Here is a 72,089-nt window from a genome sequence, read left to right as displayed (position 1 = left end):
AGAACCATATGGTAGGAATCCATGTAGGTTTTGGTGTCTTGAATCGTGCTAAGTGTTCAACATTGTGATTCGTTGAACCGTGATGGGTCTTGTGTGTTCTTCGGAACTACGTTTGGTTTACCCGTTTGATAAGCATGCTAGTTCGGTGTTTAAATGCTAGCATGTGTGTTGTTTGTCCTTTCCTATTGTTGATGATGACTTGTGTTAATCATCGTTGTTGTTGGACTGTGATCCATTCCTTGATTGAGTATGGTTTCATATCTTCGTTGTGATCCATTGATTAATTCCTGTTGTGGTGTGGTGTGTGTGGCTGTACCTGGATTGCACGATTAATGGTATGGGACATTAGTCACCAAGGTACGACAGTGGTCCTCGTGGTGGCCATGACGCGATTATGGAGTTTGTGACCTTTGTGTAAGGTTCACGTATTTCTTGGGTGGCATGTGTTGCCATGTGTGTGATTGGTACCCTCATGTACTATGAAATCGGTGGTCTTGTTGGTGGTTGTTGGTGGGGGACGACGGTCCCAGGAGGGAAAAGGTTAGACTTGGATGTACAGAGGTCCTGGAGGTAATGGTTGGAACTAGACATAAGGTTGGGGGTAGCCATAAGGTTGGAATCGGGCATAAGGAAGGCATCTCAATTCGTGATGGGTGATGTCACGAAAGCTTGTGTAGCCGTTGTTGTGTGTTTCTCTATTTGTGAAGTGTGTTGTCACAAAGGCAATGTGTTGTCGATGGTTGTGTCTTTATTCTCTTGTGTTATGCATGTCGGGTGTTAATCTACTGTGTGATGGTAGATTATGCCTTGAACCGTTCTTATGTGTCGTTGTACTTCTTATTGTCTTGGGATGTGTTCCCTTATCTTTATTGTGAGTGCAAAGAGTCTCGTGTTTGACTTCTGCTCTTGGTTTTGAACTTATATATATATATATATATATATATATATATATATATATATATATATATATATATATATATATATATATATATATATATATATATATATATATTCCGTTTCGCAAATGATTTTACATACATATATCCTATCTATGTATGATATTTCACATGTATTGATGGGTTACCAGCATTGTTCGTTGACCAGGCGTCATCCCATATTTTATGTGTTTCTTTCAGGTGATGAGTAAACGAGAGCCCAACCTGTTAGCTTAGATCCCTTTATTTTGAGACGTTGTGGCCTGTGTGACAAAGTTAAACATTAGTACTCCTGTTTCTGAATGAATTTAGATTGTGGATTATGCAGATGTTTCGCCTGTGCGTTCACCTTTGGGTGAGCGTGTCATAGCACCCTTTATTTCCTATTTATATAATCCCTGTTTAGTCTTCCGCTGTGTATGATGTTATGACTAGTTATCTGCATGTCTAAGGCTTAATTTAGCATGGAAATTAGGGGGTGTTACACCGTTGCTACCACGAGCATGTCTGGCGGGGCTAGTGTAGCACCCCCGATTTTAGACAATAAACAAAGGTAATTAAAGCTTAAGGATAAAGATTAAACTAACATTAAGTAGTAAAAGATCGCCGAAGCTAACAGTCAATTGGGGAATGCTATGCCACATCTAACTAAACTATTAGATGCACAGGCAAAAAAGGCAAAGTACTTAATACCAAAACCGTCATAACATTCACATGTCTAAAGTCTAGGCACACATGCCACAATAACTAGACTAAGAGATAAAGGAGAGCTACGCTAAACTATGTCTTCTTCTAGCACGCTGGAACGAGAACTATTATGTACCTGTCAAACATAAGGGGTAGCACCCATTAACGAATAATGCTAAGTAACCCACTACTACGCGTTGAGTACTGTATAGTATAGATATAAGAAAATCATTTGAGACTTGAAATGCATAGATATAACTTAGCAACTCTAGTTTTAAAACAAGGAGTAGAGACAACGTATAACTCATCATAGAACACTCTCAATCAACTGACCATCAACTGTTAAACAATGGAATCAATCACAAGAAGACAATGATACAGATTCAACAATAAACATGGTACGATATTCAATAAACCATCATCAAGGTCACATAAGGAGATGCTCATAAGCAATGAATTTCAATAAACACAATCAAAGATCACTTTCACATCCCAACCTTTACTCCTCTCCATCTTTATAACAGTTCCAACCTGTACCTCCAGGCCACCCTGTACAACCAGTCCAACCTTATCCCTCCATATGGAGACTTAGCTCCTCCACCTGCTTTTCCTCCTACATTTCATTATATAACATATCACGTGATAGTTTATCGCCAATCATTTGAGCACGCAGCTCATATCCGCCAGCTTTTATACACATAGTCACACAATCATTGACATAGGATAATCAAGGCTCATCATTAGCCCGAATCAAGGAATAAACATGGCAATGTACAACATATGTACCAAATCACAACGATAGATTCAATCGAAAAACTCAAGAGAGAGTACGAAGGAAACATTTCAAGGAATACCACAATAACGAAAGGCTTCCAATTCAAAGGCTCACAATGATTGGTAACACAAGTCACCAATCCTCATCAAGACGGCAAGACAAATACGAGGTAAACACATACTAGTACCAACGAATCAACGTAACTAGCATGCAATTCAATCAAGACCATCAATAAGGCTCATACGAACAATATTCACTTCATATCAATCCAATGAATCACAAGATTGGATCATAAACATGATTCAAGACTCGCAAGTCCTATTTCGGTACTTAAGAGATCGTTCTAGACTTACAAAACATCAATCAAGACACACAAGTGCACAACGGTTCATCAAAACGGAGGCCAAAAGACAACGTACCAGTGGGTGGTCAACCACCCGCCACCTCCCCACCACGTACTCAGCGGGTGGTACCACGAGTGAGAAATCACCCGTGTACCCCACCCCCCCCCCCCGCCACCTTCACCACATGTACTTAGCGGGTGGAACGACGGGTGGCACACTGCCCGCGGGTACCGTCAACAGGGAGAAAATTTCCTTCGGAGAAAATTGCCAAAATGCACAAGTTCAAGTCCAAAACACCTCAAAACTCATATACAACAACAAGGGAACTTGAACACAAGAATAGCTCAAAGAATTGCATTTATGAACCCTAAATCACAAGCTCTAACATGCATAAACACAATATTATGCACAAATTCACTCAAGAACATCAAGAACATCAATAGATCATCAAGAAATCATTAATAGTAATATAAAATAGGTTTTGTAGAACATGGGTTACCCCCTTAACTTAGCAAACACCTTCAAGCAACACCACAAGCTCCTCTAGATCAACCTAGCAACTCACCCACCTCTTGATCTTCTACAAACTCCCAAAACCCAACAAGATAGAAGAAAGATTTAGAGAAAGAGGAAGGAATCTTGAATAGAAAAGTTAGAGAAGACTTGATCTTACCACTCCTAGGCTCAATGAAGTAGAAAGGTGGAATCTTGGTGGTTTTCCTTTGCAAGGCTGTGAGGGTTTTAGGGTAGCTTGGAGAGAAAGCTAAATTAAATATAGAGAGATGGAAAATTTATGAAATGGCTTGGAGTGTATTAGCTAGGGTAGGTTTTTAAGGTTAGAAATGGTGAAAAGACCAAAAGGGCCCCTTCTTCCCAAAAACAAGTTAGGAGAAAAACAAAGTTTAGAGTACAAGGAATAAAGCATAAGGTCTACCCATTGACAAAATTAAAATGCTAAGGGATTTGGTCAAACTAGGTCCCTTAACTAATTTCAAAGGGGAATTAAGAAAAGAATTGTAAGGCCAAAAGGAATTAATTAAGAAATTAATTCGGGTTTAAGGAGTGAATTTTCGGGGTGTCACAGCTAGAGAGCCCGCCACACTTGCCCTTGTCCTTCTCGCAAGGCTAGGTTACGGATCTCCTAGACCCGTGGCAAGTCCCCTAAGCTCAACGATGAATCTATAGAGGTCGTTTTGTTCTATGATTCTCAGGCCAAAACACATCTCAAAAACCTCCATACACAACACAAAACACATTTTCATCTTCAAATAGCTCATATATATATATATATATATATATATATATATATATATATATATATATATATATATATATATATATATATATATATATATATATATATACACACACACACACATATAAAATAAAATCTCAAATAGATTTTTGGGCTCAAACAAGAATATAATATAAAGTTAGTAAACTCATGAAATAGTTCTAGTTGGATTTTTTTACTAAACTAATTTGTTTTCGAATTATAAATAATGAAATATCCATAATTGTCAGAAATAGTTTTATCTTTCTGAGTATTTATATGAAAATAATATTATTCAAAATAACGGGGTATTACACAAGAGGTCTCATGGAGAGAACCTGCCACCTTGGACTAAGAAATTGGACAAGCAAATGAGAAATTGCTACATCTTTTCCTTCAATCAAGTTTTTGACAAATAGCGCAGTGTTGGTGATGAGAATGAACGTGAGAAGAAGAGATGAAGAGTTGAAGCTACTAAGCAAAGAATGAAGGAAAGATTTGATTCATTTTGAAGGATCACATGGGATCCAACTGATGTAACTCTCACCAGTGTAGTATTTGATATCCTAAGAAATAATTCAACTTCATTTGTTGATGGGATGAATACTGCTGAGTTGATTAGATGGTAGCGTTGTGGAGTGAGTGCAGGAGATGACATCCTTGAAGCCTTCAAGAATTATTCGGGTCTAAGGATTACCAACTTTTATAACTATCTGGTGGTGAGAGACAATATAGTGATCATGAGGAATCAAATAAACAGAATTTTGAACCAAGTAGCAGCAAAGGCAGAGAAATATCTAGAGGAGAAAGACCTCAAGCTGCGTAACGAATAATTTTTTATTGTAATATTTTTTTACTTACGCTTTTGTGCCTACTGAATGTAATTTGTAATAATTTTGGGATGATTAATAAAGAGACTTTCAGTGTGGGTTGCATAGTGTTTAAATATTCAGTTCTTTATGGGCTGAGTTGTAATGAAAATCCTTTTTTGGATGAAAACAACCTCATAATTTGGGTATAGGTTTTGACATCATCAAAAAGGGGGAAATTTTTAGAAACATTTTGTATTTAGATTTTGATGATACCAAAAGTTAGAAATTTTAGTCTCCAATTCTTTTATTCCTGCTCAACTTTCAAATAGTCTGATTAGTACCTCGAGCAGTAACAATTTGGTTAAACAAATCATCTGAATGATAACTCTAAAGGTCAAGTTTTGGTCAATCTCAACAAATAGTTCAAATAGTAACTCGAATGGTTACCTTTCAAATAGCTTGAGATGAAGACAAGAATGGTTGTAGATTGAAGATTCAAAGAATAAAAAACCGAATGATGAGGTCAACTATTCGTAACCGAAAGGTTGCAAAAATCGAATGATGGAAGGACTTACCTTTTGAAGTGTAAAGCGGACCAAATGGTGAAGTCAACCATTTATATCTGAGAGGTATACGAAAGAGTTAAGGTTCAAAGAGTTAATCTAGTTAACCATTCGAAAGGACTGCTCGAGACATTCTCTGAGTCAACAGTTCGAAACCTTAAAACCTTAGTTGAATATGTCCAAGACAAATGTGTCCTAGGAACACATCCCAAAGAATATTTTTCCTTAAAAGCCATGACATTTTGTGCAAAACAAAAATATATGTTCAGCACAAATTAAGTTACTAACAGCTGGAAAATCTAACAACTCACCTACCCTCCAAATTAGCATATATTCTTTACTCACTAGGTAATAGCCGTTTGAAATTGGTATCCCTCCAACGGACCTTTTCCAATACACCTATAAATACCTTCTCTTAAAGAGATAGAAGGGGATGTTCAATTAAAAATTTCCAAGTGTTCAAAGAAAAGTTTCACATTTAGTGACAAGTGAGAAAGAGAGACAAAGGTTCAAAGTTTACATCCAGATCTCAAGAGACTTGTGTTGCTCATTCGTGAAGATCAAGACATACAAAGCCAAAATCTCTTAGTTGGAGAAAGAAAAAACTTTTCTTCATATTTTGTAATCTTTACTCGGTAGTAGTAGAAAGATGCGGGGTATACTGATTATAGTAGAAAAACTTGTTGGAGTTCAAGGCCGACTTTGTGTTCATGGCTTATTGTACTAAGGGATAGTGCAATCCTCCTTAGGAGTTCCAAGGAGAATAGTGGAGTAGGTTGTGTTAGGTGAACCACTATAAAATCTCTCTCTCTCTCTCTCTCTCTACATGTTTTATTATACATTGCATATTATCTCAAGGAAACCTACTGTAACACCCCGAAATTTTTAAACTTTTGAAGCTTATATAATAAAGGTAAATTCTCATTAAAATCCCAAAACATAATATAAAGAGTACGGGGTGCTATGCCACACCTGAGCTATAGAACTCAGGTGCACAGGCTAACTAACTAATATCCTCAATAATGTAAATGCATAAGCATGGCACGCAGGCCGAAAGGAAACTATCTACTACTACGCTCCAAGACTCTAGCGCGCTCCAGTGTCTACTCCTCTGTGCCTGAAAGCCAAATATATTTGTTCAGCGAGAGATGCTGGTAACCCACTCCAACGCGTTGAAATACAATACATATAGATATATACATAGATATATGAAAAATCATTTCGAAGCATGAAGATATATCCTAAGAGACTCTAGCTTTCAAAACAGGGAATAGACTCGACAGATAGGGATAGGCGCAGCCAACAGTCATAATCAAGCATATACAATTCACAAATGTAGGGAACAGACTCGACAGATAGAGATAAGCACAGCCAATAGTCATAACCAAGCATATACGGTTTACTAGCATGTATCCTATGGTCACAATTTCATAACGTTTATAACCTCAAACCATCCATATCTCATCACATAGCACACTTTGTTGGCGCCACAGGACCAATCGCATGCCCATACATGAGGGTCAGCGCATATAGCTCTGACACGGCCCCGCAGCACCCTGCCCCGTATCACAACACGGAGGGGTCGATCGCAACCGACCGATGAACCGCAACTCATCATAATGTTTGATCGCAACCAAACAGTGGACCGCAGCCCAAGAGTAGTCATCTGACCGCAGCCAGGAATATGAATCGCAACTCATGTAAAACGTTTGATCGCAACCAAACGGTGGACCGCAGCCCGGGAGTGTAAATCTGACCGCAACCAGCTTCTGAACCGCAGCTCAGGAATAACCAATTTGATCGCAACCAAATTGGGGTATCATGCACACATAACACATAGCAAGCACATGCAACCCACATTAACACATTGGGAAGGGGAGAAAACGTATAATGAAACCTATGCGTGGTCATCCACAAACTAGGAATAATCCTAAGGGGTTCATACTTCTTTCACCTAGGCCAACGGGATACCAGTTCAACTAGCATGCGATATATAAGACTCATTTATCCTACGAACAGTACCCGAAACATCAAACAAGACTTAGGCACGATAAACGGAGTCCGTTGGGACACCACGAGGGTCGGGGGAACATCAAACGGGGAAGCCGGGATCCCAAAATGGGAGAATTTCCAGCGGGTAGCCGGTGGGTGAAGGGTCACTCGCCGGTGGCAAACTTCCGGGCAGCGGGTGCCCGGCGGGCAGGGGACTGCCCGCCGGCTGCCCGTTGCCGGCGACGTCCATCCTGGCCGCGGGTAGGTGGCGGGTCCCCTACCCCCACCTACCCCCCACTGACTCTTTTTCACCAATAACGCCCCGGGAACCTTTGTGGAACCCGAAACCATGCTTAGACACTTTAAAACGCAATTGATGGCAACACGTAGACAATTAACGGATCAAAAGCGAGAAACATACGGCACATATCCTATCATGCTTTCTAAACATAATTAACACCCCAAACATGCGAATTCCCACCCAATACATTAAGAATAACATCATACGAGTTCCATGTTACATCCTAGGGCTCTAATCACAATTAAATCATCAAGGACGTAACCCATCTTTCAATATCAAGAAATATCAAGATTCATCAAGAACATCTCACAATCATCAAGAAACCCTTATCATCATCAAGAATATCAAGATAAAACCATATCACCAATTATCAAGATCACATCATCAATATCATAACAATTCATCAAGACACAAGAATATAGGAGGATGCCTAAGAGGGAGATCATAGCTAGGAAAATAGGTTTTGTTGAGACATGGGTTACCTCTTAGCCTTAATTAATTCCTTGGCTATGAAGGATCTTTCTTTAAGCTTTCTTCTTTCTTGATTTCTCTTAAGGGAATTCTTGGAACTTCTTGTGTGGTGAGAGATTATTGTGGTGGGGGTTCTAGGTGCCTCCTATGTCCCCTATTTATATATCTAAGAGTCCTAATTGGGGCCCAAATACTATAGGCTTGCTAACTCTATTCCTTTTAGGACTAAGGGTTGGGTTCAGAGGTGAGGGCCCACGGACTATGGTGGGCCTTTTCCTAATTAATTATTGTAATTTAATTCTTTCTTTGGATAATTGGTTAAGTGATTAATTGGTTTTAGGGATCGTAACACGGGGTGTTACACCTACAATTTTAGAAGATCAAATTTACGTGCAACAAGATTTAAAAGGGTTAACATTATTTCTGTAGTGCATACTTTTTGAAGCGTTAAAGTTACCTATCGGGTACTTTAACGAATCCCAAAAGTTTTTAAAATCTTTACAAGTCTATTCACCTCACCCCCCTTGATTTCTACAGTAACCCTACCAGTACCAACGAAGTATGTTATCCATCTAATCCAAACCAATCACATGTCGTGTCATCGTCCAATGATGATGTTTCGTTGCAACTACTCCGCATTGGGTTAGCTTATAAGAGAGGTGGTATGCTCGTACTAGCGCTCATACTCGAAGAGGCAGAAAGTTATATGACCTTGAGTAAACGTGTACTTGTCTTCGTATGAAATGTGGCAGAAAGTTATACACCGCTTCGTACGAGCGTATGGGTTTCATACTCACAATGGCAGAAAGTCGCATGTCCATGCGTACATGCGTATGCCATCTTGTACGCAACCTTCTTCCTTAACCTCCTTGTCATACATGGTTTCTCCATGCTACAAGTTTAGTCCAATTGGAAAGAAAGAACTGCACACTTATTCAACAACAACAACAAAATTATTGAAATTAATAAAACCTTAGGTTACCTCCCAAGAAGTGTCGCGTTTAACGTCCTTGGCTTGACTCAAACTCCAAAGAACATTCCACGAACACTTTGATGGAGATGAGTCTTTTTTCTACATCCACTCTTTCTTCAAGATATGCCCTCAAGTGTTAGGCATTAAGGACCTCGACTATGCTCTATAGAAGCATATTCCCCTCAAGTATGCTATAATACTTTTCCTCCTTCTCATCTTTCTTATTTTCTTCCTCAACTTCCTCTTTTTCCTCTTTCATCTCTTCTTCAAACCCATCTTCTTTATCTTTCCCATTCTCTTCAAATTTATTGTAACACCCCACTTTTCTAACTCTTGATTACAATTCTAAGCAGTCATTAACATAAACTAAGCAGCGGAAATAATGACTAAAAAGATAACTAGTGGGAATGTCACCGCCACAACCACCACTCCGTGGTGATTGCACAGGCTAAGGGGTAAAACTAGAAATAAAATAAATATCTGGCATCCATATAGAATACTAAAAACATAAGGGGGAAAAACGTCACCCTAAAAGTCTACATCATCCTAAAAAACATAACATCAATAATGAGTCTAAAATCCATAACAAAGTCATAAACATAACTAGAGTTTAGACATCTCAAACTACGAGACTAATCTAACTCGATTTCTTCTCACTGCTGGGCCCACTTGAAAGGGGTTTTTGCAATCAACACATAGACAAATAGGAAAACACCCATTAGCACGAAGCTAAGTATAACCACACTCAACCATGTAAAGCTTTCTAGCATACTTTGAAAACATTTGGTTTCTTTTGTAAACAATAAACTCATCTCAAATCATCTTTAATTCTATCACATACTTTCTAGATGCTTGCAACCTATAATATCGACTGGCATGCATGCTTATATAAATAAGACTGAACACTTAGATACTTCAACATATAAACACTTCAATTACATAACAAACAACTCATGCTTATAGATAGGATCATACTAATAAACCATATAACAGATATTCTCATATTCTCACATTCTCATCACATAAGCTTGATATACAAGGCTTCAAATATAACAAAATAGTCATGCTCGATGAACAACCTTAAATCAACATTCTCACTATGTAATCTCATGCGATACTTTACTCAAATGCATTCTTGTGCAACACTAATCATCATACTCATATGCAATCTCGTGCAATACTATAATCATACTCATATGCAATCTCGTGCAATACTATAATCATACTCATATGCAATCTCGTGCAATACTGTAATCATATGCAATCATGTGCAGTTCTATATTCATATGCAATCTCGTGCAATACTATAATCATACTCATATGCAATTATGTGTAGTTCTATATTCATATGCAATCTCGTGCAATACTATAATCATACTCATATGCAATTATGTGCAGTTCTATATTCATATGCAATCTCGTGCAATACTATAATCATACTCATATGCAATCTCGTGAAATACTATAAATGTACTCATATACACTCGTTGTAAAAATAGAGTACTTTCTGTGGAGGTCTCTTTCTTTCTTTCTTACTTTTGAGTCTCTCTTGACTCGCTTTCTTTCTCTTGAGTCTCTCTTGACTCACTTTCTTTCTCTTGAGTCTCTCTTGACTCGCTTTCTTTCTCTTGAGTCTCTATTGACTCACTTTCTTTTGTTTTCGCTCGTAGATGGCTCAGGGTTTCACCGTAGCGTGAATTGTCCCATTGAGAACGGCGTAAGTCCGACCCAATATCTCCTACCGTCTACGGAACCAATCTCGTGGTTCTCGCGCTGTGGAATTAGGTATCAAACTTTAAGTGTGCACACCCCCTACCAGGATTCCAAGCCTGGCGGGCAGTTTCCAACCCCGTAACGTAGGAATACGCCGCGTTACATATACTGGGACCGCAATGTCCATAAATATCATCCGAGAGGACATAGTCCAAACGGGAACCTCCAAAACCTCACCGATATAGATAATACATAGATATATCTCTCATGCATCAATCTCATGCATGTAACATCTCAACAACTTCTCAATGCATCAAATAATGATATACCACATGCTTATGGATTTTGAAAATAATACTTGGGCTCACGTTAGCCCTTTATGCATTTTTAAAATATGACATATGTGAGATGCCAAAATGCTCTATAACATGCTTCTAAGCCATGTATAAAATATCATGAAGTATTCAAGAATATATCATCATGCTCGGTTTGCAACATAGCAAATTCTATACATTTCACTCAACAAATATGCTTCTATTCTCATTGATCAAATAACACAATTTAATCATGATTTCATAATAAATCATATTCTCTAATGATCATGCTTCTATACTCAATAAAAACACCATCACATCACATAGTTAAATAATTCATCATACACAGTAAACTAGCAAATATATACTATGTGTAGCAATTCTTCAATAATTCCTTCATAACATACTCATTTTTAATCCAAATTCAACGAAATTAAAGCCAAAACATGCGTCGAGACGGTCCTGAAGAGCCAAACCATAAGGGCCCGTAACACTCAGCCCGAAACGACATGTAGCTGAGCCACAAAGGCCCGGCCACTGCACAAAAACCTTCTCAGAACAAACTCAGGGACCTGGGGCGGGACTCCTCATGGTCCGCCCCATGAGCCTCGTTATTCCATCGGGACTAGGCGGTGGACCTCCTCTAGGGCCATGCCCTAGTCCCGTGTAACCACGGCTCTAGCCGGCGGCCCTCCTGATGGGTCACGGCTAGGGCTGCTGGTCTGATCTAGTGCACCCTGTGTGCACCAGATGGCTTTTTCTCCTGCAAACTCAATCCAAACAAGTCCAAAACATTCTCAACAACTCACAAACAAATACTAGATCACTTCTAAGCGTAAACACAACAAAATCTCATAGTTTCTACTCATTTCTACTCAATATTAAGGCTTCATAGAGCCAAATTTCAAGAAGGAATCCATGGGGTTATACCTCTTGTAGTTCTTCTTCTAGCTTGGATCTCTTCTTCCTCTCAATCTAGCTAGTGCCACCTTCACCACCTATACTTCCCAAACACACCATACAATTTTAGCCTAGAACCTCAGAGGTTAGATGAAACTAGAAGAGAAATGAAGGCTAGGGTTGAAGAACAAGATGATGAGCTTACTGTGATGTTTTTCTCCCTTCTACTTTGGCAGACAAAATGTTTGGAGAGGCAAAGAATGAGATCAGGAAACCAACAACGGAATAGTGAAGTTTATATAGGGTCCAAAACCCTAGGTAGAAGGCAAATGATTAGATGAGGGAAAAATGGTAAAAGCTTGGTTAGAAAGTGTTCTCAGCAAAGTTTTCTTAGAATGAAGTGGTTCACCTTGTATCATGGACCAAGGCTAGAAATGCTAACTTTAAATACTTTGGGGTTGAAAATGAATTTTCTCAAAAGCTATTTAGATGAACACTTGTTTAAAATCTTTTTGAATTCTCCTGGTCTCACTCAGATAAATTTCTCGATTTAAATCTGGGTACGCGAAGTACCCGAAAACTTAGGAATTTCGAATAGAATCAATTTTTGGTGTCGAATTAATTTAAAATGTGACGAAAATATTTTATTCAAACACCAATTAATCGCAAAAATTTTTAATGGAGTGAAAATGACTATTTTGAAATTTCTTAATACCAGATTTATAAAATAAAATTTTGGGTTGTTACATTTATCCTCTCTTGTCTTTTCCTCATCACCATTTTTTCATTTTCCTTCACTTCTTCAAAAATTTTACAATGAACTTCCTCAAACAACATACTCTCATCTCTAACATTCTCTTCTTTTCAACCTTCTTTTCTGTGTCCTCAACATTTTCTTTTTCAAGCTCATCTTCTTCTACGACATCTCTCTTCAAATAATTTGTATCATTCCCACAACCACTTCAACAACTTCAATAATATTTTAAACACTAGCATCAATATAAGTATCATTAAAGGTATCAAAGCAAGTAGGACCACAACTAAGATTATAAGTATCATCACTAGGCATTTCATCTCCCACACAATCTCCCCCTCTTCACTTTCTTCTTCAATTTTCTCTTCTACCCCATCATATACCTCTAATAATACATCCCCTTCTTTTCACCATTCACCTCCATTACTTCACCAACAAGTCAATAGCATTTTCAACACAAGAACTGTCACACATATTGTAACACCCCGAAATTTTGAAACTTTTAAAACTTATATAATAAAGGTAAATTCTCATTAAATCCCAAAACATAGTATTACTAAACATAAGGGTGTGGGGTGCTATGCCACATCTGAGCTGGAGAACTCAGATGCACAAGCTAAACTAACTAATTATCCTCAATACATCATCGTGGCACGCAGGCCAAAAAGGAAAACTATCTATCTACTCCAAGCTCTTCTAGCGCGCTCTGGGAGCTAATCAACTATGCCTGAAAGCCAAATATATCTCTTCATGATGCCGGAAACCCACTCCAATGCGTTGAAATACATTATAGATAGATATATATAGATATACGAAAATCATTTTGAAGCAGGAAGATATATACTTAAGAGACACTAGTTTTAAAACTAGGAACGGACTCAGCAAATAGGGTAAGCACACAATCAATAATAATAGTTAAGGAGAATCATCATAAAGAATACGCAACTAAGGTCACAGTCTATTTCCACATCAATCATGTCATCATTCAATCATCAATCAATCATCATTCAATCATCATCATTTGTGACACTCAATCACACTGAGCTGGCGCCACGGGACCAATCGCATGCCTCGAACATGAAGGTTAATGCGTATAGCATTAACACGGCCTCACAACACCCTACCTCATACCGCGGCATGAAGGGAGTTGATCGCAACCAACCCATAGAGGACCGCTGATGAACTCAACGTCGGACCACAATCCTACACACCGCTGACGCGCACAGTCGGTGGACTGTGATCCCCTTTACAAGGGGGGACTTACGACCCTACACACCGTTGATGCATACAGTCGGTGGACCGTAGCGGATCAAACCCTACACACCGCTGAGGGACTCAGTCGGTGGGCAAAGATCCTCGGAGACTACGACCCTACACAACGATGTCCCATCACTCGGTGGATCGCAGCCAGTCGTAGCCCTACACACCGCCTGATTACTCAGGTCGGTGGACTACAGCCTTCCTCGGGTTTATTAGCCCTACACACCGCCTGGCGCGTCCAGTTCGGTGGGTCATCATACCCGAGGCCCATGTGGACCTCAGTCCTATATAATATTTATATACCTGACCGATCGCAACCAGCCTGGTTAACAATTGGGATGGTTCTCAACCCATTCAACTGCCCGTATAGTGGACCGCAGCCCTATATAATATTTATATACCTGACCGATCTCAACCGGCATGGTTAACAGTTGGGATGGTTCTCAGCCCATTCAACTGCCCGTATAGCCAACTTGATCGCAACCAAATTGGGGAATCATGCATCACATAACACACAATAGCACATAATAGCACATTGGGAAGGGGAGACACATAATTAAGCTTACGTGTGATCATTCACATACTAAGAATTGTCCTAAGGGGTTCATACGACTTCCACCTAGGTCAACGGGTTACCGATTCAACTAGCATGCAATCCCTAAGACTCTTTTATCCTACGAACGGTTCCCAAAATATCAAACTAGACTCAAGCACGACAAACGGGGTCCGTTGGGACACCACGGGGAACGGGGAACATCAAACGAGGAAGCCAACGACCCGGGGTGGGTATGGACCAGCGGGTAGCCGGTGGGTGGAGGGTCACCCGCTGGCTGCCCGCCGGAGATCACTGCCCGGGCAGCGGGTACCGGCGGGCGAACACTTGCCCGGCGCCTGCCCGCTGCCTGGCGGTGATCTTTGGGCAGCGGGTAGGTGGCGGGTACCCCTGCCCCCACCTACCCCCCACTGACTCTTTCATCACAATTACGTCCCGGGATCCTTTGTGGAACCCGAAACCATGCTTAGACACTTTTAAACGCAATTAACGACACCACGTAGGCAATTAATGGATAAAAAGCAAGAATCACGTATAAGTCATCCTATTACGACTTCATAACATAAACAACGCCCGAACATGTGAATTCCCACCCAAATATATATCAAGAACATTAGAACACAAATTCCCAATCCACCCTAGGGCTATAATCCCTGCCAATTCATCAAAATCACAATTTATCTTTAACATCAAGAAATATCAAGATTTGTCAAGAATCATCACATCAATATCAAGAACCTCTTTTCATCATCAAGATCATCAAGATTTCCAAGAATACACATAAATCATCTTATCAATCATCAAGAATATATCACAATTAGCATAGAGGAATTAATCAAGTCACAAGCATATAGAAGGAGGCCAAGGAAGGAGATTATAGCAAAGAAAATAGGTTTTGTTGAGACATGGGTTACCTCTTAGCCTTAATTAATTTCCTTGGCTATGAATGGTCTTTCTTTAAGATTTCTTCTTTCTTGATTTCTCCTAAGGGAATTCTTGGAACTTCTTGTGTGATGAGAGATTATTGTGGTGTGAGTTCTAGGTGCCCCCTATGACCCTATATATATATATATCTAAGAGTCCTAATTAGGGTCTAAGTGGCATGGGTTTGCTAATTCTATTTCTTATAGGACTAAGGGATTGACTTTAGGGATAAAGGCCCATGGACTATGGTGGACCCCTTTTAGCTAATTAGTGGATTTTAACTCCCTTTTTAGGCTGAGTAATTGTTTAATTAATTTGGTTTTAGGGGTCGTAACACGGGGTGTTACACTCTGCCCCCCTTACAAGAGGCTTCGTCCCCGAAGCCGGTGCGTGGATCCATTCTTTCACCCCTGGACGTTGCGTATTTTGGCCTCCCGATTAGGAAGTGTGGCCCAGCGCGTTATCTTTGCTGGGGTAGACTGGATTTCTGTTGAAGTGGTGATTGGAAAGATCGGGTCTACCTTGCTTTCCTGTTCCTGAGCTGGATGCCCCGCGAGTGCCCAGGATGGTCTCGATTGCTGCCACTCTCTGATCTAAGGCGCGTGTTGCGTAGATTAGGGCTGAGAACCCTTCATCCATTATTTGGTTCTGTCGGGTGAGCTGTGCGAGGATGCGCTCATTGGTGGTTTCTTCGTTTTGGCCCCCCGGGTTTCCCCTTGCTTGTGTGGGAGCCGGTGGTTCGGGCTCGTTATCCTCCTCTTGTTTCCCATTTCCCCCTGTTCCCCCACATTCTTGCATTGCCCGTTTAAACTTCTTGTTGGAGATATCTAGTTCATCAACCAACTCCCTCTGTTCCTCTTCAGGTTTAAGGCAAACCTCCTCGAGGGTGATGTATTGTCCCCCTTCGATGTAGTAGATATCATTGCGACGGAGATTCTGGGCATTGAAAACCATGCCGTTTGCGGTCTTGACCTCGGTGTGGCTCAGGTCTACCCCCTTTTTCTCCATGATCCAACTTAGGATCATCCCGTAGGGTAGGCTAAGCCGGTTGCTAGTCTTGCAAAACTCCATGTGTTTCAACATAAGGGCCGGTAGATTGAACTTGATTTTGTGTTTTAGGAGGTAAGCAAAAGTGCACTCCAAACTTCCCACGTCCTTGCTCTTGTTATTTGTGGGCAACAGGCTATCAGTTACAATCATGACTAGTATCTTTTGCTCCGCGGTTAGCCATTTCCTGTTTGGCCGAGTGGCCGAGGTGAAACCTTCTTCTCTCCCGAGTAGGTACCCGAGGTAGTCCCTGTACCCTGTGTTTTGGGTACCAATCCATCCTTTCCGGTCATAGTCTGACACACCCGTGGTGGTCAGTTTTAAGAGCTTGGCCAAGCGTCCTTCGGAAAGTATGATTTCCTTACCTCGGACCTTAGTGGTGATTTCTAGTTTATCGCCCCGCTTAACGACTATCAAATGATGATAGAACTCTTTCACCAATTCGGGGTATGTATCCCCTTTAATGGTGAGATACGTATCCAAGAGCCCTTGGAAATTAAGCATGTCGACCAATTCCGGCGAGAATTGGTCGGGTTCGAGGGCTTTACCCCGATCACGGTGTAGTCGGCGTTGCTCTATTCCGGGGTGCGGACTCCGAGGGGCTTTTTCGGCATTTTTTATTTTTCCCCTAGGTGGCGTTTTTCGGCGAGGTTCCGGCGGCGTGGGGTGGTGGTGCGGCCTACTGTTTTGGGGTCGACGGCGAGGGTGCGAGGGTCGGGCGGAGCAGGCGGTTGTTGCTGGCAGTGGGCGGTGGCCGAGCGAGCTACGGTGTAGCGTGGCAGCGGGTTGTGGCCGGGCGAGGGGCGGTGGTCTCCGGGACGTCGACACGGGTGTACGGGGTGGTGGCGCTGACCGTGTGGCGGGCGGCAGCTGTTTGATGGTGGCTGCCGGTGGGGTGAGGGCTTCGGGTGGCTGACGGCGGTGCGGTGTGGGAGAGAGAAAGAGAGAGGGATTGTGGGAGAAGAAGAAGATGAGGGAGAAGAAGGGTTTTTGATTTGGGGGTTTTGGGCTTTTTAGGGATTTGTAGGGGTTTAAGAAGGGAGTGTTCCCTTGAGGTTTCAAGAGACACTCATGGCCTAGTGGTTAAAGTTTTAACTTGTAGATGGGAGGTCTAAGGTTCTGTTCTTATTGGTAACATTAGTTTTCCTTGTTGGGTATTCCTTGTCTTTTCCCTCTTTTGTCTTCTAGTGGTAGAAGATTTGGTTGGTCTTTGTTGTTGTTGTGGGTAGTCTTAGTTCTCTTTCCTTATGCTAATATTATTTTGATCTAGCCCTTTATTTATAATAATTCTGAAGTAATTAGTCTAAACAAGCGATTCTACTACGAGGGTGGTTACAAGGGGTTTGTTAGTTATCTTAAACAGAATTCATCTCCCTGGTTTTCTTCTGGTGGGTTTGCGTGATCTTCGTCTCCTAGGATCGTATTTTCTTCGTCAGGGTTGCCCTCGTCCTCGAGTTCGGCTTGCGTGCGACTCATGAAGAATACTTTTCCGGAGGCACCGTAATTTCCTTGATTGTTCGTGGCCCCGCGTTGGCCCATGACTATAGGGCGTGAGCTTGAGGGTTGAGTGCAGTGGAAGGCCTTGTGCCCTTCTTTCCCGCAATTGAAACATCGTAAGGGGTTCCCCATACAGTCCTTGCCCCTATGGCTTTGGTGGCATTTTGGGCAAGGGAAGCCCCCTGTATTGGTTTCGTTGTTTCTTGGGGGTGGCCTTTGTCCAGCTGGGTTGCTTGGCCTTGTGTTGGTGTCGATTCTCGTTCTTTTTATAGGTGGTGTCCCACCCCCGGTGTTTCTTTTTCGAATCTGTTCCTGAACCCCACGCTGTAGTAGCTGGATTCGATAGAGATTGGCGGCACTGGAGTAGGCCTCGTTGAGGGTCCGGGGTCCGCTCACTACTAGAGCTTTTCGGGCTTCGAAGTTGAGGCCTGATATAAATCTCTCTATTTTGGTTGTCTCTGTGGGGACTAGTTTTGGCACGAAGCGTGCCAGTTCGAGGAATCGTTTATGGTATTCCTTGACGGTAGCCGCTCCTTGTTTTAGGTGAAGGAACTCTTCGTGCATAGATACTCTTATGTGGGCTGGGTAAAATCGTTCTCTCAGTCGTGTTTTCAGGCTTTCCCAGTTGAATCCTGGTTCCTGTCTGTAAGTGGGTCCCTCGTGGATCCACTAGAGGTCTGCCTCGTGTCCGAAGTAGAATGAGGCTACCTATACGCGAAGTTCTTCTAGGCATTCTACTAACCCCAGAATTTTGTCGAAAGTCCAAATAAATTCCTCAAGGATGGCGGGATCTTCCTCTCCCGAGAAAGTGGGTGGCCTATGGTTCGAAACTTGTCGGGCGACTTCTGAGTTTGTGTTTGATGGTGGTCGGTTGTTGCGGAGAGCTACGTCGCTTAGTGTTTGGGCGACTTGGGTTAGTTGTTGTAGGGTTTGAGCCAGGGGGTCTTGTGTAGCGGGTTCCGGGGTCCTTGATTGTCTTCTGGTTGGTGCCATGATGCTGATCTATAGGGCCAATGTTTATAACAACATTTGAGTTAGAGTGTTGTACCCTTACCTTGGTGTGATAAGCGAAGGGGAGTTCTTTTAAATTAATGAGGAATGAGGGGGAGGTTATGTGATGATGGGCAGGCTCACAATCTCACCGCGTGTCCTAAGATTCCTAATTCCTGTGTTCTTAAGTACCTAAATCCTATCCTTACTGAACTCCTAGTGTTTTTAAGCCTATTGTCCTAAGGTCTTGGTCTTAAGAGTCTTATCCTAGGGTCAAACTTAGGCTCTGATACCAACTGTAACACCCCGAAATTTTGAAATTTTTAAAACTTATATAATAAAGGTAAATTCTCATTAAATCCCAAAACAGAGTATTACTAAACATAAGGGTGCGGGGTGCTATGCCACATCTGAGCTGGAGAACTCAGATGCACAGGCTAAACTAACTAATTATCCTCAATACATCATCGTGGCACGCAGGCCAAAAAGGAAAACTATCTATCTACTCCAAGCTCTTCTAGCGCGCTCTGGGAGCTAATCAACTGTGCCTGAAAGCCAAATATATCTCTTCAGCGAATGATGCCAGTAACCCACTCCAACGCGTTGAAATACATTATAGATAGATATATATATCGATATACGAAAATCATTTTGAAGCAGGAAGATATATACTTAAGATACACTAGTTTTAAAACCAGGAACGGACTCAGCAAATAGGGTAAGCACACAATCAATAATAATAGTTAAGGAAAATCATCATAAAGAATACGCAACTAAGGTCACAGTCTATTTCTACATCAATCATGTCATCATTCAATCATCAATCAATCATCATTCAATCATCACTTGTGACACTCAATCACACTAAGCTGGCGCCACGAGACCAATCGCATGCCCCGAACATGAGGGTTAATGCGTATAGCATTAACACGGCCCCGCAACACCCTACCTCATACCGTGACATGAAGGGAGTTGATCGCAACCAACCCATAGAGGACCGCTGACGAACTCAACGTCGGACCACAATCCTACACACCGCTGACGCGCACAGTCACAATTTATCTTTAACATCAAGAAATATCAAGATTTGTCAAGAATCATCACATAAATATCAAGAACCTCTTTTCATCATCAAGATCATCAAGATTTCCAAGAATACACATAAATCATCTTATCAATCGTCAAGAATATCACAATTAGCATAGAGGAATTAATCAAGTCACAAGCATATAGAAGGAGGCCAAGGAAGGAGATTATAGCGAAGAAAATAGGTTTTGTTGAGACATGGGTTACCTCTTAGCCTTAATTAATTTCCTTGGCTATGAAGGGTCTTTCTTTAAGATTTCTTCTTTCTTGATTTCTCCTAAGGGAATTCTTGGAACTTCTTGTGTGGTGAGAGATTATTGTGGTGTGAGTTCTAGGTGCCCCCTATGACCCTACCTCTCTATATATATATATATATATATATATATATATATATATATATATATATATATATATATATATAAGAGTCCTAACTAGGGTCTAAGTGGCATGGGTTTGCTAATTCTATTTCTTATAGGACTAAGGGATTGACTTTAGGGATAAAGGCCCATGGACTATGGTGAACCCCTTTTAGCTAATTAGTGGATTTTAACTCTCTTTTTGGGCTGAGTAATTGTTTAATTAATTTAGTTTTAGGGGTCGTAACACGGGGTGTTATACATATCCTCACAATTGATAACACCATCATTACACAAGTATGCACACAAATATCATCACATGGAAATTCATTCAAATCCACATTAGCAACACTATCATCATTAGACTTGCAATTAATGTAACAATCAATTTCACCTTCAAGCATGAAATCAACAACATTATCCTTACCCCAAGTGTTTTCACCATCATTTCCCCATTTGGCTACTTGAGCAACTCGGCTCTCCAAGTCCCGGATTGAGGATTGAGTTTCTTGCCTTAGGGTGGAGATTTCTTACCTTAGATCTTGTTTACATTCTTGCTGAAAAGTGGGTCATGTCTTGGTTTATTTCTTCCAACATTGCCAAGATCTTGTTCCACATGTCTTCCTTATTTCCCTCCTCATATGGTTGCATCATGTACTCATCATCCTCATAGTGCACTACAAGAAAAATCGCGAATCGTGACGGAATTTTTCCGTCGCGAATCACGTTTTGCGACGGAATCCGTTCCGTCGTCTATCAGCTCGTCGTATTTTTGTACGCGACGGAATAATTCCATCGCAAAATATGGCGACGGAATTAGCAACGGAATAAGCCGTTGCAAAATTGCGACGAAACTTTTTCCGTCGCAATTTCGTCCCCAATTTGATTGCTTAAAAGGGGCAACTTTAGAAAGATTACCAATTTGAGTTAGTTTATTGCAATCAATTTATTAAAAACTCAACAAGGAGTCCGGCGAGGCTGAGGTTAGGGCCGGAGAGTGTGAGGGAGACAGTGAAAGGACAAGAATAAAAGTATCATAAGAAGGTTGTGGCCTCCAGAAACACCACTTGACATCAATACCAAGCAAAAAGTTCAAACACCATAAATATATGAATGAATAAGACCAAGCATACCCAAAAGAAAAACATAAAAGAATACCTTTCAAGATTTTAGATAGGAGCTCAATAAGAGGTATCTGCCAAATTCAGCGCTCAATTTTCTCATCAACATTAAGAAAGTTAGATTGCCAACATAAAGATGAACAGACACATAAAGCAAACGAAAAGATTAGATTCAGAAAGCTAGAAACCATTCAGCCTCTACCACTAATTCTGGACTGATTTGAAACCTTAAAAGTGAAGCGAAAAGAACAGTACGCTTGTAGCTAAACCAATTAGACATACCAAGAGACTCCCACAGCAAAAGACTAACAAGAACCACTGAAATTACACAAACTGGCATTTTAAAAATTGATTAAAAAAACATAAATAATCTATACAGATTTTTAAAAAAATAAAAAATCTAGTGATAAAGCATACATTTATCAGCTTCCCACTTGGCCTGTGACATGTTTTGCTCAATCCAATTCACTCCAACCAAACAATCCCTACTATTGTCAGATTAAGCTATCAACTCCTTTTTCTCTTATGCTTTTACTTCTTCTTCTAATATTTAATATTGAAACCTAATATAATAAAATAACATAAATTTAATATTCAAATCTAATATTGTAGAAATTAAATATAAATATAGAGAAATTTAATATTGAAACCTAATACAATAAAATTGCAAAAATTTAATATCCAAACCTAATATAATAAAATTGCAAAATGTATTACAATTAAAGAGAGACCTGGACGGCGACTGCGGAGGAGATTGGTGGCTGGGACGAAGACTGCGAGGCTAGGCGGCGAGGAGGCTTGGACGGCGTTCGTGCGTGCTGAAATATGGAAGAGAAGGCGTGCGTGCTTGCTGAAACAGAGAAGAGTGGAGGCTTGGACAGGGGACGAGGATGCTTGACCGGCGGCAACAATGCTTGACCGGCGGCAACGATGCTTGGATGGGAGACGAGGATGCTTGGACGGTGGCGATTGGCGTGCGGCTTTGAGGCAGAGAAGAGAGGGCGAGGGGACTAGCAAGTAGCAAGGGCTTAGGGAAATAAATTGGATCTGAAATAGGTTAAGAAATAAATTGGTATTTTTTTTTGCGTACAAGAACTAAAGTATTTATTTAACTTAAATAAAATTTAAGAAACAATTGCGACAGAATTAATTCCGTCGTTATTTCCGTAGTAATTTTTTTTTTTTAAATATTTTTTTCACAACGGATAAAAGTTTAGTCGCAATTTTCGGTCGCGACGGAACTTAATTTCGTCGTCTTTTCCATCGCTAAATGAACGACGTAACTTACATCTATCGCAAATTCCGTCGTGAATATTTTGCCGCCAAGATTTCGCGGGTTTAATTTCTTCTTTGAGCCAAAAATTGTGACGGAATTAATTTCCGTCATCAATTTGCAACGGAAACTATTCCGTCGCATTATCCGTTGCTATATTGCAACGGAATAGTTTCCGTCGCGATTCGCGATTTTTCTTGTAGTGGTGGTTGGGGTAGTATGAGGAGTCCTGATGATCTTGGGAATATGGAAGGTGGAGTGGATTTTGAATGTATGAAGGGTAGTGTTCATCTTGAGTGTATAGGAAACAATTTTCCTATTGAGGGGGTGGGGAGTATTGGATGTTTTGGGGGTAAGGTTCTTGAGGGTAGGCTTGTGGTGGGTAATGATTGTAGGATAGAGAATTATAACTTGGGTGAAAGTCTTATTCATAGGAGTTCCTCATTTTATTTCGCAGGTATTCAAAGGCATAGTCTTCATGATCATGACAATTCTCTTCATTACCATTCTGGTAATATTGAGATGCTTTGTATTCACTTGAATGATCATAAGAGAGGTATTTCTTTATTGGTTGGTTCCTTCTTGAATGCATATAGTCGTGATCATAGCAAGACTCTTTATATCTCTCTGGTGTTTTGTCATTGGAATATCTTCTTTGGGGTTGTGGGACTCTCATTGGAATCTACTCCTTGCTCTTGTTGCAATGAATTTCTACCACAAGTGTGTGCTTGTGTTTAACCGCACACCATTCAATTCCAAGTGTCCATCCACTTGAGAATGACATCTGGGGGAATATTCATTCTCCATCCTAATTTCCATCCACCGCTACACTCACAACATGTCAATAGTATAGTCCCAACCATTAGGCAACTACACACCTCCAAGACTTCGTGCATGATGGGTTATCATCATACAAGAGTCTATACCAATTACACTTCCAACAATGATTCCTATCCATTAATGTGTCACATTACGTCCTAATTGCAATTCAATTCATTCATGCATCTTTACAAGTAAACCTAATCCAATTCCCTAAGGATCTAGCAACATATTGGCCCTGTTTGGTAAAAAATTGGCCTATAGGCCAATTTGCCAATTTTGGCTTATTTGACCACTATTAATTGTTTGATTTAGTTAAAATATCAATATAAATGTTTGGTTAATTAGTTTTTTGCAACTCCAAAAGGCTAAAATTCAAAAAGTTACTCCAAACAACTTTTTCAATTAGCTTTTTGAGAAAAGAAATTATTCCAAACAGCTATCAGCTAACAGCTAATTTACCAAACACTTTTCTACAATCAGCTAATGTTATCAACTATTTATACCCTCTAATTAACACAATCAGCTAATAGCTAACAACTATCAGCTAACAGCCATTTTACCAAACAGAGCCATTGTCACATATGAATTAAAGCACACTATGGAAGCAATTAAAAGAAAGTAAATTGCAACTGAAGTAAAAACCTTAGCTTCATTACAATCTTCAACAGATCAACAATGGTTATTGAATTCCCCCTAACATCCTTGGAGCAAGTTGTCAATTTGTCCTAACAACCCTATAGCAATTCTCTCTCTAAAAGCACAGGGTACAAACATGCTAAAATGGTCTAATAACTTGGTCCCTTAAGTCTTTAAAGCCCCAAAATCTGCATTTTAATTTGTTGATTTTCGCTCTTGTGTACGAGCTCGGTAAGCGCGAACTGCACCTTCTGCAACTTTATGCCAGTGTCTGTACAAGTGCAAGTACGAGCGTACTCTTCCTCGTACTTTTTGACCCTGAAGATGTTCAAATTACACCTTTTTGGACTATATAAAAGTTGTAGCTCTTTGAGTTGCCATTTCAATGCCACTTGAATCACTCCATTTGGGCACTCAATAGGCTGATATATAATCAAAACACTGAGATGTTGCCAAAGTACCCTTGAAATGGCCTTGTTTCTAATAATGCGCAATGCAACCACAATTAGTCCTTGTTATTAACTTTAAGCCTAGGTCAAAGCTCGGCTCGAGCTCGAGCTCAAATATTCTAGGCTCGCGGCTCGTCGAGCCGCTCGCGAGCCATAATTAAATAAATAGATAAATATTATATATATATATATATATATATATATATATATATATATATATATATATATATATATATATATATATATATATATATATATATAATACATAAAACTCGCAAAGTAGGAAAACCCTAAATCTATTGGACTTTTTGAATTTTTTAAAGGTTTTATTATTTATGTATAGATAAAATAATATTTATTATTAATTGAAATATAATTCAAATAGGTCAAACTCGAGATTAAAATTGAGCCTGAACTCGAGCTCAAATCAAGTTCAAGCTCGAACAATCGAGCAACTCGAGCCAAGCTCGAGCGGCTCGAAAATTGACGAGCCGAGCTCAAGCATCATTTTAAAGAAAATGAAAATGACATATGAATTGAAATTACTTATAGATTGAACACTCACTCCAACTTATTAACATGAAAACAACAATGTACTTAAATTCATATATTTATTTCAACTAGTAATCTATACTATTATTAAAAAACAAAAATCATCCTCTATGTTTTCCCGCCCAAACTCTTCCACCCAAACAATTAATAATTAATAATTAATTAAATAATAATAATAATAATAAAATGGAAAAATACAGAAATAATCTATAATACTTATAATGTTAGGAATAAAAAAAAAAGAAAAAGAAAAATGGAAAATGATCCTAATTCACTTAATCTATGCTATTATTAAAAATAAAATCCTCCTATGTGTTATCCTCCTATATGTTTACCCGCCCAAACTCTTCCCCCAAAACAATTAATTAATTAAAGATTAATAATAATAATAAAATGAAAAAAATACAAAAGGATATATAATTTACTTATATTGTTAGGAGTAAAAAAAGGAAAAATAGAAAAGGATCCCTAATTTACTTAATTCACTTAATAATAATAATAATAATAATAATAATAACAACAACAACAACAACAACAACAACAATGTTTGCAGTAAAAAAGGAAAATGGAATCTGATAAATCATTAAAATTAATGATAATGATAATGATAATGATAATGATAATGATAATGATAATGATAATAATAATAATAATAATAATAATAATAATAATAATAATAATAATAATGGAAATAATAAGGTTAGCATTAGAAAAAGAAAATCGAAAAAGGTCTGGAATTCAAATAATAATAATAATCTATATTATTATTAAAAAAATATTCCTTTGTGTTTTCCCGCCCAAACTCCTCCACCCAAACAATTAATAATTACCCCGTAATAATTAATTAATTGAATAATAATAATAATAATAATAATAATAATAATAAATGGAAAAATACAAAATCTATAATTTAATTATAATGTTAGGAGTAAAAAAAAAATGGAAAATGATCTCTAATTCACTTAATCTATACTATTATTAATAAAGCTTATTTAATTTGGTAAGCAAAAGTAAAATAGAAATTAACTAAAATCTATTAATTGGTAATATTATTTCTATATTCACGTATTAACCTAATTGGTAAATCTATTAATTGGTAATATTTTTTCCTTATATTTATGTATTTATTTATTTATATTAAGTAATTATATATAGAGATATGTATACTAACATACAACTGTTACGACTCCAATGTTTATCATTGCCGAGGATATTTCTCCATTTAAGACTTGTAAAGCAATTAGACTGCGATTGGTGCGCACCTATATGAAGTCTCATAGAGAAAATAGGAGTGATTCCATAAAATCTAGAGAGTGCATGTTTCACGATCAAGAGGTATTTTTTTATTAGTATGTTTGAAGTAAGCAGTAGCAATAAAACATGTTTTTTTTAAAAAAAAAAAAAAATTTATTCAGTGGTATCAGATTTTCTAGTCATCTTTTGCCAATTTTTTAAAAAATTTATTACTTATTAGTATAAATTGCCACTTTTTTAAATGTATTTTGTTTTTAAAAAATGTTAATAAATAAATTAGCTTAAAATAATACATTAAAACCCAAAGGATAAGCAAAGTATAATCTAAAGTATAAAATAAAGTCAAAGTTGTACATGTTTGCAAAGTGATGGAGCATTGTAATAGTCTCAGTGCAATTCAAATAAGGACATCATTTAACTGATTATTTCTTTCCTATCTCACATTAAAGGTTTAATACTGCAAATATAGATAAAGTATTAGTAATAGCATTAGTACTGCTAAATGTGTATATAACTGATTATTTATTGATTTAGGATCAAAGAGTGCCCTATATGATCTTAGGTCTCAAATTTTACTTCCAAATATTATAAATAATCAACCTACATTAGTATCTACTATCTTATCTTCACATGAACAAAACCCATCCTTGAAGTGGTGAAAACAATTAAGAGCTCCTCACTCCAATTTCCCTCTCTGTAATCACAATTTCTTTCATATAACTTAAAAAATAAATGTTTCACATATAATAGTAAATGAAATTATAATATAGTAGAAAATAGGAATTAATATTATTGTTAAAGTATATATTAGTTGAAATTGTACTTATCTTTAGTAAATCTTTTAATTTTTTACACTTCCGGAAGATTCTTTTGAGCCTTCAAAATTTGTGCATGTGCACATACAGAACTGCAAACTGCTATTTTTAGATTGAATCATCTTTCATGCGTAGCTGTATTTTTACCGACTAATTTAAATATTTAATAAAGCTTATTTTGTAAGCAAACGTAAAATGGATATTAACTAAAATCTTCATAATATTGTTTCCATATTCACCTATTAATGTAATAATATAATACCATATAGAAAAGGATATTAATTATATTCTATAATATAATAATATTTTTGGTAACATTATTGTTTACAAAATAATTCGCATTTTATTTTACGTATTTATAGTACCATGTAGAAAAGATATTAATTAGGTAATAAAATAATAGCATAATTAGTAATATTATGTATGGTATTACCGTGTAGAATTTTTGGATGCTTATCACCAACTAATTTAATACAGCTTATTTTGTAAGCAAATATAAAATGGAAATTAACTAAAATCTTGGTAATATTGTTTCCATATTCATTGCTCTCACGTACTAACATAATACCCTATAGAACCAATTTAAGCAATTTATAATATAACCAATTCATATATATATATATATATATATATATATATATATATATATATATATATATATATGTGTGTGTGTGTGTGTGTGTGTGTGTGTGTGTGTGTGTGTGTGTGTGTGTGTGTGTGTGTGTGTGTGTGTGTGTGTGTGTGTGTGTGTGTGTGTGTGTGTGTGTGTGTGTGTGTGTGTGTGTGTGTGTGTGTGTGTGTGTGTGTGTGTGTGTGTGTGTGTGTGTGTGTGTGTGTGTGTGTGTGTGTGTGTGTGTGTGTGTGTGTGTGTGTGTGTGTGTGTGTGTGTGTGTGTGTGTGTGCGCGTGCTACGACCTCACGGTCAAATCTATCTATACTATCTATACTATAATTAAAAACAAAATTCAATTTACTTGATTTCCCACCCAAACAATAGTAAATAGTAAAGGTAAATTAAAAAAGGAATGGAAATTACAAAAAAAAAAAAGAAAATTAATAATAATAATAGAAATATTTCATAATAATATTCTACACCATCATCAATTAAAAATGAAATGGAAATTAGGTAAATTGGAAAAAGAAATGAACATTAATAATAGACTGAAAATTTAAAAAGAAATAAGGAATTGAAATTAGATTAATTAGAAAAGGAAATGAATATTATTAATTGACTAAAAAAAAGTGTCTGATATACTGGCTAAGCTAGCCTATGAGCATAATAAAACGATGGTTCGTCCACCCCCCCCCCCCCCCCTGAAGCAATACATGAAGCCTTACGAGAAGATGAGCTAGGCCTGTTGGGCAGCATGAGCACCGTGAGGATTAGCTATTAATCCTGGATTTACTCCTCCTCCTTTTGGAAAAAAAAATGATCCATAATTGACTAAAATGAAAAAGGAAATGGTCAGATCATTACATTTTAATTTTTCACAATAATATTACACTATAAAAAATCAAATCACAATTATGTCATAAATCTTTCACAATTTTAAACAATGGAACCGAAAATTTTCAATAATAATATCCTATATCATAAGTAAAGATAAATTAAAAATAAAAATAAAATATTTAAATAATAATATTCTACATCATCAATAGTAAAGACATATTCTAAATAATAGTAAAGGTAAATTAAAAATGCAACGAAAAATTAAAAATGAAACGGAAATATTTTAATAATAATATTCTACATCATCAATTAAAAATGGAACGAAAATTGGGTAAAAGTATCACTACAGCTGATATTCTAGTTGGTTAATTGACTGAAAATAAAAAAGAATAATTTGCTGAAAATGAATATGATATTACTAATTGACTGAAAATATAAAAGGAAATGAATATTGATAGTTGAATGCAAATAAAAAATGATCCATAATTGACTAATATGAAAAAATAAATGGTTAGATCATTGCATTTTAATTAAAAATGGAACGGAAACTAAAATTGAACGGAAATATTTCAATAATAATATTCTACATCATAAATAGTAAATGCATATTTTAAACAATAGTAAAGGTAAATTAAAAATGGAAAGGAAATATTTGAATAATAATATTATACATTATCAATTAAAAATGGAACGGAAATTAGGTAAAAATATCACTGCATATGATATTCTAATTGACTAATTGAATAAAAATAAAAAAGAATAATTGGCTGAAAATGAATCTAATATTACTAATTGACTTGAAATATAAAATGATCACTAATTGACTTATACTCTACCATTATATATTTTCACCCGAGTCACTCATCCTAATGGACTGAATGTGTTAGCTTTAGACGATGATGGACAAGATTGTGTTGCTACTACCAATGTCCTCTACAAAGAGATTTCAATAATGTATAAATACAATCGTTGATATTATGTTTTGTTAAAAGACAAAATTCCTATATATCTAGACAAAAAAGTATATCTTCTATACAAATGAATTAAGATAGCAATTCATTCCTATAACTAAATTGCTAGAGAACGAGTACATTTGCTTAATTTATATAAAAAAAAAATACTAAATAATGATATATAAAATCTCCAAAGTTACAGCACCGCATGCGTACATCTACACATTAACTATTAATTTGAGCAATTATTTGCTCAAATTCAAGCAATGAGCCAATGATAACATCAAAACACATAAATAATCCAAACCATATCTTCAACTGCATTATATAATATTTGATATTCTAATTTAAATAATTATATATCGATCCATTCTTAATATATTACAACAAATTCATTCCGTGCATCGCATGTGCGAAAATACTAGTATTTAGTAAACTTAGAAAGCAAAACAATTTTGAATTTTTAGCTACACTCCAGTGGCAAAAAAAATGTGTTTGTCAAACTCAATAATTAATTAATTATTTAATACAAAATGATATAAATAAAAAATAACTAAGGTGTCCCTCAATAATTTGAAAATTTAAAATGCATTATTAATATTAGCATAATTTGTTAGTGGTAGACTAAAAGTGCCACGTTTCACATAATTAAAGGGAAAAATTTGTATATATACTAATAGTTCATGGACTAAGTCTATAATATAGGTATAATTGATAGACTAAAACTGTTATTTTCGCTTTAAATAATCAATCTTTCAAGAAACAAATAAGATCCCTTACAAGTTTTTGAAAGGCATTAGACTTTCTTATTAGTACTTCAATGTATGTTTTTTTTTTTTTTTTTTTAATAACAAAAGTAGTGTTGCTAACATCGATGAAAATAAAAATAGGTCCTAAAATGGTGGAATTTATTATCGTTTGACTATATACATAACAATAGCGCTTATCCATTCTTAGTGTATAGATCTCGTGATACAAATATACATAAGAACACGATAATTGAATCGAAAAATGCATCATTTTTTGCAATTGTATTTCTATGTAGATCCAATGAGTGACCTAGTACTTCAAAATGGACATTCAACTTGGCTGTAGATAAGGGTTATAAATGTCACAATTGATCATATGAACTCAATAACTGTTTATTAGGCTTTGCTCCATCACAAACATGAATTCCAATGATAATAATAAATCATAATTGAAGTAAAGTAATCAAGGAGCAAATGTTTTGACATAATAAAATACAAGAAAACAATGAAATCAATTTGAAAACTATTCCACAATCCTTGCCAAAGACTCCAAATTTTCAACATAGCTTTGAAGCTCTTCAAGGCTCATGGAATCTAATTCCTCGTCTGGCAATAACTCAAAAAGATGATAATTGAAGGCAGGGCCAACATCATCCCTCAAGTAACTGTCGATAAGCATTCTGTCTGCAGTTGTTATCTTCCTCCTAAAAATGAATATAGCAAGCATTTTATTTCTACGTGTTCTTCGCAGCAGTCTTGCCATGTTTTGTATATGGTTTTGAGTGTGTAATGGAGCTATAGCCTTTGTGATACTTTACGGTGTGACAATCATAATTCTTAGAGGCCTATTTATAGCTCCCAGTAGGCCGGCCAGATAAGATTTTGGTTTTAGTAAGTGTCGTGGCATGTGAAAATTGATAAAGAAAATAAATAAATTTAAAATAAAATTTCCAATTTTGGATTGATTTCATTGCGTAGGTAGGTATTATTTTAAATACTAGTATTTGCGACCGTGCGTTGCACGGGATGAATTTGTTATAATAATTTAAAAACATTTAAATTGATATACAATTGTATAAATTATAACATCAAATATTATATAATATAATTGAAGAATTGAGTTGCACCGATTATGTTTTCTGATGTTATCAATGCTTGAATTTGAGTAAATAATTGCCCAATTAATAGCTAACGTGTAGACATACACATTTGGTGCTGCAACTTTAGAGATTTTATACATCAGTGTTTAGAATTTGTATTAATCGGGATAATTAGCTCGTTGTCTAGTAACTCAGTTATAGAAATTATTTATACAGAAGATATATTTTCTATGTAGATATATAGCAATTTTGTCATCTTTGTATGTATATATATATATATATATATATATATATATATATATATATATATATATATATATATATATAAACATAATATCAATGGCTTATTGAATTATACATTATTGAAAATCTCTTTGTAGACGACATTGGTAGTAGTAACGGAATTTTATCCATCCTCGTCTAGAGTTATAACCATCAGACCATCAGGATGTGTGACTCGTGAAAAAGTCACATACAATTAACCGTGATTAAAGACTGATTCTTTCAGTAATAACTCAACGTGAGTTAGTGTTTGACCCTGACTTTTGTTGATAGTCATGACATATGCGAGCATCAACGTGAATTATTTTCGTTAGAACTTGAAGGGCAATCTTGTATCAAAGGGTGAAAGACATTTTAATTGAATATTTTACTTTTATTAATAGTATAGATATAGATTGTTGTAAATATTAATTAATAAATTATTATTTTATTATAAAATTACATAGAATTTCAAATGGATTTTCTCATTTATTATGCAGAATTTGTTTTTGTTATTCTCACAATTATAATGGTTTAATTATTCTCAGCATTTGATAACCATTTTCCATTTTTAAGTACATATTAACTTTAATTTGTGATAAAAATTCATTAGATATTAGTTAATTTTCATATAAAATTTTGTTACCAATTAATTAATATTCATATTAATTTGGGCGGGAATGGCGAAGATGAGGATTTTACTTTTATTAATAGTATAAATTGGTGTAAATAATAATTAATAAATTATTATTTCTTTATAAAATTACGCAGAATTTCAAACGAATTTTCTCATTTGTTACGCAGAATTTGTATCCATTATTTTCACAATTATAATAATTTAATTATTCTCAGAATTTGGCAACCATTTTCCAGTTTATGTACATATTGACTTTAATCTATGGTAACAATTCATTAGATATTAGTTAATTTTCATATAAAATTTTGTTACCAATTAAGTTTTATTATTTTTTACCAATTAATTAATATTCATATTAATTTGGACTGGAATGTTGTAAAGGAAGATTTTACTTTTATTAAAGTCATTTCACTAAGGAAATTAAAACTAATTAAAGTAAATCTAATCATGCTATATTTATTTCTAAATGTATATCAATTTCATTTTGAAATCATTGGTTCACATATTTGAATTATTATTTTTTCTTTAATTATTCTCGTTGTAAACATAAATGATATTGCAATAATTAATTTAATTTTTTTTTATCAGATAAGAGGGGGATACCCAACAACAGAAAAAGGACACACGCAAGCCATCAGGCCGCAAGAGGAGTTCTTCGAAACGAAAAGGCTCCTAATCTGTCCAACTGGATCATCTCCAAGATAGCTAACGGTGGGGACTCCAAGATTTGAAGCCCGCAATGCGAAACGGCGTCAGTTGCTAGCTTGTCCGCAACTTTGTTCTGTTCCCTGTAGACATGGTTATACGAAACTTCCATGAAACTCCGCGCTACATTCACACACCTACTCACGATATTGCAGTTCTGCATGCGTCCACTTGAGGCTGCGTTAAGATTTTCGACAACGGCTTTGGAGTCGCACTCGACAATGAGTCTAGACGCACCACAGTTCAGAGCCATGCGGAGGCCTTGAAAAACTGCCCATGCCTCCGCTTCATCAACTGAACATCTCCCAATATTGTACGTGAAGCCCTTGCACCATCTTCCTTCACTATCGCGTAAGATTCCGCCACACCCCGCCAGCCCCCCTCCTTTGCACGAGCCATCAACATTCAGCTTGAGGTAGCCCCGGGTTGGTTTCGTCCATGCCATCCTGGTTGCAGCGCTCGGGCCCTGCTGCACTTTCGGTCTCCAACGATTCGCAAAAGCCCTTGCAACCTCCGCATCGTAGCATCGCAGCCAATCAAGCTTTTGATCCGTTGACTTGGAGATGTTGTTAAAAACCTCATCGTTTCTCCACCTCCAAAGCCACCATAGCCTTATTCCAAAACGCTCTGGCCACCCTTCATCGAAACCTTGTCGTGCGTCCCCGCGAATATTCATCATCAGCCAATCATTCCAGCACAAGCCGCGTGTCGCTCTCCACGTTTGGCGGTGAAGATCCGCTCTCCATATGAATTGCGCTGCCGGGCAGGTTCGAAACAAATGATCAAGATCCTCCCCCTGTCCTGCACAACGAAAACAAAATTCATTAGACGTGATCTGGCGCCTAGTTCTCTCATAGTTCGTCAAAAGTTTCCCATGCTTGACAAGCCATAAAAACATGCAGATTTTCGCGGGCAGCCTGAGCTTCCAGATTACAGTCCAGTCCTCATTCGCACCGCGTCCCTCTTCATGTGTGAGCATTCCATACGCCAAGCTGACCGAGAAAGACCTCTCATTGGCGAAGCCCCAACCTAGACCATCACTTCTGTTCGTCTCCGAGAGCATAAAACCCGCGAGTCTTTGCTGAGTTTCAAGCGGCATGGTGTGCTCCAACTTTCCCCAGTCCCACCCGTGATCCTGAATCCAATAATCCGCTACAGGAGCATAAAGGTCAGGAAGGCTTAGGGGAACCAGCAGTTGCTCATAAAGGGGCCTCGGGGTGAGCCAAGTGTCCATCCAAAACTTTGTGGTTGCTCCATTATGCACAATGTGCGTGATTCCCTTTTCCAGGTGTTCTTTCGCCGCACAGATGCCCCGCCACACATTAGACGTACTTCTCCTGCTGTTAGCCGCATTCAGGTTGTCATATTTTGTCAAAAGGGTCTGGGCCCACAAGTGTTTGAAATCCGTTTTGAGTCTCCAGCCCAGCTTCATCATACAAGCAGTATTCATCTCGTGAAGGCGCCAAATTCCCAAGCCCCATTCTTTTTACTCGTTGTTACTAGATCCCAGTTGGCAAGGTGCATCTTGTTTCCTTCCGTGGACCCTTTATTTCCCCAGATGAAGCTTCTGGTTTGTTTCTCGATTTCGGCACAAACGCCTTTCGGTAGCGCCGTGGTCTGCATAGTGTAGACGGGGATGGCGTTGAGAACTAATTTGGCGAGCACCACGCGCCCAGCTAAGGACAAGGTCCTCGACTTCCAACCTTCCAGTCTCGCAGACACTCTTTCAAGGAGGCTGGAGAAGGTGTTGCAGGTCACCCGCCCGTGGAAAGTAGGTACACCAAGATACCTTCCGAGGTCATTGGTTTTGTTGACGCCGAGTCGGCTTGCAATCGAATTTGCGAGGTCCGACTGCGTGTTTTTGGAGAAAAACACTTGGGATTTGCCCAGGCTCAACTTCTGACCCGACGTGAGGCAGAATCTGTTCAGACACTCGTGGACAACCTCAACTTGCTCAATCGTCGCCTCAGTACAAAGGACGATATCGTCTGCAAAACAGAGGTGGGAAATCGTGGGTCCGTCAACTGCTAGTCGAACGCCCTTCCATGCGCCAATATCAACTTCTTTTGCAATCAGCTGACTCAGGCGTTCCATGCAAAGGACAAAAATTGCCAGGGACATTGCATCGCCCTGGTGGATGCCCCTCTCTGGCGTAAACGGCTCCAGACGTTCCCCGTTCCAAATGATGGACAACCTAGGTGTACGGATGCATTCCATGATAATGGCCATCCATCCTGTATTAAAACCAGCTGTGTCTAAGGTATCCTAGATGAAGTCCCATGACAATCGATCATAGGTTTTTTCAAGGTCCAGTTTAATAGCCATAAAACCTTTTTTCCCCCGTTTCTCGCGCATGGAGTGCATGACTTCTTGGTAGATGATGACGTTATCCGAAATCTGTCTGCCTGGCACAAAGGAGCTCTGGTACGGTCCCACCAATTTGGGTAGGACACCTTTTAATCTGTTGGTGATCGTATTAGTTATCAGTTTGTAGCTGACGTTGCAAAGGCTTATGGGCCGGAATCGTTTCACTGTTTCTGGGGTGTTGACCTTCGGGATTAGGGCAACCAGGGTATCATTTATGCCATTTGGAAGGTGACCCGTATTGATAGCCTCCCTAACCATTTCGAACAGCTTATCCCCAGTTTCGTCCCACAGATGTTGATAGAAACCTGCGTGAAGGCCATCAGGTCCGGGTGCCTTGAAAGGCTGCATGTCCTTGAGGGCATTGTGTACCTCATCTTTGGTCAGGGTTCTGTTGAAGATATCCCACTTTCAGTTGCGTAAGCGTGGGAAAGCCGCCTCCATATGACCCCCCACCTGCCTCTCAGAATCCTCCAAGAAAAGGTTGATGTAGTACTGTTCCACATGCTCACAAAGCCCATTTTCCGTTGTAAGCCACTCGCCATTATCATTGCGCAAACCAGATATCGAGCTGCGGGCCTGTTTAATCTTCGTGGCTGCATGGTAGTACGCTGTATTTCTATCTCCCGACACTATCCAGTCTTCCTGGGAGTGTTGAAACCAGTGCAACTCTTCTTGGTGTAAAATGTCCTCCATCTCAATTTGTAGCTTCTTTTCAAGCTTCCCCAGTCCGCTATGGAAGCCATTGGCCATGCACCTTTGCACCCCAGCTAGCCTAGACATGAGAATCCGCTTTTGGGTGTGAATATTGCCAAAGACAGTCTTGTTCCACGACTTTAGTCCTTCGGCCAAATTGTTTGTGTTAGTCCCGAGACTTTGGTCCTCTCTCCAAAGATGCCTGACCACCGTCCTGAAATCTGGGTGAGTGAACCAAGCTGCCTGAAAAATAAAAGGAGAGATATTAGATCTTCTGCGCCCCCCCTTATTCTGGAGGAAGATTGGAGCATGATCTGAGGAGATGCACGGTGAGTAACAGTCACGTCTAGAAACCGTAGTTTCCAATCAACGTTGCACAGGGCCTAGTCAAGCCGTGCTCCTTTTAAAGGATTCACCAAGCCGTCCTTGACCCAAGTCAATTTGGAGCCAGAGAAACCGAGGTCGATCAATCCTTCATTCTAGATCCAAAGTGCAAAGTCTGCGCTCCTTTGGGTTGAGAACGAGTTGTAGTTGCTCGTCTCCTCGCGGTTTAACACTGAGTTGAAATCCCCCGCTACCATCCAAGGCCCCGTGATCCCTCTACTTGATTGAGTGAGGTCATGCCAAAGGCGGCGTCGAAGATGGTGGGTGGGGCTGGCATAAACAGGTGAGAAAAACCATGGAGCCTGGTCATTCTGAGACACCTACAAAAGAACAAATTGTGGGTGGGTATACAGAATGGAGATAGATATCGGGTCCTTCCAGAAGACCCAAATACCTCCACTAAAACCAACAGCTTCGACTCGGACCCAGTCCGAGAAGCCCAGAGAAGAGCAAATAGAGTTTGCCTGCAAACCAGAGACCTTTGGCTCAAACAAGCCTAATATAGAAGGTCTATAGGTTATAAGAAGGTGTTTAAGTGCGCGGTGGAACCGTTTACCACCCGCACCTTGACAATTCCATAAAAGACAATCCATAAAAACAAAATAAATAAGAAACGGGGCACCAACAAAGATGGAATCGCTCTCTAGCCAACGATCCGTGGAGGATCAAGATCTCCTCGTGCGAAGCACGAAGAAAACAAAACGATCGTCTGATGTATTATTGGTATCGGGGATGCGGAATGATGCTGAGATCGTTGCCGAAACACCGGTCGACGAGATGTGGAGGCGGAGGCAACGGAACCAGTGCATGGATCTCATGCTGATGACGGAAGGGACTTGGTAGCGCCGTTGGTGACTGTCTCTGGGCAGAATCAACCTCGCCGCTCCTACGCCGCATGCCTTTCTGGATACGTGAGCCCGCCCCATGAGCACTCCGACGAGAGTGATGAGGAGAGTTCTGAGGAGCTCTCAGACGATGAAGACGAGGACCCGCTGTGTCCAACGATTCGGTTGACGAAAGCCGAGGTGGAAGCAATCCGTGCCCCGTGGCGGAAGTCGTTCATCATAAAAGTCCTGGGCAGACGTGTCAGCTACGCATTCCTGCTGCGACGTCTCATCTCCATGTGGAAACCTAAGGGTAGCATCGATCTCATCGCGATCGATAACGACTACTACCTTGTGAGATTCGGATCTGTGGATGATTTGGAGTTTGCCATGTTCGAAGGGCCCTGGATGATAGCCGATCACTACCTTATCGTCAAGCCGTGGGTGCCTGACTTCGATCCGTTTTTAGATCACACCGAAAAGGTTCTCGTGTGGGTCCGTATTCCATGCCTGCCCGCAAAGTACTACAACATCGTATTCCTCAGGAAGCTTGGTAATAAGGTTGGAAGGATGATCCGCGTCGATCAGGCAATTAGTCTGGTTTCACGTGGAAAGTTTGCCCGGATATGCGTTGAAGTTGACATAACCAAGCCGCTCATCTCAAAGTTCAACTACAACGGGAAGAAACTACATGTCGCCTATGAGGGAATCCATTTAGTGTGTTTCACCTGTGGGGTGTATGGTCATGCACCGGATAAATGCCCCAAGAATCCTAAACCTGCGGATGATTGTGAAGTCGCTCCTGAGGAGGAACCGCGCAGACAGGCCGATTCTGAAGGGCTAGCAGCAGCCGGCAACCGTCCAGTCATCGTTGGCGATGCCCCTTTTGGGGAGTGGATGCTAGCACCGAAACGGAGGGGGAGAAGACCATCTGTGATTCAAGCCGATCGAAATCCAAAAAAACAAGGCGACCGGGGAGAGGCAGTGACTTCTGCTACCAGAAACAAAGACCGAAATTCCAGATTCGCTCCTTTGGCCCCGGTAACGGAGGTGACGGATGAGGATGAAGAGGTCGCCCCACCAACCGCAATGGAACTACAGGGAGGATCTACATCGCGCATACCAACAGAAAGAGGGTCTAGTCAGAGGAGGCCTAACGTGATCGCATCGCAGCGCCAGATTGAGAATGAGCCGGCGGCCATTGTCGAGGGAACAACGGAGATCATACAAAAGGCCCCAAAGGCGTGCATGGCGAACACCACGAGGCCACGACGAGTGGCGGAGGAAGACGAACATGTGGTGGTGCGGGGTGAACAAGGGGGATTGCGAATTAGCTCAACAAGGGTGTTCGTGGGAGATGCCGCAGGCGAGTTGCCTTCGCCGGTCTGGTAGGTTTCCACTGAGCACCATTCCGACCCACCGGAGCAACGAGATGATGAAGGTGAAGTGGTGATGGAACTAGACAAAATCCCTGAGCACGGTGCGGGGGCGGCGGTCACGGCGAGCCAATGATTGGTTGTGTTTTGTTTGTTCTCTGTCTCTGGCTTTTTGTTTGCAATAATTAATTTATGATATTTATCAAATTGTATTTTTAAAAAAAAAAAAAAAGAAATCAAACTATATACAATAAATAAAGGATTCTTTAATTTATTTTTCATGAAAAATGTAAATGATGCTACAAAATTTCAACGTAAAACTTCAAAATTAGAGGAATATGAATACTCATACCCCTTTGCAACCATTTAATAAAATTCGATGTTGTAAGAGAAATTAAAGTTTCTTATATACAAAAACATCAATAATTATTATGTGGTATTAAAATAATCTACAAAACCATATTTTTAAGCTATAAGTTTATTTTATAATTATTTGGATATTACTTAGATATTATAAATATATACAAAAAATTAAAATTTATTCTATTTTTATTGAACACATTGAAAATATGTTTAAATATTATAATTATTGGTATGACATTTGTGTGACACACATACTAAAAATTTATAATATATATATATGTGTGTGTGTGTGTGTGTGTGTGTGTGTGTGTGTGATATGAGATTTATTCATAAATATATATAATTTTGTAATTTAATAATTTTATATGAGCTTTATTCATTACAAAATTCAATGTCAAGTTTAATTATTGTTTGATTTTTTTTGTTTGTTTTTAAAAAAATCTTATAATTATAAATATTAATGTGGTGTAACATTTCTATATGAGAGAAATTGGTTTTACAACTATATAAATTTTATAAATATATCATAATAATAAATATTCAATTACATTATATAAACTTTATATTAAATAGAAAAACATGTTACCGTATATAGAGTTTCTAGTAAATATAAATATATGCTAAAATTAAAATTACCTAATTAAAAAAAAATTATTTTCTTTCATGCTGCAACTCAATCACATATTATTTTCATCTATAATAAAAAACATATTCACCTTTATTTTTTGACTACCATCACCTTCATTTTTCTAAGTAACCAACTTAATATAATTATCATTCCCAAAATCCCAATATAGAAAACCGCCATATGTAAGCCTCTTACAATCAGCTATGCAGCAAAAATATATTACCAAAATTAAAAGATTCATCATTCTATGTTGAGTCTCATTGTACAGAGCCAATCTTTCATCTTTTGGATGAATGAAGAAAGCTCCCAAAAAAAATATGAATATGTAAAATAGTAATAGTAATCCGAAATGTAACAAATATATAGGCCTTTTTTAAATGTAGGGAACACACAAACAACTAAGATCAGAGAGGGAGGGAAACATTCACAATCTATGCAACCTTCATCTTGGTCAATGTTAGTCCCTATGCAGCAAATGTGGAAAGAGCAACCATGTTGTCTATTTACACCAATGATACCTCTCTCCCCTTCGCTAAATCCATGGTCTTTCAAGGTGACCAAAACTCTAACTTGAACATACAATTTTTTTAATCCAAGTACGGTTAAAAATGTATCTCTCTTCCATAAAAAAAAAAAAAAAAAAAAACATTTTCTTTAAGCTTTCGTTTTGTTTGAATATCTCCTATTAATATACATGTATATCACATCTACATGCAAAGTTGTCATCCCTACAATCTTCTCCCACGCACCTGCCATGCATGGCTGCTGCCACATATCACCAAATCTTTTCCCACCATCGCCATTAACACGCTACTAAGCCAAACTAATGACAACTTTAAATCTACAAAAAAACAAAAACCCACAAACATCCTATTGAATATATATATATATATAGCCTTCTCCTAAAATTTCTCCTCCGGCCATCATCTTCTCCACCATAGCTGTATATAATCAGAAGTCGAGAAGAGGCATCGTCTTCACTGGTGTATAACTGTTGGTGTCGATGCTTCATTCTACGAGTCTCTGCAGCATCTTGCTTCTCCTAGATTGCTAAAGAACTCAAGGTTTTATCTATCATTTTTCACGCACAATGATAGAATTGCCGTTGCCTTGATCCGTTACGTTGTGTCGCCTTCCTCCTTGACCTCGACGGTACTCCCGTCATCGCCATTCACTTTCAGGCTCATGGAGACACCGCGTCTATGTCCTCTGCAATATGAAAACCCAATATTTATACATATATGGCTATCGTAGCATATATGATTTGGTTATATTATCATAATATTAGATCAATTTTTTTTACATAATATTACCATATTCAAATAATTCTTCATTAAATGGTAGCATATATGATTTGATTATATTACCATAATAGTAGATCATATTTCTTCATTATCATACATAATATTCATTTACAAATTGCAATCCGTGTTCCATATATTATTACCAATTTACCATACATAATATTCACATTACTATAAAATAATTACCAATTAATACATTTGCAATATTATAATTATACAATATTACCAATTAATACATTTTAATTACTTTCCATTAAACATTTGGTTACCAAATAAGATTTATAAACATTTGCTTACTATTAGGACTCTATGTATATGAGTCTGTTTAGAACTTCTTATCCTTGTCACACTGTGACTCTCTATTCTATATATTCATATCATCTGATCTCATTGTAATTAAGTTCAGAAAATATAATACAATCAGTTCTCATCTGGTATCAGTTAGCTAGGATTTTGTGATTCATAAAATTAAGAAGATGCAGCGCTGCGATGGCAACCTTAATTACCGTGGAGGTCAGCAACGTGGCTTCGATGATCCGTGTCAAATCTGTAAAGGTTTCGGCCACACAGGAGTCAATTGTTTTTGGGGCTATGATGATCCGTGTCAAATTTGTAAACGTTTTGGTCACACGGGAGCCAATTGTTTTTGGCGCTATGATGATCCGTGTCAAATTTGTAAACGTTTTGGTCACATGGGAGCCAATTGTTTTTGGCGCTATAATGATCCGTGTCAAATTTGCAAAAGTTTCGGTCACACGGGAGTCAACTGTTTTCGGCGATATTCAGGGGCTCCGGGTTCTCAGGCTAATTTGGTGTTTCAGAATGGTTTAGTTGCTAAAACCTCGTCAAATTCTCATACTTGGGTTCCGGACACTGGAGCCACAAATCATGCAACTCCGAACATCGCTGCCCTTTCTACATCGGAGAAGTACACTGGTAATGACACTTTACGTGTCGGTGACGGTATGGGTTTATCTATTAGTCATGTTGGCCATGCCTCTTTTAATACCCCTTCTAGATCATTTACATTGTCTGATATACTTCACGTTCCGCGTTTTTCTAATTCTTTATTATCTGTTCAGAAGTTTGCATCCGATAATAAAGTCTTTTTTGAGTTTCACCCCTCCTTTTTTGTTGTAAAAGATATCAATACCAAGGAAATACTTCTTCGGGGCAATAGTTCGGGGGGACTATACACACTTTCATTACCTAGTTCGTCTCCATCAGCGTTTATTTCCGCTCGTGCATCGGCTTCCACTTGGCACAATCGTCTAGGTCATCCTCATAACCGTGATCTTAGCCATATACTTCGTTCTTGTTTGGTTAGTGGGTCTCATGATAATATTCGTTGTCATAATTCTTTATGCAATGCGTGTCAATTAGGCAAATCTGCCCGTTTTCCCCTCCCCCGTGTTGCTTCCTCTAGTTCTCAAGTCCTAGATCTTATTTACACAGACATTTGGGGTCCTGCGCCCACTTTATCTACTTCTGGCTTCCGTTATTTTGTGATCTTTGTGGATGACTATTGCCATTATACATGGTTCTTTCCTATGAAATTAAAGTCTGATCTTTATGTCATCTTTGATAAATTTCGTACTCTTGTTGAACGGTCCTTTAATTGCAAAATAAAGGCCATTCAGTCTGATTTAGGTGCTGAGTACAAAAAGTTGCATTCTTTGTTTGTTCAATTAGGAATTCAACATAGACAATCCTGTGCCTATACACATGAACAGAATGGTCGTGTTGAACGAAAACATCGTCACATTGTTGAAACTGGTCTGGCTCTTCTAGCTCATGCCTCAGTTCCTTTGAAATTTTGGGATTTTGCCTTTGAGACTGCTGTCTATTTAATTAACAGAATGCCATCTTCTGTATTAAATAACTCCAGTCCTCTTCTCCTGTTACATAAATCCCCTCCTTCCTATCTTTTTCTTCGTGTCTTTGGGTGTTTATGCTACCCTTATCTTCGACCATATAATCGTCATAAGATGTCATACAGGTCTTCTCCATGTGTCTTCCTAGGTTATCCTGAGTCCTTTAGGGGGTACAGATGCATGGACTTACATACTAATAAGATTTACACATGCAGGCATGTCAGATTTGATGAAGAAGTTTTCCCCTTTGCTACTAAAACTTCTTTGCAGGATCTATCTGCTCCGTTTTCTGGACCTTGGGCGGAATCTGTTCTTAGTAACAGCACACCTATTCCTGCCGTGTCCAATGATGAGCTGCCAGAACCGCCGCTACCTGCTTCATTCGAACTAGCCGTGGATCCTGGACAGGCTGCCTCGTCGGGTGATCCTGTGGAGCCTGTTGCTCGCCGGCGAGGCCGTCCACGTGGGCGGTCCATCAGGCCCAATGTCCGTACTCACTCTATGGCCACTCGCAGCAACGCAGATGCTCCTCTTTTTGCTCTAGCAGCTCAAGTGCATCCCACGGAACCCACATGTTACTCTCAAGCTGTCAAATATCCTGAGTGGCGTGAAGCCATGGACCAAGAATTCAATGCTCTCCTGCATAACCACACATGGTCTCTAGTTCCACCCACTGCAGGTATGAATATTATTGGTTGTAAATGGGTGTTTCGTACGAAGAGAAAGGCTGATGGTGCTATTGAAAGGCATAAAGCCAGGCTGGTTGCGAAAGGTTTTAATCAGGTTCCAGGTCAGGACTTCTTCGACACTTTTAGTCCAGTGGTAAAGCCTACGACTGTAAGACTCCTTCTATCTCTAGCTTTATCATCTGGGTGGTCTATCAAACAGCTAGATGTTCATAATGCTTTTCTGAATGGTAATCTGGCTGAAACAGTTTATATGAAGCAACCCCCTGGTTATATTGATGCTAACTTCCCGAATCATGTTTGTTTGTTAAAAAGATCTCTGTATGGGTTAAAACAAGCTCCCAGAGCTTGGTTTAATCGACTACATACGTTCTTACTATCGGTTGGCTTTCAAGCATCCAAGACAGATGTCTCTATGTTCTATTACTCTAAAGACTCTGCTTTGGTTTATCTATTGGTGTACGTGGATGACATTCTTGTAATGGGAAGTGATCAAGGTATTATGTCTCAGCTCTTGTCCAAACTGTCTGCTACATTCAAAATCAGAGATCTTGGTGAACTAAATTTTTTTCTGGGTATTGAAACAGTTAAGAGTGACAATGGGATTATTTTATCTCAACAACGGTATATGAATGATATTTTAAAACGGGCTGGAATGTCTGAATGCAAACCCCTTTCTACACCTATCTCTGTCTCGAAAACTGTCCCCTTCAATTCAGATCTATATGATGATCCCACACAGTACAGGAGTCTAGCTGGAGCACTGCAATATCTCACTGTCACACGACCTGACCTATCCTTTGCAGTTAATCAGTTATGCCAGCATATGCATGCCCCCACCATATCACACTAGGAGCAGCTCAAACGGGTACTCAGGTATGTTAAGGGAATAGTTGATCATGGTTTACGCATACGACGGTGCTCATCTAGAGACATTCATGCTTTCTCTGATTTTGATTGGGCTGGTTGTCCTGACGATCGAAAATCCACGAGTGGTTTTGCTGTTTTCTTGGGGAGTAATCTTATATCATGGGTTTGCAAGAAACAGAGAACTGTTGCCAGGTCATCCACTGAGGCTGAATACAAAGCTCTTGCAGATGTTTGTGCTGAGGTTCTATGGATTATGTCATTATTGCGTGAGATACAGATTCCGGGTATTTCCATTCCAAAATTATGGTGTGATAATCTAGGAGCTACATATATGAGTGCCAATCCAATCTTTCATGCGCGCACCAAGCATGTGGAGATTGATTATCATTTTGTTCGTGATCGAGTAGCTTTGGGCGATATCCAAGTCAACTTCATCTCCACAAAGGATCAACTTGCTGATATCTTCACCAAAGCTCTGCCTGGACCTAGATTTTCTTCCTTAAGGGACAAGCTACAGGTTACTAGTATACACTGTGCTTGAGGGGGAGTATTAGGACTCTATGTATATGAGTCTGTTTAGAACTTCTTATCCTTGTCACACTGTGACTCTCTACTTCTTATCATTGTCACACTGTGACTCTCTATTCTATATATTCACATCATCTGATCTCATTGTAATTAAGTTCAGAAAATATAATACAATCAGTTCTCATCCTTACCAAATAAGATTTATAGCTTATTTGATCAAAAAAAATATAAAATATTTAATTAATTTAGTAGAAAAGTTTGGACGGGAAAATGATGTTGGAGGATTTTACTTTTATATATAGATAAATTTATCATTTGATATTGTTTTTTATTTTATTTCACTTTATTGATTTTTTAGAACAAATATTTAAAAGTATTTTTGAATATAGTCAATTTAGGAGAAATACATATAATTTTTTTCTTTTAAATATAATATGTATGATATTTTTTTTTACCTTTAATACTTAGAAAATTTTGTATTTTTAGATATAGCATAACTAAAAATATTTGAACTTGTTGTAACCCAACATAATAATTTGGATTTTAATTGTTAATTTAGATAAATTTAGTAGTGTTTTTAGTGCAAATGAATATTTCATGTTCGGATAAATAGATGAAATAGACAAGATCGATAACGTTAGATAGTAATTGTGTATATTGTTATAATAAAAAAAATAGATAGTGAGGTAGGTAAGGGTAATGATGTAGTAGGTTAGTTGTGGTAGGAATAAATGGTGGTAGGTGGTTGGGGTAAGTAAGTGGTTAGTGGAAAGGTAGTAATGGCATATATGTAGGGTGATGTCAGAAATTGCGATGAGCATTTTTTCTAGTTGTAGAAATATTTAGTTTTAAAGTAAAATTTATTTTCGTTACAGAATGGGACGACGAAATTAATTTCGTTGTCAATATGTTGACATATTGACTACAGAAAATGTGACGCCCTACGTGTTTGTCACACTATGACGATGGAATTGGTAACAGAAATTAATTTTGTTGCGTTGTTTGGCGCAAAGATAGATTTGACGTTTGAATTTGACGACGAAACTTGCGACGATCGTTCTTTCCGTCATGAAAATATTTAATTTTTTAAGTAAAGTTAATTTTCGTGAGAATGGGATGGCGGAATAAATTCTGTCGGCAATATGTTCACACATTGGTGATAGTAAACGTGACGCCTTACATGTATGTCGCGCTATGACAATGGAATCGACAACACAAATTATTTTTGTTGCGATGTTTCGCTCAAAGAGAGAATTAACGACAGAGGTTGGTGACAGAAATTGCATCAGTGGTTCTTTCTGTTGTGAAAATATTTAATTCTTTAAGTTTATTTTTGCTGCAGAATGCGAGATAGAATTTCTGTCTCTAATATGTTGACACATTGGCGACAGAAAATGCGACACCCTACATCTCCGACTCTCCGTCACTCTATGTACAAATAAATCTAAAAACATAATAAGTGTGGATGAAGGTTATACCCTTCATTTATGTCCATTTTTTCCGTTAAGTTTTATGATACATTATGTTATAAATGTTGTACTATACAATATTTACCCCAATGTATGAAGGTAATTTCATATCGGCAATGCTTTCACTTGATAGCATTTTAATATCTTCAAACTTTTTTCATGGCGATAATAAGCTTATTGTCTTTTTCTTGTTCGTCTCCTTTGCCTATTTGGATGAGCACTTCCCACACTTTTTTAGTTGTTCTACATTTTCGAATCTTCGAGAAGATTTTGTCGTCATCAGCTTTGAATAATATATCTTTGGCTATATTATCCAAGTTGCTTCAAATTCTATTGTCTGGAGTCCACTTGAGTTTGGGTTTTGGAACGTATAGTGGAGCGGAGCGTCTGCACTTAGCATTGAAGTTGTATGAACTTTCATTATTGCAATAGAACCATCTGTAATAACTTCCCACATTTTATCATGGATAGCAGATAAATGTACCTGCATACGTATTTTCAAGTCATCAAATTTATCGTGTAAAGTACTAAAATGGTCCCTCGACTATAGCGAAAGTACCAAATTGGTCATCGACTTATTTTTTGGACCGATCAAGTAATCAACTATTCAATTTATGACCGATTTGGTCCCCCGTCAGTTTAGGTGTTAACTGGTTGTCTCTTTTGAGGGAAAAATGGAACTTTTACTATTCTACCTAATCAACTCTAATCGTCATCTCCAATCCTAGGGTTTCAAAGAATTGTTGACTGCACTTTTCTTGGCAGCACCGTTCACACTGTTTTTTTCCTTTCAATTGCATTGACACCACTTTTCTCCTCCCTATGCCAGCAGCCACAGCCACCTTGAACTTCTACCTTTCTCATTTTTTTCGTGTTCCTCGACCAGCAACAAGGAGACACCGGCGGCAGTGGACGGCGAATCTGCTTTCCCGGCGAGCAACAGTAGCTACGGAGGCGAGTTGGTGACCACGACGCGCAGACGACGATGGTGACGGAGATGCAGGTGGCGGCTCTAAGCTCTGCTGGTGGAAACTTCTCCTCTTCCGATGTGCAGCGACAGCATTCCGGCGAGGTGGGGTCTTCACCAGTGTACTGGTTCTGGTGACGATAGCAGCGAGCTGCTCTCTCTCTCTCTTCCCTCGGCAACCCCTGTTTCTGGCGAGGCAGAGCAGGTGTCTCCCGGCGAGGTGAGGCAGTGCATAGTAGTGGCAGTTCAGTGTAGGTAGTTTCTGGCGGAGCAGTGGTTCCCGTCGGCAACAACATCCACACAGCAGTTCTAGCAATGGTTTCTCTTCCAGCGAAGGCTTGATGCGGGGACAACTGGTCTTCTTACGGTCCGGTTGACGCGTACGTTGATGGCGAGGGTGGAGTGTAGTGGTGCAGTCGGCCAGATCTGAAATATAGCAAAAAAAAATATTGGCGAGATGATGAAGACCATTGTACTGTATTTCGGCCTTTAAAGAATTGTGGCGAGTTAACCTCCAAACAGACGGAGGACCATATTGGTCATAAATTGAATAGTTGATGACTTGAATGGTAAAAAAAAAAAAGTCGAGGATCAATTTGGTACTTTCGTTATAGTCGAGGAACTATTTTGGTATGTTACTCAAATTTATCCAATGAGAATAATAGCTTTTGAGCTAAATCTTTCATCATTTTGAAGTTCAAGATCTATCTAGCAGTGAAGTTTGACTCAAATAGACAACCGCTTTGATACCACTTGTTATGGTGAATAATCAAGTGGGGCGGGGGCGGGGGTAGGTGAGTAGACTTTTCAAACAATTTGAAAATTATAACACTATCAAAATAACTCCAAGTAAATCAAATTAATGAAAATCTAACTAAGATTGCACAACAAAATAAATGTACGTAAAGTTTTATACTCAAAGATGAAGTGTTCAACACATGCAATGCAAAGCAAACTGTACGTGAGAGCAATAAGTAAATGAGAGAGAGTTTTTTTTTATAGTGGTTCGAATTGAATGTGGTGTAAACCTTTTACTCCACTCTTCTAACACCCCATTTTTTCAAACAATATTATTTAATAAATAAATATTTTCAAAATAGAATTATTTTCTTATTATTAAATATTTAGTAAAATTTTTTTCAAAATAAATTATTTTGTTAATGGGCTTTAAATATCCTATTTCATGACCTATTATTTCATAACTCTCAAAATATCCTAAGCCCATGCACATATATATTATATATATACACAATTATTATTTTGAGCCCAAAACTACCCAACCCAATAAAATAGAACCCCACCACACAGACACACACACATATGTAGATTGTGGATATAAAATGATCAACTAATATATATATATATATATATATATATATATATATATGTATGTATACACACACACACACACACACACACACACACACACACACACACACACATATATATATATATATATATATATATATATATATATATATATATATATATATATATATATATAGGATCACGATTTGGTGAGAATAGCCGTCCAGGAGATTTAGAATGCATGCTAGTCATCCACGTGTCTAGATCAACTAATGAGATGTAATTTTAAAAAAACAACACGGAGACATTTTCGTAAATAACTCGAACTTTGGTGCATGTAAATGTGTAATATGTGCTATGTGCAAGAAGTTGGTGCACCTTTGCAAGTAAAAAGTGCATGTAAAATCACTTACAAGTGCACTTACTTTTACCTACAAGTGCATATAATTTTGCCTTGTTAACATTCATTGATCTGAGTTCGTTCTGTTTGGCATCGCTTTTGTTCTTGCGGGAAGTTCAGCGGGTAGTTAGTACCCGTGAAAACCACCCGCAAACATTCATGCACCTAGGTGCAACTACTTATAACTATAGATGCACCTAGTTATAACGTTAGGTGCATTTAATATTGATGCCCAGTGTAAATTTTACTTACACCTATAATACATTTTACATGCACTTGTAATACATTTTATTTGCACTTAGGTACACTATATGAAACTGATACTTGCACTTCGATGTTCAATTATTTACGAAAATGACACCGGGTTTTTTTTAAAAAAAAAATCAGTGTTTCTCATCCAGTAGATCTAGATACGTGGACGGATGGCATGCATTCTCATTTCTTTCCTAGGCAAGCCAATCACACCTGAACGCTCTCATATATATATATATATATATATATATATATATATATATATATATATATATATATATATATATATATATATATATATATATATATATATATATATATATATATATATAAATCGTGCCTTGTTAATCCCGTGGATGACAGCCCTTCTCTTGTCTATCGTCTCTCTCTCTCTCTTTGCTTCTCTTGTTGATAACTACGATGGTAGAAGAAGGGCGGCAGTCCAGCATCTCCCTCTTCTTCTAAGACCAACATCTCTCTCTCTCACCTTTGTCTTCCCCCTCTTGTTCTGGCGTCCAACAGCAGACGAGCAGCAGCTGTGGCGGTGGCTCTCCCTCTCGGTTAACATCGGTAATTTGGTGAGCAACGACCTAGTTTCTCCTCTTGTGCGATGACGACATCTTGGAGCTTGGTTGGAGGCCATGGCAGCGAGCACCCTCCATCGACAATGGCAGCATCTCCACGACCAGCAGCGGCTGCTGTGGAGCTCGGCAGTAGTGACAAGCGTAGTTTTAGCGGAATGTGGTGGAAGAATGGGAAGGTAAACGGAGATGAAATCCCCGAGTGTCGTTCTCAAAGGATGGTAAATTTGGAAGCACGGAGATGATGCTAGTGAGAGGAGTCAAGCTTATTACATACAAGTTCTAAGGAAAACATTGTTTGCAAATAGATTGAGAGTAAAAGTAAGAGAGAGTTTGCAAATAACAATCAAATAAAGAAGAACGAGCAGATGAATGCACTTTCGTTGCAATGTTCCTTAATGTATAATATAGGAGTGTGAGAGTGTGAGGACTGTGTTTTCAAGAGGAGTGTTTCGCAATGCCATAGCCGTTTTGGTCTCTACGGCCTAATGGCCTATCATAGATCAATGTGGCACCCGAGTGTCCACAATCTCTATGAGACAATTCATCATACACTTAGTCTACGCTCCTTCTTGGACTACGCCCTCTCGGATCTAAGGCGGGGATTGTGATCAGACTACAAGGTTTCTAGTAGCACCCCACTTTTCTTAAACCTTACTAACAGACTTAACCTTGAAAGATAAGCTAAGGCAGCGGAATAAACTTACTAAACAAGCTTAATAGAGGTGTCACTGCCACAATCACCCTTCACGGTAATTGCACAGGAAAAGGTTAACAAACTAAACCATTAAAGTCTTACTAACATTAAAGCAAACTAGGGGATAAGTCCCCGATATCCAGCACCATCAAAACAAAAGGGTAAGTCAACTACAAATCTAAAAAAAAAAACCATCAAGAGTTTAGACTACAACTAGCTATCTATGCTAATATAGTCTACCTCGTACTCTCTCACGAACTGGGTCCACCTGAAAGGGGTTAACAAACAACAAGTAGAAAACAAACCTGTTAGCACGAAGCTAAGTATAACGCCACTCAACCCTGTAAAGTACTACAGTATATACTTTTGGGAAACAATTTTCACATACACTTAGATGAAGTATTCTCAAACACTTAGGCAACATTTAAACATGCTCATCAGGGTTTCTATATGTTTGCAACCTAATTATCAAATAGGCATGCTTTCACAATTATTTAGCTTATCAACAAGCTCATACTTTCTCATACTTATCTTATCAATAATCTCATATCATCATATATCTCAGTAAGCAATCTCATGCTAACACATAACTCAATAAGCAATCTCGTGCTATCGTATATTCAATATGCAATCTCGTGCAATCATGTAATCTCTAAGCAATCTCATGCTATCATATACTCAACATGCAATCTCGTGCAATCATGTAATCTCTAAGCAATCTCATGCTATCATATACTCAACATGCAATCTCATGCAATCAACTTGATCATGCAATAAAATGAACATGATGCTTTAGTATAAGTGTAGATAGATATACATATACACTCTTTTATAAAAAGAATATTTTTTCTGTGGAGGTTTCTTAGAGTCACAATGACGCGCTTTTCACTTATTTTCTAGAGTCTCAATGACTCGCTTTCTTTAGAGTCACAATGACTCACTTTCTTGTACTCGTGGGCGATGTAGGAACTTCACCGTAGTGTGAATGGACCTATCCGGACTTGGCGTCTAGCCGGCCTAATACTCATCTCGCTCACAGAACCACTCTCTTGGTTCTTTTCTCAAACTCGGTGGAATCAGGTATCAAACTATCAGCGTGCACACCCCCTGACCAGGATTCCAAGCCTGGCGGACAGTTTCCAACCTAGTAACTCGGGAATATCGACCTCGTTACTTCATATCGGATCGCAATGTCCATTTCTTTCTTTACTTTCTCTTTTCACTGTTTCGTCGGTTCTATCCGATCTTATCTCTTTTCTTCAGAAAGGACATAGTCCTAACGGGCCTCCAAAAATACTACTTGTCTCAGATTAGATAGCATATAGATATATCTCATGCAACTTCTTTACTTATGCAAACCCATGCACATAACTTCTCAACAACTTCTCTTTTCTCACAAATTGGAAATCATTTATCATGCAACTACTCAATGCAACTAGATAATGATTTTCCAAAATAGATATAAGTTTTTGAAAATAGTATTTAGGCTCACACTGGCCACTTATGCACTTTTAAAAACATGGTATGCTCAAATATGCCCTTTACTGTAAAATATGCTTCAAAACTTCTTTCACTGTGAACTCTCAACAATTGCATAAACATGCTTATAAATCATAACTTAGCAAATCTTCTTTGGCAATACTTAGCAAGTATTCATCATGCACTTGAACTCAAAATACTCAACAAAACTCATTCACTGTAATCATGCTCTGTACAGTTTCAAACATTTAACACTCTTAGCAAAATTCTCAACAAGTCACAATAGACATTTTAGGCATGCTTTTCTAGCAAAACTTAACAAATAGAGTTCATGCTTCTTAGTCTAACAATCAAACTATTATCATGCTCTTCAAACAAATAACTAAGTCTGATGCTTCGCATTTCTATTCACTGTAAACATATTCAAACAACTTCTGTAGCATATTTTTTCACAAATTCCATCACAAATTACTCAATTCTACTCCGAATCCAATGAAATCAAATTCTACTCGTGTGTCGTGACGATCCCGAGTGCCCGAGCCTCAAGGGCCCGCGAGTCCCGATCGGAAACGACACGTAGTTGAGCCACAAGGGCCCGGCCACTGCACAGACTTTGCCTAGCGGGGCCAGTAGTGGGGCTTAAGGAGCCATGCCGCCTGGAACTGCCAAGCGGCAGCCTAGGGCCACGACTCTAGCCTGGAGCTGTGCCCTAGGCCCGCTCCTCCACGGGGCTTGCCAACGGTACCTGCCTAGGGCTGTTGGTTAGTCCCGTGTCTCATCTGGTGCACACTGTTTTGTGCACCAGTGAGTTTCTTCATCACCTGTTAGACAAAAACAGGCAACCAAACACTCTCAAATCATCAACAACACATCATATATCAACAATAGATCACTTAATAGCTCAAACACATCAACATTCTAGCATTTCTACCCATTTCAATCACTAAAATAGACTTCACAGAGTCTAGAAAGTTTATGGGAGTATACCTTTGTAGATTCCTCCTTTTTGCTAGGATTCCACCTTCTTCCCAAGCTCGCTACATCCTCATTCACCTCCTAAACATCTCAAACAAACCATACAACAACCTTAAAGACTAAGTTCTCAGAGAAGGGAGCTAGAAAGAATGAAAACTAGAAGGAAGATAGGTGAATGGATGAAAAAGAATGGTGAAATCTTACTGTGTTGCTTCTTGTTCTTGCAGAGCTCAAAATGTGGGAAGCCAAGAGAGGAATCAGGAGAAAACATTGGCTCACTATTCCTTTTATATGGGTGCAAAACCCTAGGAAGATACTCAATGATTGGTGGAGGATAAGGTGGTAATTTGGTGGTTGTCCTACAAGATCAGACAAGGGGTTTTGGATGATTGTGGTCTACCAAGCTTCATGGACCAAGGTCAAGAATCAAGATTTTAAAATAGTTTGGGGTTGAAAATGAATTTCCCAAAAATAATTTCTAGATGAACACTTGATTTAGACTTCTCAGATTTCTCCCGGTTTCACTCAGAATAGATTTTCAGTTCAAAACTTGGCACGCAATGTATCCGACAATTTAGGATTTTTGATTCAAATAATGTCCAAGCGTTGAATTTATTTAAAAGTGGCTCAAAATAATTTATCCAAACACCGATTTCAGCGCAAAAATTTTTATAGAATGAAAAATGATTATTTTGAAATTTCTTAAAACCGAATTTATAAAATTAAATTTTGAGTTGTCACAGTTATCCTAACCTCCACCATCTTTTGCCTAAGATTATGATCCTATATCATTTAAGAAATTGGGCTCCACTTCAAGAACACAATACAAATCATCCATCACAACATGAAATAGGCACAATCTCAACAATCACACTCCATCATTTAGATCAATTCACACTAATTAACAACATTGCGACAAAGTAGCAATCCTAACCCTAGATATTTAGCCACACATGATATTGGATTGAAAAAACCTAAATCTGAAGAATAGCATTGCAAGATGATGAAATTGAAAGATTAAAATGGAAAGATTACCTAGTGTAGCAAAAATGAGTGTACGAGTGTTTTATGTCGTCCTAAGGGGATTGGGGGTTATAGCAAGTAATATGTGACAATAAGAAACTAAGCACTAGAACCAGGAAATCAACAAGAAGCTAAGGAATTCATAACAATGTTAATGCTACAGTAACTAAACAAATAAGACAAACACATATTAACAAGATATAAACACAGAATAAAAAAATAGGACTCAAGCTAGAGAGCATTATCTTCTAGATACTTCAACAACCTATGTGATTAGGGAGAACAAATAATTAAGGAATCAAGTGTGAATACACATATGGAATTAGGGATAAAAAATAATCAAGAAATCATGTGAGAATAGGCAAATTATTGTGTGGACCAAGGTCCACACAATGTTATGTGGACCATAACAAAAAGTACATTTTTAATATAGTAAATGTACATTATTTTTGCACCGAATGTACATTATACAATATAATGTACACTCAGAACAAAAATATTGTACATTTCCTGAATACAATGTACATTATTTTTATACTGAATGTACATTATTTTACACTAGACAAAATATGGTCCACACAATAATGATGGGTGAGAATACACGTAGGTACCTATTGTGTATTTTTAATTCGGAAAGTAGACCTAGATCCACATAATAATTTGCCCGCGAATTGCGAAACTTTCAATAATGGCAATTTATATCCTACACCACGGCGCGCGTTGCACTGTGCGCCCAGATGCAAAACGACGTCGTTTTAATTTTTTTTTTTTTTGAAATTTCCCGCCCCAGTGAATGGCAGTAATTTTTTCTTTAAAAAAAATCCGTTGTTCAAAAATGTACATAATGTTATACTATAATACACATAATTGTATACATGAATGTACACAATTATATACCAAAATATACATACTCGTTTTAAAAGATAATACACATAATCTAACATAATACATAATAAATATAAACTTTTAACATAATACACATCAACTCTTAACATAATACACACAAATTTTCTGATTCGGATGTACATAATTGTATAAAAAGAATGTACATAATTGTATAAAAAATGTACATAACTGTATGAACAAATACACATAATCACAGCAACTTCCTACCGCGCCTCTTAAAATGACCCCAAAACGATGTCGTTTTGGGAGGCGCGCGGCGCACAGTGCTACGCGCGCCGTGGTGTAGGGTATAACGATTGTTCAATAATTGCATTTCTCTATTTTGGGCCAAAGGCAGAAATTTGGATAATGATTTAGCCCAGTCCACTACGAGAGTTTCTTTTCCAAAAGCCCATTAAAGTTTTATGAAAGCCCTTCAAAACTGACTCAGTTAGAGAGTCCGTTGTTCTCTCCGTTCTTTTATTTTCTTTCTTGAGACTTGAGCAAGGGGAAAAGCAGAAAAGGGTAAAAATATCGGTCACTTAGCATTCTCGATCTAGACGTTTCAGCGCATTCTCGATGATGAATGTAAGCTTTTGATGTTCTTCCAGATTATCTTTCATAGGAAATTATTGAAATTTGATTTCTGTTTTTACTAATATGATGATGTTCGCAGATGATGGATTCTACTACTCCGGCTCAGAGCAGCTTACTTGGTTCACAGAGCGATTCTCAAAGAACTCTGTACTTTTACTCAACCTCTTTATCTCTCGCTGTGTATATTTAAATATATTTATGTGTAGTACGTGTGTATGCTTTTTTGCCTAATGTGGTTGCAGATGATCTAGGGTTGTCCATATGTAGGAATCCTCGAAACATAAACTAATATTAAAAAGATCTCAAAATTTTCTCCTTCAACCAAAATATGTCAGCTGGAGCCGTGAATTGTTTTTTATTTTAAAAGAAAAGTAAAGATTTTGGTGAATTGAGGGAATTGCAAAGGCTAGGATTTTGGAATAGACAAGCGAGACCTATCTTGAGAATCATCCTTCTCTCTTTATTAATTATTATATGTTCTGTACTGAAAGGAACTATATTTTCTATTTCTCTGTGACTAGCTAAAGAGTGCCATCATCTCAGAAATTGTGTTAATCTGAATGTAAAATTGAGCAGCCTAAACACAATCGCACCTTGCAGAGTCTCACGCACTTATAAATTTCGTTTGATTGAACTCATTGTATTAAGTGCCTCTTGTCCTAGGGCAGTTAATTATTTGAGCCATTGCGTATTGTGTTTGGGTTTGATTTAGTTTGATTAATAAACAATTGTTTGTTAGCAATCAAACTCAGCTTAATTACTTGAATAATTTGTTGAGCTTTGATGCATATTCTACATTATATGTAAACCTTAAGTGTCCCATATAGAATGGGAGAGGAGTCCATTTCTTTGGAAACCATATTATTTGCCATTTTTCCAATGGGAGAGGAGTCCAATTTCAATGTCACATGTAAAACATAGCAAGAGAACAACTACTGAAGTTTATACTTGGTGAAACTAGTTGCAATGGGGGTCATGTATGCTTCCATAGTTGATTGTGCTTATCTTTCCATAGTTGATTGTGCTTTTCCCTCTGCTCAATTGCTGTGATTTTAACTCTTTCGGGTTTTGGTATAGGTACCCATATGTGACAGGCACTTCAGTGGTTGGCATTAAATACAAGGATGGTGTTCTTTTGGTTGCTGATATGGGAGGTAATGTTTTTTGGAATCAGTAATTTAGTTTCATATCACTTGGTTGTTATTAGCTATTGTATCAGGCTATGATTCATGATGATGCTGATTTTATGAGCTGCAAAAATAGATTATTTTATACTTGTTTCTCTGTTACTCTAGTTTTACTGCTCTCTTCTTGCATTGTCAGTTATGTATTTTGTGTTGTAGTATAGATTTATATAATATTAATGTCTAAAGATGAAAAATTTATACAACTGAATTTTTCTGATAAAATTGTAGAACTGATTTCCACCCCTTTCCAGCCATATGGGAAATATTGATCTTTCTTTCTTTGTTTTTGGTTTACAACTCAAATAAGTTTTAGCGTACTATAAAAGAAACACATGGCTATGAACTTTTGCGAATATTAGAGTTTTTGGATCTCAAATAATTGCTTAGGACATTTTTCTGACATCTTACTTAAACTTTGAAGGCCTAGCTATACATGTGATTTAACAGTGTTCCAAATTTGTTGATAATAGTTTTATATTTTTCATTTACAGGATCTTATGGATCCACTTTGCGTTACAAGAGTGTGGAGCGACTGAAGCCTGTTGGGAAACACTCCATTGTTGGTGCAAGTGGTGAGATTAGTGATTTCCAAGAGATCTTGCGCTACCTTGACGAGCTTATGTAAGTATCCTCTGTGTGTAATTAGTAACAAGCTAGGGGATTCTTCCACAATCATATATTTTGTTATTATTTTGTGGTTTATATACTTTATAATGGTCATTGGTTGTGTAATATTCTTTTCTTACTGAATTTTTGTTGCTTCCAACTCTTCATGGGTGCACAGCTTAAATGATAATATGTGGGATGATGGAAATTCATTGGGTCCCAAGGAAGTTCACAATTATCTTACCCGAGTTATGTATAATCGGCGCAATAAGTTCAACCCTCTTTGGAATTCCCTTATCCTTGGTGGTGTGAAAAACGGACAAAAGTATCTTGGAACGGTAAACCCTCAAATTACTTTCGTCTTTTGTGCATATATGTTTTTCATAGTCTCTTTTGGAACCAATTTTACTTTGTTTTATGTGGTGTTCTTAGGTAAATATGATTGGTGTGCATTATGAGGACAACCATATGGCTACTGGATTTGGGAATCACCTTGCACGACCCATTCTGCGTGAAGAATGGAATGAAAACTTGAGCTTTGAAGAAGGTGTCAAGTTACTGGAGAAATGCATGCGTGTGCTTTTGTACCGTGATAGGTCTGCTGTGAACAAGATTCAGGTATGTTGCTTTCTTAGATTTCCCAACTTCTTTTCTAAACAGTTGATGCAACAAAGTAGCAGTATCTTTCTAGAAAGGTAAGATATCCAGGAAGGTATTCTTCCTTGAAGATATATTTGTCTAAGATGTCTCTTTAAATCACTACATACAATTGTGTGATTGTGTCAGATTTCTTTTTCAACTTTAAATGTCATCCATTTGAAGTGAACAAAATTTATATACTGCTCTTAAATTTCTGTTAGTGTAGATGAGAGTAAGGTATGAAATTTGATGACATCTGAAATTGTATGGAATTGCAGATAGTGAAAATCACAGAAGAGGGTGCAACGTCTTTTCCACCATACTCATTAAAGACCTACTGGGGCTTCTCTGCTTTTGAGAATCCAACATCTGGTGCAGAAGGTTCATGGTAGGCACTAGCTCGATATGTTCTGCAGTCGAGTAAATGGGCACACTGGGAGTACCTTCGTTCTTCCGTGGTTTTACAATTACTGCATCTTTATTCAAACTATTATCTAATTAGGGAATATTGACTGTACCTGTATGCCGAGAACTGGTTATTTTATTGTCCTGCTTTTTTATGTTTGAATTGAAATCTAATGGAGTGATGTGCATTGTCTTTTATTGTGGATTTTTTTCCCCTCAAGTTTGCTCTTTGCTGCCATTGCGGATTCCGTCATTACATTGATTTTCCACCTTAACTTGAATGGTAGCTCTATATGAAAGTAGGGAAGGGTCTAGATAGGTTGTGTTCTTGGTTCTTTGTATTCTTACTGGAAAAAGGTCAAGCTTTTGAAATTGTAGCAATGGAGTAATTAGGTCAAATAAGACAAAATGATACTTATCAGGCTCTGTTTGGCAGATCTTATTTAGTAGTTTATAGCTTATTTTAAGCTACTAATAAAAGCTCTGTTTGGTAATGCTCTCAAAATAATCTCCTAACATAAAATAAGAGTTTATTTTGGAACGCTACCTAAGGTAGCATTTTAAAATATGCTCCTAGCTTCCTAACTTTTTTTCCATCTTTATCCTTATTATTTTAAAGAAATGACATAATTTAATCTTCTCAATTAAAACCTTTTTCTCTTCTCCTTTATCCGTAATTTTCACCACAATTATTATTATTATTATTATTATTATTATTATTATTATTATTATTATGAGATTTGCAACAATATTGCTACTTCAGTATGAGATGCTAGATCATTATTATGCTAATAGTTTTATTTCAAAATGGTAAATTTTAATATGTAAACAAATTAATTTAAATTTTAAGAAGATGTCCTTTTTAGTCAGAAAGCTAATTTTACCAAACACTTTCAATCATAACAGCTAGCTTAACAGTTCTTCAGTTTTCAGTTCCGAGCTTATAGCTTTTTAGCTTTCAGCTCATAGCTTATAGCTTTTCAGATAAGTTTGCCAAACAGAGCCATTGTAGATTTTGTAGTAAAATAATGGTCAAAGGTCTTATCTAGCAGTATCTCAAATAAGACAAAATAACAATTGTTATATTGTAGCCTTTGTAGTAAAATAATGATAAAAGTTTGTGTCTATTATATAATGATCAGTCTTTGTCGTGGCTTGGTTTTTTTTTTTTTTTTTTTTTTTTTTTGAATTACGAGAGGCTAAGCTTTAGCACTATCTAACTCTTATCTAGAGAATGTGACACGGGTATCTAAACTTTAAAAACAAAAACTAAAACATTGTAACTCAAAAATATTTGTTGGCATAGGCATTTCTGGCCTCATATATTATGGGAACATAATGCATGGACTCACAATCTGAGTTCTTAATGTAAATATTTTGAAAAATTTTTATTATTCTTTGACACATTAGAGTAAAATGAGCGAATAAAAGATTAAAAAGGCGTGCGTTGTAGAACTCTATATTATGTGAAGGAGCAATACAAAAGAATATAAAAATATTCATATTAAGTAGTCAATGACGCCAAACACTTTGTACTCATATGGTGACTCTTCCATGCAACGATGTCAACGAGCCTTAGTGGAGGTGATACCAACGATATTGAATCTTTGTGCTTTAGATAAAGACGATGTTGACTCTTTGTGCGTCAACAGATTGTGAAAATAAAGATAAACAGATACTACAATGTAATAAAATGTTATAAAGTCAGCAATATTCAAAAAAAAAAAAATAGTCAACGACAGAACCTGTTTAAAACATTATTTAGTGAATATTAGTGTGATGTGATCTGAATTTCACATATTACGGGGATGGATAAAAAAAATGGAATGAGAAAGGGGATTCAAAGATGGCGGCGTAAACAGAGGACTCAAAGTAGTATTAAAATTAATCATCCCGACGACCACAAATGGCCTGCTCATCAGATCAATAATATCTTGAAATGGGTTGTTTGTATTCCTATGTGTATGCCTTGGCTTTGCTTGGCAGCTTAACTACTGCTTTGCATTGCTTAGCCCATGAGACTCATCACTCTCACAAGAAACATAATAATGTTGCCCTCTTTGTGTTTGGGGACTCATTCTTTGATCCTGGCAACAATAACTACATCAATACTACCACTAATTTCCAGGCTAACTTTCCACCCTATGGTGAATCATATTTCAAGCACCCCACCGGCAGGTTTTCTGATGGTCGTCTCATGCCAGATTTTATTGGTACGCCTACCTTAACTATTCATCTTTAATTTTAGTGGGTGGTTTATTTTACTCTTTGTTCTTTTTACCCTTCCATATATACTTTTGATAATACAATTTGTTAACTTCTATGTTTGGTTACACAGCCCAGTTTGCCAAACTACCATTAATTCCGGCGTACTTCGGGACAGATCATCGGAGATTTATTAATGGAGTCAACTTTGCATCAGCCGGTGCCGGTAGCCTTGTCGAAACCTTTTCTGGCTTTGTGAGTGATGATGATGATATTCCATAAAATAAGCTATTTATTTTTAATTATGCGGGCATATAATGGATGTTAGCTGATAACTGTTAGCTGATTAGGTTAGCGAGTATAACTAGTTGATAACATTAGCTGATTGTAGAAAGATGTTTGGTAAATTAACGGTTAGCTGATAGCTGTTTGGTATAATTTATTTCTCAAAAAGCTAATTGAAAAAGTTGCTTTAAACAAATTTTTGAATTTTAGCATTTTAGAGTTACAAAAAGTTGATTAATCAAATACTTATATTGATTTTTTTAACCAAGTTAAAAAGTTAATAGTAGTTAAATAAGTTAAAATTGACGGATAGACTAACTATTTTACCAAACAGGACTATAATATGAAATGAACTATGGATATATAATAAAGTCTTATATGCATGAATCCATTTGTTGTTTAATTAGATGCTTGATCTTTATTTGATATTCTGCAGGTAATTGATCTGAAAACACAATTTGGGTATTTTAAGAAAGTGGCACAAGAATTGAAGAAGATGTCGGGGGACAAAGAATCAAAGACCCTCATATCCAATGCTGTGTACATGTTTAGTATTGGCAACAATGACTTAGCCTCCCCCTTTTTAAGAAATTCCACCATCCTTAATTCATATACTCGCCAGGAATATGTGGATATGGTTATTGGTAATCTCACTACTGTTATCAAGGTACAATTTAATTTATAGTTTGTCATCAAGTTTTAAAGTTTCATTTAACAAATATTATACACCGCAAGTGATTATGAATGAACACCGGATTTGGTCTTTCGGCTATTAGAATTTCCCCAATCACCACTTTAAACTTGCTCAATTTTGTCCCCATCTATGTAAATTTTACCTAAAATAGTCATTGGTCCAAATCAAAATAGTCATGATTGAGGATCATTTTGATTAACGATTGCATAGTTGAAGATAAATTGAACAAGTTTAGAAATCGAGAACCAAAATTGTAAAATCCTAATAGTCGAGGGACCAAATCGGATATTAACTCTAGTGCTTATTTATTTCAATCAATATAATGTAGAATATATACAAGGAAGGAGGAAGGAAATTTGTGGTTTTGTCTGTGGGACCTTTAGGTCGCAGCCCATCTGCCAGGGCCTTCAAGCTTCAACAGACGAATAATAGTGGCTATATGAAGGAACTCCATAACCTGGGGAAGATGCACAATAAGGCTTTACCCAAAAAGCTCAGCAAGCTGGAGAAGACATTACAAGGATTTAAGTATTCATATTTCGATTTCTTTACGTTTGCATCAAATGCAATTGACAATCCTTCGAAATATGGTTAGTGTGTCAATTAACTAACTCATCTTTTCCCTTGCCACTTGCTCAAAATTAAATGCTTATAAGATTTATGTTATTTGTATGGTTTAAGGTTTCAAAGAGACGAAGACAGCATGCTGCGGTAGTGGTCCTTTTAGAGGATTGGGTAGCTGTGGGGGTAAAAGGGGGCAACTAAAAGAGTATGAGTTATGCAAAGATGTTGGAGATTATTTGTTTTTTGATAATGGTCACCCTACTGAGAAGTCCAACCTCATGTCTGCTAGATTGCTTTGGAATGGAGACCACAATCTTGTCCACCCATACAACGTGAAATCCTTCTTCGAATTTGTCTAGCTTTCAATTACATTTGTATGCAAAAATGAAAATAAAACACAATATATAGATATTGTTGTATTATTATTATTATTATTACTAGTTTTTTAAGCGCATTTGCGCGATTAGGATAATGACCAATGTTTTTTTTTTTTGTTTTTTAAAAAATAATTTTTTTGTTTTTTAAAAAATAAGTACTTTAAAGTATATCAAGACAAGATTATATTGGAATTGTTCATGCATAAATAATTGAATGTTGAATTTGCGTATTTTAATAGGTAATTAAATATGTGATTCTAAGTTTACAAATGCAAGCTAATATAGTCAAGATTGATTATAATCGTCAATAAAATAATTGTATAGATATGGTTGAAACCAAATACGGGACATAAAGGAGACCAAATAAAAATTAGGGCATAAAATATTAAATACATACTAATATTTAAGAATATTAAATATATACTAATATTGAAGAGCCAACTGCTGATTACCAAACAAGGACATTGCGAGGTAGTTTCCCACTCTAATTTGTTGTGTGATTTGAACACTCTTTTTATCAATAAATCTCCCAAGTAGTTAATATGATTGGCTTACTTATATTTTTTTAAAACAATTATTATTATTATTATTATTATTATTTTTTTGAGAAAATTATTATTATTATTATTATTATTATTATTGTTAGTATTGTTATTATTATTATTATTATTATTATTATTATTATTATTATTATTATTATTATTATTATTATTATTATTATTATTATTATTATTATTATTATTATTATTATTATTATACCCTTAGGTCATTTTACCACCCATTGATATAATTCACTGGTCAAAAACGCTAACTGTTGATTATAATTCGCTGGTCAAATCCGCTAACGTTAACCTCTAACGGCTGATTGTCAAACAAGGACATTGCGGATAGTTCTTACTTGTCAAACAAGGACACCGCTAACGGCTGATTGTCAAACAAGGACATTGCGGATAGTTTTCACTTGTCAAACAAGGACATTGCGAATAGTTCTCACTTCAATTTGTTATGTGATTTGAATACTCTCTTTGTCAACAAATCTCTCAAGTAGTTAATATGATTGACTTTATTAACTACTTGTGGGGGGGTCCCAAATTAAACCTTTATCCGTATATAATTTTTACGGAGTAAATTAATTTAGTCAGTATACAAATTAAACATCATGAAGTCAACAACCTTACTAGCTTATATATAAAAAGGAAACATTCTCAAATTAATGAAGTTTAATTTGTACATGTAGCTTAAAATAAACTATAAATTTTAAAATAAGCTCTACCAAACAAGTCTATGACTAGTTAAATTTTTAATTTTGTCTTTCACCAAGTTAATTAAGCCATCTCTCAATCGCAAGTTTTGCCTTAAATTGAAGTTGTCATGCAACGAACTCCTATAATCTCCTAAGATGATCCCAAATCAAAGCTCCATCGACCCCAAATTAAATTAAACCTCCCCAAAGTACTCTCATGCATGCATAATATAATTCAAATTAAACATAGCATTCTATTAAATCTTAGTACCCTAGGGAAAACACATTGTCCATAGTCCCGTACATTCTAACATCACTTGGGCAAGCAATTGGAAATTCTTTAACTCCACCTACATCAAATTTTTTCCAAACTTTACTTTTCAAGTTATAGACCAAAATGTAAAGTTGTTTTCTATATATACATAACAACACAATTTCTCCAGCATGATTGGTAGTAAATCGCAGTTCATTGATTGTGCTACTCTCTTTCAATGGAATGATAGTATTAATCCTCTCCCAACATTTCTTAAATTTCTCCCAAGTCCAAACATTCAACCATGATTGGTCCATTTCGCGAACAATAGCCAGTCGACCTCCATCAACTTGTAGCAACCCAAATGCATGTCTAGAAGAATTCCGTGATGAAATTACATCTGGGAGTGGTATTACAAAAAAACTCTCGGACCCAACTTCAAAGACCACTATACCAAAGGTAGGAGGGTGAACTTTAGTCAACCAATTGCAATTATAGAAATAGATAACACCATCAATGTAAACACTAGTATCAGAATAGTTGGGGTAACCATAGCCATAGGTGGTGTAAAAGAGGTGGGAACAGTTGTTGTTGATCTCCCTCCAGGATTTATCAACTCCCACAGTCAAAACCCAATGCTTATACTTCCTCCCACTGCCGTCGCCGGGATCAATAGTGGGGGCTGACACCAAAACATTGTATCTTTTAGATTCTAAATCGAACCCCAACATTGCATAGGTTATTGAAGATGTGGAGTCGGATGGGATTCTTGGGAGGGAAAAACGTTGTCTCGTACTAACGTTGCAAACGATAAGGTGTCAGTTGTTTCTGTGCAGACAAACCATGCCGTCAGAGGAGGAGCGTAGATGGTCTATTCCATAGGGTTCACCGTCCAAGTAGCCGACATGGTTGGCTTGGAGCTGCTTTTCCGGCCGCCGGTTTTCTTCGCTGAAATTTATAGTGTAAAACATAGGGAGGGAACGGGTGTAGAGCGGCGTTCGAAGTACGATAACGATGAGGATGCCCACCCTACTGGGAAGGGTCAAGGACACGCTGCGATGAAAAACGCCAAAGCCATGATCAGCGGCTATGAGAGCATAAAAGAATTTAGAAACGCACTTGAATCGTACTAGGGATTTAGCAGGAAGCTTGGAGAGGGTGTCGACGATAATGTCTTTGGGGAGAAGATGAAAGGGTAGCGTTGAAATACCCGCCCTCGTCGTCGTCTTCTCCGATGCGCTCATCCTATCCTACCAGGTTAGTTTGTTGGAGGATAAGAATGTCTTTTCCTACCTTCATCTTATATATATATATATATATATATATATATATATATATATATATATATATATATATATATATATATATATATATATATATATATATATATATATATATATATATATATATATATATATATATATGCGCCAACGTGTAAAGCTTTTGAGTTGACTTGAATAATATCTTTTCTCCTTCTTCTCCGATCTGCTTCTTCTTCATCTCCATAGCTTCGTTCATGTAGCTCCTATTTCAACATGGTATCAGAGCGGCGATCCCACGCCGCCGCCGCCGTCTCTACTGTCGCCAGCGTGAATCAGAAGACACAAGCTACCACTCCGGTCACACAATCTCCATTCATGCGATTCCGTTCTGGTGTTGTTCCAAAGTCGGTTCCGCAGAGGAACTCGATCAACCGTGCTCTTCTTCTTCAATCCCAGGCAGTGGAGAAGATTAATGCTACGCAGAGTAGAAACAACAAAGCCGATGCTCGATCACCAATTCGATCGGCATCAACAACGATTCGAGAGAGGAATCTGGTTTCGGAGCAGACTTCATTAGCCAATCCGCAGCGGAAGGCGATCCGAGTCTGTCCATCGTCGATCTCCACAACCGTTCCACAGGGGAAGGAAGTTGATTCCGAGTCGATTTCCAGTTCAGGCGATCTCCACAGTCGTTCCGCAGCGGAAGGAAGGAGTTCGTCCGTCGGTTCCGATCAATCCGCAGAGGACTCCGATCAGTCCGGACTGCAATTTGGCCAATGTGCTTGATTCGCGCAGTGCGATTTTCAAGGACCGTAGTTTGAGCTTTCTTGAGAAGAATCAGTTGATGAGGTTCTTCAAGCTGGTGCAGGAATCAGTTGAGATCCGAGTTGTTAGTCGGATTTTAGTCCAGTTAGCCATCGGACAAGCCTCGGCAGCGAGGCAAAGAGAAGAGGAACTTAGAATCAAGCAACGGCAAGCCGAGGAGCAGAGTCGATTCAGTCTCAGGGATTGCGTTTATGCTCTTGAAGAAAAAGAAAAAGATGATGACGGACTAAGCGATGAGAGCAGGGACGGTTACAACAATGGAGGTACTGGAATGTTGAGATTCGGTTTGACGCCATTGTACAGGGCTTATCACATTCACCAAACTCTAGGCCTCGAGGATCGTTTTAAGCAGTATTATTTTGAGAATAGGAAGCTCCTATTGATTTCTGATTTCCAGGTATCATCATTGACGCCCTTTCTCGAATCGCATCAAATGTTCTTTGCACAAATTGCTAGATTTTTTATTAATAAGGATCATGTTTTGAGGACCGGTGGTGGATTGATATCTAAATTAGAGGTGGAGAATTTATGGAACATTGCTGTTAGTAAGATGTGTTCTATTTTAGAAGATCATTTTTATAAGATGCAAACTGCTAACCATTTGCTGCTGATAAAGGACTATGTGAGTTTGCTTGGAGTAACATTGCGTCGTTATGGATACTCGATTGATGCTTTGCTTGATGTGTTGAGCAAGCATAGGGATAAATATCATGAACTCCTGTTGTCTGGTTGTCATAAGCAGTCTGAGGCTCTTGCTGCTGACAAGCTTGAGCAAATGAATATGAAAAAGGAATACGAGTACTCTATGAATATTCTTTCCTTTCAGCTGCAAACAAAATTACACCTGCCCATGAGGGATTGGAACTTGGAATTGGAGATGCATCAATTATTAAGGCCCTTGCCGAGGCTTGTGGGGCTAAAGAAGCACACATTAAGAAGCAATATAAGGATCTTGGTGATTTAGGCCTTGTTGCAAAAGCAAGTCGATCGTCTCAGTCTTTGATGCGTAAACCAGAACCATTAACTGTTGCCAAAGTTTCTAGTACATTTCGGCTTATAGCTAACGAATCTGGCAAGGATAGTCAAGAAAAAAAAAATTACATCAAGTCTCTACTAGTTGCAGCTACTGATTGTGAACCTCAGTATCTGATCCGACTACTACAGACAAAGTTATGCATCGGTTTGGCAGAACAAACTCTTTTAGTGGCACTGAGCCATGCTACAGTATACTCATGGCAGAACAAACTTTTTTGTTTTTTGTTTTTTTTCACTCTTTTGTATCTAAACTGGGCATGTAGGATCTACACGCTCCAGCTTACGGGGGGGTGTTGGAGGATAAGAATGTCTTTTCCTACCTTCATCTTTTATATATATATATATATATATATATATATATATATATATATATATATGCGCCAACGTGTAAAGCTTTTGAGTTGACTTGAATAATATCTTTTCTCCTTCTTCTCCGATCTGCTTCTTTTTCAATCTGCTTCTTCTTCATCTCCATAGCTTCGTTCATGTAGCTCCTATTTCAACATAATTTGCAGGAGTTTTAAGGTGAGTGGGTGTCGTCTCAGAATTGAGTGGTATTTAAGCTAAAACTATCAGATCCCTGCTCCTGATTCATTGCGATACAACCAATGTTTAAAAATGATAATAAGATTGGGAAATGACTAGCCTTCAACGTATTCTTTAATTTATACAAATAACAAATATTTTACCATAGCTTGTATAGTTGTATCTAATTTTGGTGTATTTTAAAATGTGTTATGAAATATATTAAAGATGGAATGTTTTAATATATTTTTTTAATCTTATTAATTTAATTTTTGAAAAATCCCCCCCACTGCCGTTGACGAGACTCAATCTTTGGTCATTCTTTCAAAGTTTCACCTCTGTGACCAGTTGAGCTGCCCATGCGGATATTATTATTATTATTATTATTATTATTATTGTAGTGGTAGTGGTAGTGGTAGTGGTAGTGGTAGTCGTAGTGGTAGTCGTAGTCGTAGTCGTAGTCGTAGTAGTAGTGGTAGTGGTAGTGGTAGTGGTAGTGGTAGTGGTAGTGGTAGTGGTAGTGGTAGTGGTAGTAGTGGTAGTGGTAGTGGTAGTGGTAGTGGTAGTGGTAGTGGTGGTGGTAGTGGTAGTGGTAGTGGTAGTGGTAGTGGTAATGGTAGTAGTAGCAGTAGCAGTAGTAGCAGTAGTAGCAGTAGTAGCAGTAGTTGATGTAGCAGAAATGAGTGATGGTGAGTGTACGGGTGTGTTATGTCGTCCTCAGGGAATTGGGGGTTATGGCACGCAATATGCAATCGCAATAAACTAGGCACTAGCATAAGGAAATCAACAAGAAGCTAAACAAACTACAAGTTTAAGGAAATGATAAGACTAACACATATACACAAGGATAAACACAAAATAAAGAAATAGGACTCAAGCTAGGGAGCATTATCATCTAGATGCATAGCACAACCTAAAGATTCGGGAAGATCACACAACCAAGAAATAGAGGGGATGCACGTAGGAATCCTAGTCTATAAGTCACTCACGTGAGCAAATTAGCTAGGATTAGAACAAGGAATTGCCCCACTCTCGTGGTGAATCAACTCCAAGTTCTTCAAGAACACAAAGCATCTAAAACCCCCAATTTCTCCCATTTTCATAGGAAAAATCGGGTTTATGCAAGGAGTGGCTTGAAATCTTGACCCAACTCTCATTGAGGCCAATAATCCTCCAAAACATGTCAATGAATGTTGTACACCAAGCATTAACAAAATACAAACACAAATCCTTCATAAACTCAAGAACCCTAGGTAGGCAAAATTCCCTTTATGCAATAATCACAAATCAAGCATCAAGATATATAATACAACCCTAACTCAAGTCCATAAACTAACTACTCATGATTAAATAGCATAAAGAACACAAAAACACAAGTGTAAAGCATAAACATTGCAAGATAAAGAGATAAAAGGGAGAAGAAAACTTCTCTAAAGAAATTGATGCTAAATCTTGGAATCCAAATGTTGAATCCTTGAATACAAGCATGAAATATGATAAAGAACCTAAATCTACACCTAATCTAATACTAAAATATGAAAAGAAAGAGTAGAAAATAGTTAGGGTTCGAATGGGGTTCAAAACCCTCAAAAAATGAGTGAAAACTCAGTTAAAATAGAGCAGAGACGGAGGGTTTTGACGCGTCGAGAAATTTCTCGACGCGTCGAACATTTACAGTAAGAAAATCGCGACATTCTGCCCAATCTCGACGCGTCGAGCTCTACTCTGCAACAGAACTCCGTTTTGTAGGCTGATTTTGACCCTTTTGTCTTCAGAATTAGGCTTCGATGTCTTCATGAAAGTTGTAGCCCTTCGAGTCTTCTTTCCAATGGCGCAAGAATCACTTCATTTGGACATTCCTAGGCCGAGATATGGTCCAAAAACCAAACGGTAGTCAGTTTTGGTTTGTCAGTTTGGAACTTCAAATTCAAGGACAATTTGGACCCCTGTGGCTTCCTTTTTAGACTTTGATGTATTTATAAGAATTGTAGCCCTTTGAGTCTTCTTTCCAATGGAACAAGAATTACTTCATTTCAACACTCCTAGGCTGAGATATAGTCAAAATACCGAACAGTGGTCGAAATGAGCGAAAATTGCAATGCATTGATCTTTTGCTCCTCTTTTGTTTTGGTTTGCCCAAATGACCAACACCATTGAAAACACCACTCTTAGGCTCCTTTTGAAGTGTTTTAGCCATCCTCTTAGCTTCTCCTTGGCTCCCATTGACTTCTAATGCATCCAAAACACTCCATTTGACTCCAATGTCCACCAAAATGCCTGAAAATACTCAACTTTGCTTCCAATGCTTTTCAAACCAAACTCCTTGCAAAATAACACAATTTAGTCCTAATCTCATGGAATTTGGAAGAATATATGAGCAAAATGGCCTAGTGAAATGGGAGAAAATATAGACAATTAAGCACTTATCAACTCCCCCACACTTAAACCTTTGCTTGTCCTCAAGCAAAGACAAGAAATAAATCACCAACCTAGCAATCAAATTGATCATACTCCCACTTTGCACAACCTATCAATCCACAATCCAACTTGTTACAACACAACTTGTTTCAAGAATCATTTTAGCCTTCCACACAAGTTCAATTCTCAAGCCAATAACCAAGCACCAAAATTATTTAAGGTGTGTGATGATCAAGTGTGCACAAATGCTAAGTTGAGATTATGCAAAACTTGGCTTTGAATGAGATTCCATAGGCTTGCCCTTCATACTCCCAATAGTTCAACTCCATGATTGCATGCTAAGATCAAATAGGTCTTTATTAGGCTTGTAATGGGGCTAAGGGTAAAATGTTAACAAAGAAGGGGTAAGGAAAATAAACAAAGGAGAGAACTTCACATTTATTCACAATTGGAGCTAGAAGAGATATGACATTTATGAACAAAGGAGCAAACAAGACTTAAAGGACGTACAAAACAAACCTCTAAAATGGTGGGGGTTGAGTACAACTCTCAAAACAAACTTCAAAGTTTTATTCTTCTTCTTTTCTTTTCATTTTTCTCATTTCATATCTTTTTCATGACTTTTTTCTCAATTTTCTCATCATTCTTTTTTTTTTTCTTTTCTTTTATTTCATTGCAAAACAATAAACAAACTTATTCCATGAACCAATACCCCCACACTTAGACAAAATTATCAAGAGGATTGCTAACAAAACAAGCTCCAATAAAGATCTCTTCAAAGAAAAAGAATAAATGCTCTATTCTCTCAAGGGTGGAGGGAAATATTTTGGCTAGGGGTTAAGGGTTAAATGATGAGGGTTAACACAAGGAAAAACAATCACAATGAAGGCAAGTGCTTAGCACTTATTAAACAAATACAAAAGGCTCAACGGGGACAACTAGTGGTAAACACATGTGTAAAAGGTAGGCTTGAAAGGTTCGGGCTAAACAAAAATGGCCTAAATCATTTCTAAACATGCAAATCTTAGACTTCACTTGGAGAGTAATGAGGCAAGTTCTAGCAAAACAACCATGACCGGAATCTCACATAAGCCTTCACTAGCAATGCATAACACACAAGATCAAGAATTTATTCATTTATTAAGTGGTTAACAAGGCAATTGGCAAGAGAATAGATCAATCATGTGTTATACCTCAAATCATCAATCACAAATTGCATCGCAACAAGCACCACCAAATCAAACCACAAACCAACAAAGAGGGAGTGATCACAACTTCAAGCAAAGATGAGAAATTTACCCAACATTATGCACAATGAGTCATCCAAGCAAGGTTTCAAAAAGTTTCAAAATTTCAAAATTTTCTAATATTTTGTCCACCCCCCACATTTAGAAATTACATCGTCCTCGATGTAAAAGAAAATAAAGCACAAGGGAGAAAAGGTAGCACAATAAGCACAAGTGAGAGCATGATATATCAAAAATAAAAGTGTAAAGAAAAATAAAGAAGAAAGTAAAATGCAATAAAATGAAAGATAACATGGGGTGCCTCTCATGAAGCGCTAAGTTTAACGTCGCTAGCTCGACTCAACCTCTCAAAGAACAATCCTTGCATGTTTGGGTGAAAATGAGTTTCTTTTCTCCATCCACTTTCTCTTCAATGAATATCCTTAAGTGACGGGCATTAAGGAATTCCTTTAAGCTCAAAAGTAACATATTCTTCTCAAAGAAATTGCGATG

General features: G+C 37.6%; 3 protein-coding genes across 4 annotated transcripts in view; 2 read left to right on the top strand and 1 right to left on the bottom strand.

The window, feature by feature from the left end:
• LOC109149372 (histone H3.2) overlaps positions 1-6,749 on the bottom strand; it is a 20,922-nt gene extending 14,173 nt beyond the window's left edge. The window contains exon 1 of the mRNA XM_019297116.1: positions 6,743-6,749. The gene's annotated coding sequence lies outside the window, so the exon portion shown is untranslated. The remainder of the gene's footprint in view (positions 1-6,742) is intronic.
• Positions 6,750-38,999: 32,250 nt separating this feature from the next.
• Positions 39,000-58,862, top strand: LOC109153810 (proteasome subunit beta type-4). 2 transcript variants are annotated; one of them, XM_019301684.1, is made up of 7 exons: positions 39,000-39,006; positions 55,907-55,974; positions 56,905-56,981; positions 57,506-57,635; positions 57,799-57,958; positions 58,053-58,238; positions 58,538-58,862. In XM_019301684.1, the coding sequence occupies exons 1-7, from the start codon at positions 39,001-39,003 to the stop codon at positions 58,649-58,651; spliced, it is 741 nt and encodes a 246-aa protein (XP_019157229.1). In that variant the 5' UTR covers position 39,000; the 3' UTR covers positions 58,652-58,862. The 2 variants fall into 2 exon arrangements, with proteins under 2 accessions (XP_019157229.1, XP_019157221.1); XM_019301676.1 differs by lacking the exon at positions 39,000-39,006 and adding an exon at positions 55,684-55,818.
• Positions 58,863-60,483: 1,621 nt separating this feature from the next.
• Positions 60,484-62,843, top strand: LOC109153794 (GDSL esterase/lipase 1-like). Its single transcript, XM_019301658.1, has 5 exons — positions 60,484-60,877; positions 61,003-61,124; positions 61,591-61,821; positions 62,177-62,438; positions 62,530-62,843. Exons 1-5 carry the CDS (start codon positions 60,604-60,606, stop codon positions 62,769-62,771), a joined length of 1,131 nt encoding a protein of 376 aa, XP_019157203.1. The 5' UTR covers positions 60,484-60,603; the 3' UTR covers positions 62,772-62,843.
• The last annotated feature ends 9,246 nt before the right edge of the window (positions 62,844-72,089 follow it).

This window comes from Ipomoea nil, unplaced genomic scaffold (genome assembly GCF_001879475.1).
Source record: "Ipomoea nil cultivar Tokyo-kokei standard unplaced genomic scaffold, Asagao_1.1 scaffold0268, whole genome shotgun sequence".
Lineage (NCBI taxonomy): Eukaryota > Viridiplantae > Streptophyta > Magnoliopsida > Solanales > Convolvulaceae > Ipomoea > Ipomoea nil.
The sequence above is the reverse complement of the archived record's forward strand: the minus strand, read 5'-3'. Positions and strand labels throughout refer to the sequence as shown.

Excerpts from the sequence above, each read along its gene's own strand:
- LOC109153810 (XM_019301676.1), top strand. Across the intron at positions 56,982-57,505 it reads TTTGGTTGCTGATATGGGAG|GATCTTATGGATCCACTTTG; the intron begins GTAATGTTTTTT and ends TTTCATTTACAG. Across the intron at positions 58,239-58,537 it reads CTGCTGTGAACAAGATTCAG|ATAGTGAAAATCACAGAAGA; the intron begins GTATGTTGCTTT and ends ATGGAATTGCAG.
- LOC109153794 (XM_019301658.1), top strand. The coding sequence starts at position 60,604 with ATGGGTTGTTTGTATTCCTATGTGTATGCCTTGGCTTTGCTTGGCAGC. Across the intron at positions 60,878-61,002 it reads TCTCATGCCAGATTTTATTG|CCCAGTTTGCCAAACTACCA; the intron begins GTACGCCTACCT and ends TTGGTTACACAG. Across the intron at positions 61,822-62,176 it reads ATCTCACTACTGTTATCAAG|AATATATACAAGGAAGGAGG; the intron begins GTACAATTTAAT and ends AATATAATGTAG.